At 38.6% G+C, this 72,089-nt stretch overlaps 1 non-coding gene across 1 annotated transcript; it reads left to right on the plus strand.

The window, feature by feature from the left end:
- Nucleotides 1-46,203: 46,203 nt before the first annotated feature.
- Gm22521 lies at nt 46,204-46,337 on the plus strand. The gene has a single exon (XR_003951705.1). It is a non-coding gene; the product is annotated as a small nucleolar RNA SNORA17 (small nucleolar RNA).
- Nucleotides 46,338-72,089: the final 25,752 nt, after the last annotated feature.

Genomic DNA, 72,089 nt, shown 5'->3' on the forward strand with positions numbered 1-72,089 from the left:
AAAGCCCTGGGTTTGGTCCTCAGCTTTGGAAAAAAAAATTGAGTCCCTGGCATAAGCACATAAAATATGCTTTGATTTAAACCCCAAATCCAAAAATGTAGATTCATCAACTAAATGAAAGAATTAATATCTTTATCCAGTCAGGGGTGAATATTTGAAATCATAAAATGTTTCACCATATTCAACTATGAATTACTTTATACAAATCTACCTATACATAGAATAAAACATATGTCCCATATATTAATGGAGTCCATCTCATTTATTATTTGTCATTAAATGGGAGCAATGTAAAAGCATCTATTTTTACTAAATATTGTTTTAGATCTTAGTTATCTATTTGTAGCCTTACAAAACAACCCATTCTTTGTTTACTTCCTCTTCCATTCATTCTAGTCCCATCAGTCTCAGTGAGGCGCACTACAGCCTTCTAGTTGGTTGCCTTGACTGTGAGTCATGCATGCTCCTTCAGTTTCATGCACCATCCAATCTGACCATCCTTAAAGACGCAAATTGACCATCCAATCCAGACAAAGACTTCCTATTTCCTCCCAAATAAGGAAAACATCACCTAGCATTACATACAACACGGTTCCAGCTTTACTTAACTCTCACTCCTTCATAGCACATCAAGACAGTTGGGAACTGAATTTTATCCCTGCTCCTGTAACTTCAAAGTATTTGTTTGTTTCCATAAGTTTTTGTTTTCTCCCAATAGAAGGCATCCTTTGCTCCATGGACCTAGCTGAATCCACATGAATCATTGGTTTGAGGTTTTCTACTTTAGAAATCTAATGCCAACCTAACCACACACTTACCGATAATCATTGGTGCTTTATGACAAGGTACCTACCCTTGCTTCACGGACCATTTTGTTGAAGTGACTAATCCTAAACACTATGTATTTGATGAGAAAACATTTCTATATTCCATTCTATGCTGAGAACAGCTGATCATAAAGGTCCATCAGCCCAGCGTCATGCACATATCAGCAAGGTATTTGCCAGACCTTTGTGGAATCGAATGAGTGAACTTCTTAAAGCAACAGCAGCTTGGATGTTGTTACACATTAAAGAATTTAAATGAGAGAGGAAAATCATCGTACAGGTTGATTTGTCTTAGTGCATTGTTTCCCTGTCATATTATGTCAGAGATCAAAAGATAGCTGTTTTCTCTTCTGAACATTCATAGCAGCTTTGTTTTCACTGCTTTCATGTCCCCTATATTAAAGGGAGCTTTAGTGGTTGACTTTAATATAATTTGACTGTCCCTACCTTCATATCCCTTGATACCTTGCTTTTACTACATGTCAGCATGATCAAAATCTCTTCTTAATTATCTTCCCTACCTGCTGCAATAGCTGTTGCTGGGAATGTGTCACTGGCCCAAATGATTATGCTGGTGGTAACGGCATACATTCCTGCAAGGCAGGGTGGTGTGCTGGACTTCAAAGGGCCTATGCCAAGTGGTGATGCATATTGTAGTCCCATTAAAGAATAATTACAGTGGTATGCTATATTCTGATTTCTGCTTGTGTCATAGATAATACATCCCTATATTACATACTGTTACTTTCACAGACGCTTCTAGGTCATAAAGCAGAGCAGAGCTCAAACTGCTCCAGTGTATATCCCTGTGTGATGCCACCAGGTGTTCAGTGGGCACCAGATTCCTTTATATTTATGTAGTAAGTTGGGCTCAATGATAAGTAATAACTTGAGCTCAATATCTCATTGATGCCTAGAGGTAGGTGTTATAATTCTCAGGTATCCTAGAGAAAGATAAACTTCAGGAACATTCTCTGCTATGCCCAAAGTCATAAGCACTATCATACCTTGGTTCAATTTCAATAGTGCAGTACTTATATAGGACTTGCAGCCCAGAAAATTGTACTTATAATTACTTAACTTAAAATCCAAATCATGGTTACATTTCTTCTTTTTCTCCCTCTCTAGAAGTGATCTGGGGGATGAGGGTGCATAGCGGAGCTCACACTGTGATTATAGCCAATCCTACATCTATCAAGATGCCTGAATTTTCATAAATCCATTGTTTTTAATAGCTGAGTAGTATTCCATTGTGTAAATGTACCACATTTTCTATATCCATTCTTCTGTTGAGGGACATCTGGGTTCTTTCCGTCTTCTGGCTATTATAAATAAGGCTGCTATGAACATAGTGGGGCATGTGTTCTTATTACCAGTTGGAACTTCTTCTGGGTATATGCCCAGGAGAGGTATTGCTGGATCTTCCGGTAGTATTATGTCTAAAGTTTGGAGCTAAGACGAAAGGATGGACTATCCAGAGAATACCCCACCCAGGGATCCATCCCATAATCAGCCACCAAACCCAGACACTATTGCATAGGCCAGAAAGATTTTGCTGAAGGTACCCTGTTATAGCTGTCTCATATGAGACTATGCCAGTGCCTGGCAAATACAGAAGTGGATGCTCACAGACATCTATGAGATGGAACACAGGGCCCCCAATGGAGAAGCTAAAGAAAGCACCCAAGGAGCTGAAGGGGTCTGAAATCCTATAGGTGGAACAACAATATGAACTAACCAGTACCTCCAGAGCTCGTGTCTCTAGCTGCATATGTAGCAGAAGATGGCCTAGTGGGCCATCTCTGGGAAGAGAGGCCCCTTGGTCTAACAAACATTATATGTCCCAGTACAGGGGAATGCCAGGGCCAAGAAGTGGGAGTGGGTGGGTAGGGAAGCAGGGCGGAGGGAATATAGGGAACTTTTGGGATAGCATTTGAAATGTATATAAAGAAAATATCTAATAAAATTGTTTGATGAAAATAAAAAAAAAGAAAGAAAGAAAAGAAAAAGATGCCTGGAAACAGATTTTGGGCACATTTCTTTCCACCTGAGTCTTGTAGGAAAACAAAGAAAGAAAACCAGAAGGAAAAGCCTAATAGATAAATATTCTTGTGAGTCTATTGAGAGATTCTAATAGTTTGGGCATTTTAAATTGCCCTTTGTTCTGGCTTCTCCTATCTCTGCCCAGGCTTTTCAAAGTTAAACTCTCTATTAACTTGTTCCTGTTCCTAGCTGGACAAAATATTTTCTCTACTTAAAAGTCTCTATTTTTGCTTCTCTGGGACAATTCTCTTGCTTTAACACCTTCCTCACATCAGTTTCCAGGCAAATGATTTCCTTCTTTCTACAAACCTGGCTATAGCACACATGTAAACACTGATACAATTTTGAGGTCCCCTAGATAAGCTTATTGAAAAGGTCCCTAGACTGCCACACCTGACATCCCCACACAGGAGGAAGCAGGAAGAAGCTAGGCCCCTTCAAAAGAAGATCATTTATGGTAATCTCGATTTATATTTTTGTCCACAAGCCAGAATTTTCTTTGGTGTTACCTGGGCTTAAAGCCAAAAGTTGACAGAATTGCTGGGGGTGGGCGTCTGGTTCTTGATCAAAACCAAAGTGAGTTTAGGGTTACCCTTTCAGAATGCTGAATGTTGTAACATCCATTAGGAAAAGCTATTTCTCTGGCCTGATTGGAAACCTAATATTGCAAGCTACCCAAAACGTAAAAGTATTCATCTATTTTGGATCACTCTCTGAGTGTCCCTCTGGAAAGTGGGACACTTAAGCCATGCTCAATAGGTAGGAGAAATAACTATCTAGACTTTAAGGAAATATTATATTATTTTTTCCCAGAATTGTCAATTGGGTAACACTATTCCTGGGAAGATATGAACAAACATCTCACTCCAGATAGAGAATTGATAACAGAGTAAAACACAGATACAAAATCCAACTTGATGTCTCAATGAGTTTTATATTGGGATTGCTTGCAGGAATGTAGATGAAAGTTTACTTAGAAGAGTAGAAGTGATACAAAACAGCAGTGTCACCAAAGCTCACCCCAGCAAGAGTGACATCTCACATATATTAGATACTTGAAGCACACTGCACAGTCTGGAGTCAGATCAACAGGTTAGAGAATGTCATTTACAGGTGACTCTGTTGATCAGAGCTTTGGCTGGTTTTTGTTCCTTCTAAGGATTTCTATTGGTGTCTGTGTCTGCCAGGCTGCTTAGCTGGTCTTTGCTGTTTCCAGGCAGCTGTTTTTATCTCAGGGTCACTCTCAGCACTCTTTATTTAGTATACCTCTTGGGAAGGGAAGGATTTAGAGATCTGATCAGTTTCAGGGACTTCCTGTTGTTTACTTGCAATACTAATGAGTCTCCCTTCAGGATGGAATGATTCAGTCTCTGAAGAAACACTTGCTACCTCCTAGTATAGTCACTATGATTGGCCATGATGTTTTTTAAAGGCCAGTTCATATTTTTGAGTCCAGAATCTGAAAGGTTTTATGGTTCTTCTTTTCTTCTAGTCTATTTTTCAGATGCTGGTAAGAGCCTAAGTATACTTTCTCTAGTTTTGTTTTAGCTACTTTTTTCTTTCTTTAAAGTTCTTCTTCCTGCTATGTGGCTGACCTCGACACTGATTTAGCACAAACAGCATGGCTTTCCTCTTCCTCACATCCATCTTCCTCCTGTAGGCTGATGCCCAGATTAACAGCCTGCCTGCCCTGGTGTTTTTCTTTTGAATTCTCATAAAAAATCTTGTGAACTTTCACAAGTTTCCTTATATTGTGAGCAGAATTGGAACTACTGCATTTACCACTGATTTGCATAGAGTTTACACTAATATATACTTACAAACAGTAAAGTCCATGTGTCTGTGTGTGAACATATTTATACATACAACTTTGTGAAGTGCATGCCTATGTGTGTCTATATAGAAAGATGAATGATCGACAGGTTTTATTCTTGATATTGTTTTACAATTCACTGCCATTGTATTTAGTTCCCAAAGGCCTCCAAAGTAGGAGTGTCATCTAGCTTTCTACTTTCCTCAGGCTTAATGATGCATTAACCTTTAAAAAAAATACTATGTCCATTCTACCAAGAAGAAAATGGAAACACCTGTATTTGGTAGGCCACCAAAGTATTATCACAAAAGCCCATGTTGACTCAGCTCTTCTCATGCCTTAAGTCATACAAAACTAAAGCATGGAATGAAAGATGTTGATGGGGGTATGTAGAGGACGGCTTTGAAGCTATCCTGGACAACTGTGCATATGCGCGCACATGTGTGTGTGTTTGTGAGTTTGCGTGTGCATGTGCCTATGTGATATGTAGATAGCCCTTTTCTAAAAGAAAAAGTTGTTTCCCTGTGCTTAGGACTATAGAATAAAAAACTGGAGAAGAATGAGTTTATAACCAGACTCTATCATTTAATAGTTGTATAAGTTAAAATAAGCTCAAGACCAATGTAGGCTTTAAATTTATCACTAATAAAATGAAAATGAGATTAATAAGAAGACATGGGTTTGTGGACATGGTTAGAAGAGAGATTTGCATTGAAGGCTGTTTGCATTACACCTTTTTCTCAGAACTCACTCAACATAGCTACTGTTGTTGTTACTCTTACTCCCTCTTACTCCCACTTCCTACTTTCCTTTAATCTCATCTTTTCTCATGTTTGGCTTGCATACACACTCTCCCCTACCCTTCGTCTTAGCTCAGACTTTCAAATATTTTTAAGGGTGCTTTTCTGCCATAGAAGAAGTGAGTAGACCCACAGACTGTATGCAGCATACCTCTACCATTCATTCTGCTTCTATCTTTACATTGCTATCAGATTCACATTTCAAATACCGAGCCATGTCTGACAATCCTCCTGGGGTTAGCTACAATATGAACTTGAACATGGCCTCTGTGCCCTCCTCAAGATTTCTTAGTTATCATGATGTGCCTGACTTCAGAATAGGCAGGGTGCTGTGGGTAAGCAGTAGCAAACCTTCAGAGCTATCAGCATGAAACTAGGTTAAGTTGCATGGAAGAGAGCTCTGAATGAGATCCTATCACTTCCTGTCTGACAGATAGTCTACCACACTGGAGTGGTCTCTATAGCAGTGTTTGGGTCTCACAGTATGTAAACAACCTGCATGCAGGATCCTGTTAGTGTCAATAGCAAAAGGGCAAGATTTAGCATCAGGAACCTGATGCAGCCCTGCAAGGTGAAGACTGGATAATGGCGGGTTAAAAGAAAAAGAAGTAGGAAGTAAGGGAAGGGACAGTTTGACACAGATAGCTGTCATGCGAATACTTGTTAGTGTGGGACTAGTTTCTAGGTATTTCCAATCTGTTAAGAACTTTCTTTTTCTTTTATGAAGCTGTATCATCTTTAAAAATTCCAAATGCTTAATGAATTCTCATAAATGATCCTAAAAGTAAGAGACAATGAATGATTCTCAATTTCCATAGAATTATAGCAGCACTTAGAAATTTTCAGATGGGGTGAGTTTTCATATATCCAAAATTTACAGTAAAAACCACAGTTTTCTGGAAATAAGTGACTCCTCTTCATACTTTAGTACTTGGTGCTATGAGATGCATTTTTTAAACCTAACATATCTCTCATATTTCCTAAACATTTGGGATGATGGCAGAGATTCAATTCAATAATTTGAATCCTTTATCAATTCATGAACATGCTCAGTGTTATGATCAATTTTAATATATATTCATATTCATATTTATGCTAATGCAATATACGCTGGCTTAGTGCTTCTTATGCTTGATTTTAATCTATTTCTTTCCTTTATTCTCAGAAAGGCTCAAAGCAATTACACATTGTTTTGGACAGTATGTCTGCCTGAATACAACCTTTGAGGAAAGCCTGTCTGTTAGAAGAAATAAGTTAAAAACAAGATTGACAAGCCTGAATTTATTTTTGTTGCAAAGCTGTGTTGAACATTTACTGTAGATCAAGTAAATGAGAAGAGTTCCAGATACAGAAATGAATTGTCCCAACCAGACATCTGTCAAACCAACCATAATGCACGATACTAGGATCCCAGTAATAGTGGGAACAAAGTGTTTTTACAGGGTTCATAAACCCACAGAGAAGTCAAAGTGAGGAGTGTACGTTGTATAAGAGAAGAGAGAATGCTCCTATGGGAGAGACTATAGTCTTTTAAGCCAGTTCTAGTATTCATCTTTTTTTCTTTATACTGAAATGGGGAATCCAGAGTGGCCAAGCTTTAATATTTAAATTATAATTTTCTCATTTTAAAAATATTTGTCAACTCCTTATCAAGGGCTATTTCTTTAAGACCCCTGGGTAATCATGAGAATAAAGTAGAAAAGATGCTTAATTATGCCTGCAAGGTCAAGGCATATGTTACATCTGAACTAAACCTGAACAGCTGAACAAGTGGGAAATTACATTCTGTAGACTTAATTCCCTCTGTCTGCTCTAACATATGTTTTATTCATCTGTATGTCTGTCTCTTCTCTCCATGCTCAAGGGCTAGGTTCTGGGGTACTCAATAAGTACCAGTGGAATACATTTTATAAGTCTCAGAAAAACCTACTCAAATATAACCAGAATAGGAAAGAATGTATACTGTGGAATATACAAGTGTTTGTTTTATTGTTTTATTTATTTAATAAATAAATGTTGAGAGTCTATTTGGTTTGTGAAAGATACTAGGAACAGAGTAGAACAACTCCTATCATCATGGAATTTATATTCTACTGGGGAAGATATAAACAATAAACAACGTGTGTGTGTGTATGTGTGTGTGTGTGTGTGTGTGTGAATAGATAGATAGACACTTGGATAAATGTAATGGAAGTCATCATATCTATTGAGTGCTATACACATTGCCTGCACCATCACAGTTAGATATTCTCTCTATGTGTCTGTTTCTCTGTCTCTGTTTCTATCTCTATGTCTATCTATATGTGTGTGTGAATGAATATGTGTGTATACACAAGCATGTGTATAAGCATCTGTGCATTTGTATGTATCAATACTATGTGTATATTTATAAGATAACTGTTATGGTGAAAATAAATCACAAAAACATAAATTGTGCCATGGAAATCATGGTTGTGTTATTCTTAAAAATAGGTCAGGATGCATTTTATTACCTCAAAGAGGGGATATATGCATACATACAACTATATATGCATATAACATATAATGATATATACATAATGACATATGTATGATGTTCATATATGATATATAATGACTTTATATATATATATAATGACATTCATTCATATTAATGACATCATTTTATATGTATATGAGTGATGGAGAGGCATACAAACAGATGAAGTGAAAAGTGTTCAGAAATACAGAATGATCAGACAGAAAGACAGCAATAGGAAATGAGGTCTGAGATCTGAAGTCTAGTAGAGGACACATCAGTTAGGCATTGTAATGAGATGAGAAGCTGATGGAAGCTACTGAAGAGACGAGTGATGTGATCTGACTTGCACTTGAAAGGGATCACTTTGAATGTCACTTTAAGAATATGATATAAATATCCAGAACAGAAGGATGAAGGAGAAGTTGTTAGACGATCTTGGAGACAGCCTGGGGGCATGAATGATCACACTGGAAGGTTAATGAAGAACTGGTCAGGTCATGCATCTACTCTGGTTCAGATTTGTTGATGGATTGAATGGATATTGGGTATAATGAAAAAGAAGAGGGTGATGCCAAGATAGCTTTCTGAGCAATAGAAGGGTAGAGTTATCATGAGCTGGGACATGGAAGTTTGCGACAAAAGCTAAGTAAGGATACATGGAATTAAAAGTTTCATTTTGGCTACACTGAACTTGAAATGCCTGTTAAACATCCAGATGGAGAAATTAAGTAGGCAGGGGATATACAAGTCTGGTGTTTGGGAGAGATGTCTGAACTAGAGATGTAAATATAGTAGTTATTAACATGTAGATGGAATTTACATTTTTACATCTAGTTAGGACACTGAAGACTAAGTTTAGATAAAGAGAAAAGCTGTGAAAATAAATGCTTGGGTTCCCCCCAACTAGTCCAAGTACTGGAGACAAACATAGACCCTGAAAATGAGACTGGAATAGGAAAGCAGCCACATTAGTGACTTCCTGAATGTCAACTGAAGACTGTTTTAAAGAGCCAGGGGTTATCAAGGTGTCACACACTGTGTTGTAGGCTAACTGAGTGATCTGAGTAAATGAACATTTTTAGTGACCTTAATTGAATTTTTTTTTTCTTTTCCTTGTGGGCCAGATTGCATAGAGCTCCAGAGACAAATTGAGATAAGCTGAAAACAGATTTTTTGAAAAGGAAGTCAAAGAAATGATGGGTGAAAGTGAGAAATAGAAAGTATTTTCTTTTACAGTGTACATATGGCTGATAGGAATGAATCTGTAAAGACAGTGTGTAGGAGATCAGAAATTTCCTCGGCTGACATCCCTGAATAAGGACAGGTGAATTGTTTAAGGCACACGTAGAAAGAATATTCTGAGACTGTGAAGTGTGTTCACCAGTATTACCATAAAATTTGTGAACAGTCAGTAGACTCATACAGACGATTTGAGGTGTTAGTGAATATGGTAGACTGTTACAGTATGCCTATTAAGTGTTCATCTCAAAAGAGCTCATGTGTTGAAAGGTCGGTTTGCAGTGCAATATTACGAGTTTGGACTTTGAGAGCAGAATGGGCTCTAACTGGATGGACTGACTGTCCCATTGGTGACTTCTTATTGAGATGTGATAAAGACCACAAAATATGACTTAGGTGAAGGAAATTGATAACTAAGTAATTGCCTTTGAAGGTTGTACCCTGCCTCCTATTCACTTTTCTTTCCTTAGTCTTCAGACAATATGAGGCCAGTATTCCTCTGCCCTGTGCTCCTATTGTAATGATATTCTTCCACAGCATAGGCCCATGGCAATAAAATCAGCCAATAAGGCAGAAGACCGACCCCAGAACTCCACGTGTGTTTCAGTTGATTTGCTTAGGTGTTACATCACAACGATAGTGAAGCACACTACCAGCTGGACCATGGAATCTCTGCATTTACCCTCTCTCATCCGACTGTTTATGTGTGCAAGGTGGGGACCAAAGAGATGATGGTACATGTATTTTTCTAGGAGAGAAGTAATGTCCTGGAAGATATTCTCTCCCAAACTTTAGTCATTGAATGCACCATCAAATAGCTGTCATATAGTTATACTCCTGGTTAGTAGAATGTTTGCTTTAAGGATATACTCGTTCACTTCTTGCTATTTTTAAGAAGATTTTTTTCTGCCAACTTTATGCTTCTAATTTTCCATAAAAAGAAAGTAACTGTTAAACTTAGTAGAATTCTAATAGTAAGTGATAGGATAATATTCATTCCTGTTTCCTCATATGCTCAAGGTTCCTATCCAGGAGTTAAAATTTCTTTCATTACTAAGGGAAACTATCAAGTAGAATATTGTCAAGGGCAGACTAGCACAAAGCCTTTTCCATAAAGCTGTCAGAAGAGAACAGAAAGGATAACTTTACCCATTATCATTAGTAGTGTGTATACATCATAGAGGTCAATAGAAAAGTAACTCTTCTCCCTCAGTTGCAGCCCATCCTGGGTTTAGATAAGTGCATATTTCAACAAGAAGGCACACTCACAGACAAGCATAACTCCTGTGCCATGAGATAAGGCGTAGGTCACAGTGGAGCACAGGTTTTAAAACGTGTAAACCATGTTAGTTGAGTTTATCATTCATTTAAAAGTCAAGTTTAGGCAGCGGAATATGGTTTTAGTTTGAATGCTGAGGGAATTGTGCCATAACTGAGTTAGAAGCTAAACCTCTAATGATTACACATTGTGAGAATCCAGATGGATAAGGTAATTTATTTATTCACTCTGGCAGAGCTGACCATAGAAAGCTGCCTACCAGCTTGGAATCTCTATTATTCTATTTCATAAGGACATGAATTTACTATCACATTTAGTCGTCTTCTTAAGGAAAGAAATGGCGAGGCAGAGAGGCCAGTTAACAAGAAGTAACACAAGCAGCAACCTATAGTGCCTAAGTTACTAAAAGTTGGGAAGGAGGGATAGTTGGAATTAACAAACATTTGATTCTAGAATCCACAAACCTTGATGATAGACAAGTAATAGCTTGTCCTTATGAAAAATTAGCCTAAAATGACAGTAAGATTCTCAAGCATGTAAAAATATGTCAAATGTCACACACAAAATCATGAAAATCTCTTTGTTGAGCTTTGTAAACTAGTTACATTGGAAAAATCTAGGACATAGTAAGACTAATCTGTTACTCTGTTGCTCAATATATATATTTAAAGAGAGAGTAATTAAAAATATTTTCAGATATTGCTGTATCACCTTTTTATTAGTTGAACTTTGAAGCTGACTAATCAGTTTTCTCCAGTGTAAATTATCAGGCAATACAGATAGCTCCTTGATGTGTATAAATGTTTGAAAACCTATAGTAGAGCCCTAGAATCCATGTTAAACATTGGATGTGATAGAATCCATTTTTAATGCTAGTCCTTTTATAGCAATATGGGAGGCAAGAATAAAAAAATCAACTGGAAACTTTTGGTCCAACTATAGCCTGGAAAACACAGGGCAGCAGCAGATATAAGAGAGAAATTATATCTTTACCTGGGCAATGTAGAATGCTAGAACTGACCTCTCCAAATGGTTTTCTGGTCTTCTGACCTCCATATGTAAACCACAGTCTGTGCATAGCTGTGCATATGCACACACATGCACACACACAATAAATAAATAAATAAATAAATAAATAAATAGATAAATGTTAAAACGACTTAAGATTTTTCTGCTAAACATCATGTAGATACTGAATAGTTTTATGATCAAACAAAAATATCTTGTCTTCACAGATATTTCTGGGATAGGAGATGGGCACACATATAAATTTCCAATTTCAAGTGTGATTTCCTGCTACTAAGAGAGTGAGTGAAGTTGTCAGGAAAACAAAAATTCATCCACCTGGTAATCAAATAAGTAAGTTGTGAACCCTATATAATTGTACTGTGTACTTTGTACTGTGTACTGACAACTCTTTCTTGGGCGCCAGGGATACAACAGTGTGTAAAAGTAGATGGGCTTTAAAGGAAACTACAAGATTAGGGGGCAGAGACCTGGCTTGTAAGGAAAAGATTCTCTTCTGAAGAGTGGGAACATGACTTTGAATAATTACATGAAAAATGATCTGTTTAAGATTTCTGTCTCCATTTCGCAAATGCATAGCACATCTCTGTACAGAACCAAGAAGTAATGAAGAAAAACGAAAGATTCCTAACTAAATCAGTTCATTGGCTATATTTGGAAGCACTAAAATACAGTCTAAGTGTATGTATATTTTCCCAATGTTGTTCCACCCGACTTAAAACATGACACAAGTCAATTCCCCAGTCTCTCACTTCATGAAAGTACATTTGCTTACAGCTAATATGTCTTGTTCTTATATGTGCAGTTATTCATTCCCCCTTTTGTTCCATGGTCTGAAGAATCCACCTTTGCAACATACATTTGTATTGTTTTAAGCATTCTTTGAGATATGTAGAAACATGAAAATCAATTTGCTGGAAGTTTTCAGTCATTATTCAAATATGTATTTGGATGGATTTCGCTGTATGGGTTCCAGGCTGTCCACGAGCCAGCGCAGCTGGATGGTGAGCAGTACATCAGCTTGTTGGTTGACTGTGGTAGAAAGCTCATCCATCCATTTTCTGATCTCAGTTTTCTCATCTGTGGAACAAAGGGCATGCTAACCTTCTCTGACCCCTCAAAAATGTTAGAAAGGGGAACTGAGTTAATATTTAGAAAGGCCTGGGTGACCCTTCAAACCAAGACATTATCAAAGTACAAAGTAAATGGTAGGAACTGTTTGCTATCCCATTAGGAACTCAAATAGTACACAAACTGCTCCTGTCAAATTCTTGTAAGGCAAGCTTCTAACATACATTTATTCCTTTACCAGGATGGACATGGCAGTAGAAGGATTGAACTCTCTGAGTCTTGCACAGGTTTTAAAAGAATGCTTCTTGGGAAAATATGGGTACAAACAGATTCCTCTTCATGCAAGAAACTAGCCCCAGTGTCCTGTTGTTGTTGTTGTTGTTTTTGTCTCAGGATTCTAGAAACAAGATAAATGAGTTTGAAGCATAGCTTAAGGTCTTAGGGCTTTTATGATGTAGGAGCCATGGTATTATTTCTGGTCATGTAAATTGAGAATAACTACCCTCATTCCTAAAAGGCCAAGATGAAATTTATAGGTGGTTACCTCTTACGATGCTAATCACTCTATTAATGCTGTCTCCTTAAATTCCCACCAAAGCTTGTGAGATGTGATCTATTATTATCCTTAACTGTCATGTGAATAAAATGATGTAGCAGAAAATTTTATAAATGAGCCATCTGAGGTTATGTGCCTGAGATTCCCTACACAGTTGTCTGAGCTGAGCTTCAGCTGCCTGAGTTCTGTTTATGAGACCCGGCACAGATGTGGTCTGTACTCCAGTGATGCACACCTACACAGCAAACATGCATTGTGATTTTTTTCTTTTATGTACAATTTTATTTAATAATACCCTTTTATTCTTACAGTACTTAACATTATAAAACCTCAAATTTATTAGGTGAATATTTTGAGTACAATCCATGGATTGTATTATTTTTCTATGTAAAATTCTAATAATTAGATCTTCTTTAACAATTATAATTCTTTTTTTAGATCTTTTCTTCATTTACATTTCAAATGCGTTCCCAAAAGTCTCCCATACCCTCCCCCCCACGCCCTCCTACCCACCCACTCCCACTTCTTGGCCCTGGCATTCCCCTGTACTGAGGCATATAAAGTTTGCAAGACCTAGGGGCCTCTCTTCCCAATGATGGACAACTAGGCCATCTTTTGCTACATATGCAGCTAGGGACATGAGCTCTGGGAGTACTGGTTAGTTCATATTGTTGTTCCACCTATAGGGTTGCAGACCCCTTTAGCGCCTTGGGTACTTTCTCTAGCTCCTCCATTGGGGGCCCTGTGTTCCATTCAATAGCTGACTGTGAGCATCCACTTCTGTGTTTGCCAGACACTGGCATAGCCTCACAAGAGACAGCTACATCTGGGTCCTTCACATAGGAAGAGAGTCTTGTTCCCCCAATACTCTTTCTTTTTTATTTACTTTTGGAAAGTTAATTACAATAGGACTTAGAGAAGTTCTATGACCATGCTGATTTGAGGAAGGGAAGTGAATGCCCTATATGGATAACTATATCTAATCCAAAACTTAGGAAAATGTTTTATATTTGTTTAATGAATATATTTCCCATCATATACATTTGCACATAATGTAGCTCCTCCCCTACTTACCCATTTCATGTCTAATCTCTTTATGATGTCTCAGAGATCTTATATAGAGCTCTGATACATTCAAACAAGAGTAAAGAGTTGACTATAAATAAGCAAATTAGGGCTGCATTGGGAAGAGAACTAGATTTGGCTGCCTGTAGATATGTCTATGGGTGATTAACTTAATTAAATTCATGGATATGGGAAGACTCAGCCCATTGTGGGTGGTACCATTCCCTAGGTAGGAAGTCTTGAACTGTATACGAGTATTGAAACTGAGTGGACACAAACATGAAAGCAAATATGCAAGAATGTGTGTATTTCTCTCTGATCTTGACTGTGTTTGAAAGGTAACTAGCTGATTAAAGTTCCTGCCTTGATTTTCTCACAATATTGTTTGTAACCTGATATTACAAGCTGAGTTAAACTCTTCTTTCCATCACTCTGTGTTTTATCAGACTATTTTTATCATAGCAGCAGAAATTGAAGTTAAGCTGGGCAGTGTGTTACTCCAGTTGAAGTTAAAAAAAAAATGTAGTTTTAGATTCATATAGCTGTTTATTTCTCTTTGATGCCAATTCAGCCTGATAAACTAGAATGCTTTTTCCCAAAGTTGGCGGCACAATTAACGTTTTCAAGAATTCTAATTAGATATGTATGCTTATTTAATATTTATTTATATCTATATGAAAATATAAATGAGAACAATGTTATAATTTACAAAACAGCATTGAAATGATGATGTTTGGGCTCATGTTTACATTTCCACAGACCCAGTGAATTCATGAGCTCTTTATGTAAGATGGCAAATGTTTAGATCCTTTACATATTTACTTACCACTGAATAGATTCAGAGAAAAGTATTCTTTCTACCTCACATGAGAGAGTTGATGGTTAGTTTGTAGTTGTACCAAGCCTGTAATGGACTCTCTCAAAGATGCACTTAGACTCTCTTTGTTCTCTTAGCCTTTAGTGTTAACACAAATTGCAACTCTCATAGTTTACTATGTATTTAAAACTTCAATGTCTAAGCACTAGAGATGCAGGTATTCTGAGGTGAGTGGAGGTGGGGGAGGTAAATATTCCTGGTCAACTTTATAGCATTCTTCAGAAGCTTCGGATGCAGCGACCTGCATTTTGTAGAATTAGAACTCATACTCCATTGTAGGAAGAGAGTCTGACACATCATAGTAGAAAGCTCAAACTCCTCCCTTTAGCAGCTGTAAAGAAGGAAACAACACGTTAGATAACATGTTTGTGAGAGGGAAAAGACAGTATTTAAGAACTGATGCTTAAATGAATGATTTAAATTTGCTCAAATTTTATGTTTACTCTTTTGAAAGGATAAGAGAGAAAAGAGAAAGAAATGAAGAAGACAGAAGAATTCTTTTTCTTCAACTCCTAAACTTAGGCAAGTTTACTTTGCTTAAAGTGGAAACTCCCATGAGCATTAACCTCATAGCAAAACTCTATTATCTTCAGGAAAAACCACTAAATTTTTCATAGTATTTCTCCCATGTCAGTAAATACAATAATAATGCCAAAATTGTCTTCTACGTATGGGATCATGTCAAGAACAGAAAGAAAGTTACATCCTTTTCTCAAAACACAAAACAAAACGAAATACTCCCACAACAAAACACACCATAAGGCTGTTGGAACTACTATGCAATAAAATAAATGTCAGGCACCAAAGTAGCCATATATCATACCCCAAATTATCTTTCAAAGTTAAAATTGAACCCTTTGATAATTTTTTTTCATTCATTTCCCAAATATTTGCTGGGCACTTATGATTGTTAAACATGTTAGAAATGCATTAATAATTCATAAAAGATCCCTTTGACCACAGAGTTTTATCTCACTGGTAAAAGTAGGAGTTAAATAAATCAATACATCCATAAGCAAGATGTTTTTAAATAGAAAAATACAAAGGGGAAAACAACATAGAGTAGGAAAGAAATGGCTGACTCTTTTTCAGACTGAATTACAAGAAACTTGCTTTCTCAGAAGGTGATAGTTTGCAAAGATGTGTCTGGCGATTAGGAAGGAACCAGCATCTGACAGATGTGATTCAGAGGGACCAGAGGGACCAGAGGCAATGACAGTCCTCTGAGCAGGGTGGTGCTGAGTTCCTTGAGGAATAAATGGAGTCTGAGAAGAGCCACAGGTACAGAAGTGTTAGACCCTGAGAACACTCATTTTCAGCATATGACATACTTTTTGATCTGCTTTGGCAGACTCGCCATCTCATTTCTCAATCTACACTCTTGCTCTTTTCTTCCTGACTTCACTGACCTACTTTACAGATTCGAGGTGAATGTACCAAGTGGCTCATTCCTCCATTTACCAGTAATCCTTGTTCTCCTGCCTGAAATGTGCTTATCTGTTCTGTGATCTGTGAGTTGTACTCACCTCTGAGGATAAGTCTTCATTTTTGTCCACGAGAGTAACAAAGGGCGGGCAATGGTTAACTCTTCATATTACCAAATCTCTATTGATAATGACTTTCTTTGTAGAGCCTACATTTCAAATCAACATTTTATGCTACTTTGGCCAATTGTAAGGCTCTAAATAATCTTTTAGGTCATTTACTCTAGAAAAAAATGCATGTGTTTTGTGTAGTATGGACAGATTACTTTGGGATGGTTGTATATTTCAGTGGAAGGCAGCTTGACAGTCATATCCTGGGCCATGGATTTAATCTTCCAGCATCAGCAAAACAAAAAACTGTGAATGCAATTTAGACATAATGTTGACAAGATGGATAAGAGAGGGTGAAAGCATTTGAGGCATCTGATCACAATGGATCTGTAGTCAGGGGGCATAGGACAGTGGGTGCTGCAGCTAACTTTCTGCTTTTTTTTTTTTTTTTTTTTTTTTTTTCCATTTTTTATTAGGTATTTAGCTCATTTACATTTCCAATGCTATACCAAAAGTCCCCCTTACCCACCCACCCCCACTCCCCTACCCACCCACTCCCCCCCTTTGGCCCTGGCGTTCCCCTGTACCGGGGCACACAAAGTCTGCGTGTCCAATGGGCCTCTCTTTCCAGTGATGGCCGACTAGGCCATCTTTTGATACATATGCAGCTAGAGTCAAGAGCTCAGGGGTACTGGTTAGTTCATAATGTTGTTCCACCTATAGGGTTGAAGATCCCTTTAGCTCCTTGGGTACTTTCTCTAGCTCCTCCATTGGGAGCCCTGTGATCCATCCATTAGCTGACTGTGAGCATCCACTTCTGTGTTTGCTAGGCCCCGGCATAGTCTCACAAGAGACAGCTACATCTGGGTCCTTTCGATAAAATCTTGCTAGTATATGCAATGGTGTCAGCGTTTGGATGCTGATTATGGGGTGGATCCCTGGATATGGCAGTCTCTACATGGTCCATCCTTTCATCTCAGCTCCAAACTTTGTTTCTGTAACTCCTTCCATGGGTGTTTTGTTCCCACTTCTAAGGAGGGGCATAGTGTCCACACTTCAGTCTTCATTTTTCTTGAGTTTCATGTGTTTAGGAAATTGTATCTTATATCGTGGGTATCCTAGGTTTTGGGCTAGTATCCACTTATCAGTGAGTACATATTGTGTGAGTTCCTTTGTGATTGTGTTACCTCACTCAGGATGATGCTCTCCAGGTCCATCCATTTGGCTAGGAATTTCATAAATTCATTCTTTTTAATAGCTGAGTAGTACTCCATTGTGTAGATGTACCACATTCTCTGTATCCATTCCTCTGTTGAGGGGCATCTGGGTTCTTTCCAGTTTCTGGCTATTATAAATAAGGCTGCTATGAACATAGTGGAGCATGTGTCCTTCTTACCAGTTGGGGCTTCTTCTGGATATATGCCCAGGAGAGGTATTGCTGGATCCTCCGGTAGTACTATGTCCAATTTTCTGAGGAACCGCCAAACTGATTTCCAGAGTGGTTGTACAAGCCTGCAATTCCACCAACAATGGAGGAGTGTTCCTCTTTCTCCACATCCTCGCCAGCATCTGCTGTCACCTGAATTTTTGATCTTAGCCATTCTCACTGGTGTGAGGTGGAATCTCAGGGTTGTTTTGATTTGCATTTCCCTGATGATTAAGGATGTTGAACATTTTTTCAGGTGCTTCTCTGCCATTCGGTATTCCTCAGGTGAGAATTCTTTGTTCAGTTCTGAGCCCCATTTTTTAAGGGGGTTATTTGATTTTCTGAGGTCCACCTTCTTGAGTTCTTTATATATGTTGGATATTAGTCCCCTATCTGATTTAGGATAGGTAAAGATCCTTTCCCAGTCTGTTGGTGGTCTTTTTGTCTTATAGACAGTGTCTTTTGCCTTGCAGAAACTTTGGAGTTTCATTAGGTCCCATTTGTCAATTCTCGATCTTACAGCACAAGCCATTGCTGTTCTGTTCAGGAATTTTTCCCCTGTGCCCATATCTTCAAGGCTTTTCCCCACTTTCTCCTCTATAAGTTTCAGTGTCTCTGGTTTTATGTGAAGTTCCTTGATCCACTTAGATTTGACCTTAGTACAAGGAGATAAGTATGGATCGATTCGCATTCTTCTACATGATAACAACCAGTTGTGCCAGCACCAATTGTTGAAAATGCTGTCTTTCTTCCACTGGATGGTTTTGGCTCCCATGTCGAAGATCAAGTGACCATAGGTGTGTGGGTTCATTTCTGGGTCTTCAATTCTATTCCATTGGTCCACTTGTCTGTCTCTATACCAGTACCATGCAGTTTTTATCACAATTGCTCTGTAGTAAAGCTTTAGGTCAGGCATGGTGATTCCACCAGAGGTTCTTTTATCCTTGAGAAGAGTTTTTGCTATCCTCGGTTTTTTGTTATTCCAGATGAATTTGCAAATTGCTCCTTCTAATTCGTTGAAGAATTGAGTTGGAATTTTAATGGGGATTGCATTGAATCTGTAGATTGCTTTTGGCAAGATAGCCATTTTTACAATGTTGGTCCTGCCAATCCATGAGCATGGGAGATCTTTCCATCTTCTGAGATCTTCTTTAATTTCTTTCTTCAGGGACTTGAAGTTTTTATCATACAGATCTTTCACTTCCTTCGTTAGAGTCACGCCGAGATATTTTATATTATTTGTGGCTATTGAGAAGGGTGTTGTTTCCCTAATTTCTTTCTCAGCCTGTTTATTCTTTGTGTAGAGAAAGGCCATTGACTTGTTTGAGTTAATTTTATATCCAGCTACTTCACCGAAGCTGTTTATCAGGTTTAGGAGTTCTCTGTTGGAATTTTTAGGGTCACTTATATATACTATCATATCATCTGCAAAAAGTGATATTTTGACTTCCTCTTTTCCAATTTGTATCCCCTTGATCTCCTTTTGTTGTCGAATTGCTCTGGCTAATACTTCAAGTACTATGTTGAAAAGGTAGGGAGAAAGTGGGCAGCCTTGTCTAGTCCCTGATTTTAGTGGGATTGCTTCCAGCTTCTCTCCATTTACTTTGATGTTGGCTACTGGTTTGCTGTAGATTGCTTTTATCATGTTTAGGTATTGGCCTTGAATTCCTGATCTTTCCAGAACTTTTATCATGAATGGGTGTTGGATCTTGTCAAATGCTTTTTCTGCATCTAACGAGATGATCATGTGGTTTTTGTCTTTGAGTTTGTTTATATAATGGATTACATTGATGGATTTTCGTATATTAAACCATCCCTGCATCCCTGGAATAAAACCTACTTGGTCAGGATGGATGATTGCTTTAATGTGTTCTTGGATTCGGTTAGCGAGAATTTTATTAAGGATTTTTGCATCGATGTTCATAAGAGAAATTGGTCTGAAGTTCTCTATCTTTGTTGGATCTTTCTGTGGTTTAGGTATCAGAGTAATAGTGGCTTCATAAAATGAGTTGGGTAGAATACCTTCTACTTCTATCTTGTGAAAAAGTTTGTGCAGAACTGGAGTTAGATCTTCTTTGAAGGTCTGATAGAACTCTGCACTAAACCCGTCTGGTCCTGGGCTTTTTTTGGCTGGGAGACTATTAATAACTGCTTCTATTTCTTTAGGGGATATGGGACTGTTTAGAAGGTCAACTTGATCCTGATTCAACTTTGGTACCTGGTATCTGTCCAGAAATTTGTCCATTTCGTCCAGGTTTTCCAGTTTTGTTGAGTATAGCCTTTTGTAGAAGGATCTGATGGTGTTTTGGATTTCTTCAGGATCTGTTGTTATGTCTCCCTTTTCATTTCTGATTTTGTTAATTAGGATTTTGTCCCTGTGCCCTTTAGTGAGTCTAGCTAAGGGTTTATCTATCTTGTTGATTTTCTCAAAGAACCAACTCCTCGTTTGGTTAATTCTTTGAATAGTTCTTCTTGTTTCCACTTGGTTGATTTCACCCCTGAGTTTGATTATTTCCTGCCGTCTACTCCTCTTGGGTGAATTTGCTTCCTTTTTTTCTAGAGCTTTTAGATGTGTTGTCAAGCTGCTAGTATGTGCTCTCTCCCGTTTTTTCTTGAAGGCACTCATAGCTATGAGTTTCCCTCTTAGAAATGCTTTCATTGTGTCCCAAAGGTTTGGGTACGTTGTGGCTTCATTTTCATTAAACTCTAAAAAGTCTTTAATTTCTTTCTTTATTCCTTCCTTGACCAAGGTATCATTGAGAAGAGTGTTGTTCAGTTTCCATGTGAATGTTGGCTTTCTGTTATTTATTTTGTTATTGAAGATCAGCCTTAGTGCATGGTGATCTGATAGGATACATGGGACAATTTCAATATTTTTGAATCTGTTGAGGCCTGATTTGTGACCTATTATGTGGTCAATTTTGGAGAAGGTACCATGAGGTGCTGAGAAGAAGGTATATCCTTTTGTTTTAGGGAAAAATGTTCTGTAGATATCTGTCAGATCCATTTGTTTCATCACTTCTGTTAGTTTCAGTGTGTCCCTGTTTAGTTTCTGTTTCCATGATCTGTCCATTGGTGAAAGTGGTGTGTTGAAGTCTCCCACTATTATTGTGTGAGGCGCAATGTGTGCTTTGAGCTTTACTAAAGTTTCTTTAGTGAATGTGGCTGCTCTTGTATTTGGAGCATAGATATTCAGAATTGAGAGTTCCTCTTGGAGGATTTTACCTTTGATGAGAATGAAGTGTCCCTCCTTGTCTTTTTTGATGACTTTGGGTTGGAAGTCAATCTTATCAGATATTAGGATGGCTACTCCTGCTTGTTTCTTCATACCATTTGCTTGGAAAATTGTTTTCCAGCCTTTCATTCTGAGGTAGTGTCTATCTTTTTCTCTGAGATGAGTTTCCTGTAAGCAGCAAAATGTTGGGTCTTGTTTGTGTAGCCAGTTTGTTAGTCTATGTCTTTTTATTGGCGAGTTGAGACCATTGATGTTAAGAGATATTAAGGAAAAGTAATTGTTGCTTCCTGTTATTTTAGTTGTTAAAGGTGGCATTCTGTTCTTGTGGCTGTCTTCTTTTTGGTTTGTTGAGTGATTACCTTCTTGTTTTTTCTAGGGCGTTGTTCCCGTTCTTGTATTGGTTTTTTTCTGTTATTATCCTTTGAAGGGCTGGATTCGTGGAGAGATAATGCGTGAATTTGGTTTTGTCGTGGAATACTTTGGTTTCTCCCTCTATGATAATTGAGAGTTTGGCTGGGTATAGTAGCCTGGGCTGCAGTTTGTGTTCTCTTAGTGTCTGTATAACATCTGTCCAGGCTCTTCTGGCTTTCATAGTCTCTGGTGAAAAATCTGGTGTAATTCTGATAGGCTTGCCTTTATATGTTACTTGACCTTTTTCCCTTACTGCTTTTAGTATTCTATCTTTATTTAGTGCATTTGATGTTCTGATTATTATGTGTCGGGAGGAATTTCTTTTCTGGTCCAGTCTATTTGGAGTTCTGTAGGCTTCTTGTATGTTCATATGCATCTCATTCTTTAGATTTGGGAAGTTTTCTTCAATAATTTTGTTGAAGATGTTTGCTGGACCTTTGAGTTGAAAATCTTCATTCTCATCCACTCCTATTATCCGTACGTTTGGTCTTCTTATTGTGTCCTGGATTTCCTGGATATTTTGAGTTAGGATCTTTTTGCATTTTCCATTTTCTTTGATTGTTGTGCCGATGTTCTCTATGGAATCTTCTGCACCTGAGATTCTCTCTTCCATCTCTTGTATTCTGTTGCTGATGCTCAAATCTATGGTTCCAGATTTCTTTCCTAGGGTTTCTATCTCTAGAGTTGCCTCGCTTTGAGTTTTCTTTATTGTGTCTACTTCCCTTTTTAGGTCTAGTATGGTTTTGTTCATTTCCATCACCTGTTTGTATGTTTTTTCCTCTTTTTCTGTAAGGACTTCTACCTGTTTGATTGTGTTTTCCTGTTTTTCTTTAAGGACTTGTAACTCTTTAGCAGTGTTCTCCTGTATTTCTTTAAGTGATTTATTAAAGTCCTTCTTGATGTCCTCTACCATCATCATGAGATATGCTTTTAAATCTAGGTCTAGGTTCTCAGGTGTGTTGGGGTTCCCTGGACTGGGCGAAGTGGGTGTGCTGGGTTCTGGTGATGGTGAGTGGTCTTGGTTCCTGTTAGTAAGATTCCTCCGTTTACCTTTCGCCATCTGGTAATCTCTGGAGTTAGTAGTTATAGTTGACTCTGTTTAGAGATTGTTCTTCTGGTGATTCTGTTACCGTCTATCAGCAGACCTGGGAGACAGATTCTCTCCTCTGAGTTTCAGTGCTCAGAGCACTCTCTGCTGGCAAGCTCTCTTACAGGGAAGGTGCGCAGATATCTTGTATTTGGACCTCCTCCTGGCCGAAGAAGAAGGCCCAAAACAGGACCTTTCTCAGACACTGTGTTGCTTTGGCAGTTCCCAGGTGGTACAGACTCTCACCTAAGCAGACTAATTTCCTAAGTTCCTTGGAGTCCCGGGACCAAGATGGCGACCGCTGCTGCTGTGGCTTAGGTCGCCTCCCCAGCCGGGCGGGCACCTGTCCTCTGGTCCGGAAGGTGGCCGGCTGTCCCCGGCCCACACAGGGTGCTGCCTCAGCGCCTCTGTGCTTCTGCCTGTTCCAGAAGCTGTCAGGTTCTCTGGCGCACCCTCTCACCTGTTCAGACTAATTTCCTAAGTTCGGTGGGTCCCGGACCAAGATGGCGACCGCTGCTGCTGTGGCTTAGGCCGCCTCCCCAGCCGGGTGGGCACCTGTCCTCTGGTCCGGAAGGTGGCCGGCTGTCCCCGGCCCACGCAGGGTGCTGCCTCAGCGCCTCTGTGCTTCCGCCTGTTCCAGAAGCTGTCAGGTTCTCTCAACACTCAATTTTCATTTAAAATTATGTGTGCTGCAAGGCTCAGCAAAATCAAGGAAGAGGGAACAGAAAACCTGCAGAAGCCCTATGCAAGATGGGTTCCATCACCATTTCATCAGCCACAGGAAAGGTCTCACGAGGCACCACCCTCACTGAAAGACTGTTCAGACTAATTTCCTAAGTTCGGCGGGTCCCGGACCAAGATGGCGACCGCTGCTGCTGTGGCTTAGGTCGCCTCCCCAGCCGGGCGGGCACCTGTCCTCCGGTCCGGAAGGTGGCCGGCTGTCCCCGGCCCACACAGGGTGCTGCCTCAGCCCCTCTGTGCTTCTGCCTGTTCCAGAGGCTGTCAGGTTCTCTGGCGCACCCTCTCACCTGTTCAGACTAATTTCCTAAGTTCGGCGGGTCCCGGACCAAGATGGCGACCGCCTGCTTTTTTTTTTTTAACATTCCAGCCATTGCCTCCTTCCGGGGTCCCCCCTCCCACAGTTCTTCATCCCATTTTTCCTTCCCCTTGCCTCTGAGATGGTGCTCCACCTACCAGGCCTTTCCCTTCCTTGGGAACTAAAGTCTCTCGATCATTAATCACTTCTCCCACTGAGGCCAGACCAGGCAGTCCTCTGCGATATATATGCTCAGACCTCGTACCAGCTCATGCGGGGGGTGGGGGGCTTTTGGGAGTGGGGTATGCTGCCAGGTTAGTAGTTCAGTCTCTCGGAGATCCCTGGGATCTGGATTAGTTGTGACTGCTGGTCTTCCTATAGGGTTGCCCTCCTTTTCAGCTTCTTCAATCCTTTCCATAATTCAACCATAGAGGTCCTCAAATTCTGTCCAATGGTTGTGTGTAGGTATTTCTGTCTATTTCTGTATTTATACAGCTGCAGGTAGGGCCTTTCAGAGGAAAGCCATGCTAGGTTCCTGCCAGTAAACAGATCATAGCATCAGTAATAGTGTCAGTATCGGGCCTTGGTGTCCCTGGCTCTAAGAGATGGAGCGCAAGTTCGGGTGGTCCAGAACATACAGTGGGAAAATGAAAGCATCTTCAATAAATGGTGAAGGTCTAACTGGCAGTATGTATGTAGAATGAAAATAGATATTTATCACTTTGCACAAAACTCAAATCCAAATGGATCAAGGAAAGTGTAAAAGAGCCTCAAACTCATTATCACAGGGAGAAATTTCCTGTGATACTAATGGCCTAGGCTCTAAGGCCAACATAAATAAATGATAATTGGAACCTCATAAAACTGAAAAGTTTCTGTAAGGCAAAAGACACCATCAGTAGGAAAACTTTGCAATCTTAAGATTGGGGAAAAAACATCTTTACTAACCCTACATCCAACCAAGGGTTAATATCCAAAATATATAAAGAACTCAAGAAGTTAACCTCCAAAACCCAAGTAACACAATTAAAAAATGGGGTACAGAGCTAACCAAGAGAATTTACAAGAGAATCTCAAATAGATGAGAAGCACTTAAAGAGATGTTCAAAATTCTTAGTTATCAGAAAAATGCAATTCAAAATGACCCTGAGAATCTACCTCACACCAATCAGAAAGGCTAAGATAAAAAACTCAAGTCCCAACATATGCTGATGAGGATGTATTGAAAGTGGAATGCTTCTCCATTCTGGAAATCAATCTGGCATTTTCTCAGAAAATTGGAAATAGAACTACCTGAGGACCCAGCTATACCACCCCTGGGCACATACCCAGAAGATGCTCCAACATGTAATAAGGACAGATGCTCCACTATGTTCACAGCAGCCTTATTTATTTATTTATTTATTTAATATTTTCTTTTTAGATATTTTCTTAATGTATATTTCAAATGTTATCCTCTCTCCTAGTTTCCTTCTGAAAATCTCCTATCCCCTCCTCATTCCAACTGCTCCCCAACCTACCCACTCCCCCTTACTGACCCTGGCATTCCCCTATACTGGGTCATAGAACCTTCACAGGACCAAGGGACTCACCTCTCATTGATGACCGACTAGGCCATCCTCTGTTACATATACAGCTAGAACCACAAGTCCCACGATGTGTTTTCTTTGATTGATAGTTTAGTCCAAGGGAGCTCTGGAGGTACTGGTTAGTTCATATTGTTGTTCCTCTAGTTCCTTCATTGGGGACCCTGTGCTTTGTCCAGTGGATGCCCAGAAGCTGGAAACAACCCAGATGTTTCTCAACAGAGGAATGGATACAGAAAATGTGGTTCATTTACTCAATGGAATACTATTCAGCTATTAAAAACAAAGACTTCTCACCTGAGGAATACCAAATGGCTGAGAAGCACCTGAAAAAATGTTCAACATCCTTAATCATCAGGGAAATGCAAATCAAAACAACCCTGAGATTCCACCTCACACCTGTCAGAATGGCTAAGATCAAAAATTCTGGTGACAGTAGATGCTGGTGAGGATGTGGAGAAAGAGGAACACTCCTCCATTGTTGGTGGGATTGCAAGCTTGGACAACCACTCTGGAAATCAGTCTGGCGGTTCCTCAGAAAATTGAACATGGTACTACCGGAGGATCCCTCAATACCTCTCCTGGGCATATATCCAGAAGATGTTCCAACTGGTAAGAAGGACACATGCTCCACTATGTTCATAGCAGCCTTATTTATAATAGCCAGAAGGTGGAAAGAACCCAGATGCCCCTCAACAGAGGAATGGATACAGAAAATGTGGTACATTTACACAATGGAGTACTACTCAGCAATTAAAAAGAATGAATTTATGAATTTATGCCATTCAGGCAAATGGATGGACCTGGAGGGCATCATCCTGAGTGAGGTAACCCAATCACAAAGAACTCACATGATATATACTCACTGATAAGTGGATATTAGCCCAGAAACTTAGAATACCCAAGATACAAGATACAATTTGCAAAACACATGAAACTCAAAAAGAACAAAGAACAAAGTATGGACACTTTGCCCCTTCATAGAATTGGGAAAACACCCATGGAAGGAATTACAGAGACAAAGTTTGGAGCTGAGATGAAAGGATGGACCATGTAGAAACTGCCATACCCGTGGATCCATCCCATAATCAGCCACCAAATGCTGACACCATTGCATACACCAGCAAGATTTTGCTGAAAGGAGCCTGATAAAGCTGTCTCTTGAGAGGCTATGCTGGGGCCTGGCAAACACAGAAGTGGATGCTCACAGTCAGCTATTGGATGGATCACAGGGCCCCTAATGGAGGAGCTAGAGAAAGTACCCAAGGAGCTAAAGGGGTCTGCAATTCTATAGGTGGAACAACAATACGAACTAACTAGTACTCCCAGAGCTCATGTCTCTAGCTGCATAGGTATCAGAAGATGGCCTAGTTGTCCATCATTGGGAAGAGAGGCCCCTTGGTCTTGCAAACTTTATATGCCTCAGTACAGGGGAATGCCAGGGCCAAGAAGTGGGAGTGGGTGGGTAGGGGAGTGGGGACTTTTGGGATAGCATTTGAAATGTAAATGAAGAAAATACCTAATTTTAAAAAAAGTGAAGAAAAAAAAAACCAAAGACCTCATAAATTTTGCAGGCAAATGGATTGAACTATAAAATATCACCCTGAGTGAGGTAACTCAGACCCCAAAGGACATGTATGGTATGTACTCACTGTTAAGTGGATATTAGCCAAAAAGTACAAAATACCTAGGCTACAACCCACAGACTCTAATAAGTGTAGCAAACAGAAAAGCCCAAGTGAGGATGCTTCAATCCCACTTAGCAGGGGAAAGAAAATAGTCATGGAAGGCAGAAGGAGGGAAGGACTTAAATATGAGAGGAAAGGGGGGGACTGGAGGTGAAGAACAGGACCAGGTGTGGGGGAGGGTCAGGAGAGAAACCCAGAGGACTAGGAAAATGAATGGAAATATGCAGCCTGGCTGATGGGGAGGGGTCGTGGGGAGGATACTCTAGAAAGTACCAGAGATGCCAGTGGTGAGAGACTCTTGGGACTCAATGCGGATGACCTTAGCCAAAATGCCCAACTATTGATTGAGAGAGGGTATCAATTGTATCCGCCTAACCTTTTTCTTCTTATGCAGCCCAAGCCTTCCATGTGCCGAGTGTGTTTTGCCTTCTTAATTAACCTAATCCAGATAATGTATCATAGGCAAGGCCAGAGATAAAAGCAACAGTCACACCCTCACAAGTGTACCCATAAGTTTGTTAATAACATCAAATATAATAGTTTGCTAAGCCTTCATTTGGCAGAAGACAGATCACGGGGCTTCTCAACCTTGGATTGTATGAGATAGTCCCATAATGACAAATCTCTCCCTGCTTTCTTCCTTCACTGGTTCTGCCCCTCTGGCAAACATTGACTAATAAATAACATTTCTATTTCTTAGATAATTAAGTTATTTCTATAAGGTGAAACTATTATTTGAAATAGATCAGTGTCTGGGACACCTTATTTTCCAAACTCCTGATAAAAAAAAATCCCTTACATAAATTTTCTTGATTTCCTTAAGATATTTGAGTATTAAAGATAAAAAGAGAGCTCAAAAATTATCAGGAGCTCAATACTGGTTGACCACATCTATTGAAGAAGATGCTTTCTATAAACAGTTGTATGACTATGGTGGTCTTGATTGTTTCTCTACCATTCTGAGGGCCTCATTTCTCACCAAAGCATTAATATCAGTTATCTATAGCATTTATTAAATTATCATAATCTGACAAATTTTATTGGCATCCAGATTGCCCATATTCTTGTTCTTTTGTCGTCTTAGGCACTAATGTACTATTGGGGATTTCAGAAAGCCTTGTTGGTGGTTAACTATATGGTTCACACACAAAGGTCACATAGACAGTCTGGCTTAGGCTGTTTTCCCTCTCAAAAATGTTTACCCTAACTCAAACAATTGTGCAATGGAGACAAAATATGTATGATGAAAACATTTTCTAAAATTAAAAGAACTGTATTCTCTAAGAAAGACACTGTATTTTTCTCTTGCTTGTTTTTAACTTTTAAATGTCTACATTACTTTTTTTGACACTTTCACACAAATGTACAATGTATTATGATCACATGCATTTCTCATTCATTCTCTGACCACTTCTTTTGCTCTCTAAATTCTTTCTTCACTACTCTCCCTCCTAATAATCTAATGCATTTTATTTTATTTTACTTTATTTTTTTATTTGGAGTTGTGTGTATGAGCATAGATTGGATAACTTAAGAGAACATAGCCAAGTTGTCCATTGCTTCACTGAAAAAAAGTATACCCTTGCCCCTGTTAAAAACCGCTCACTCCCAATAACCCTACAGGGAGAGGTGGGCCTCATGCATTCCCTCCTTTTTTTATGTTGGAAGATTGAAGTACACAGCCTTTTTCTGGTCTTATAATCAGAGCTTCCATGTGATCATGACAGAAAGGGTTGTGTCATACACAGAAGAGAGTATGCCATAGCACGTTTCTGCTCTAATGTTCTGTCCCTCTTCTGTACTGCTCCTTGGGGCCTAGAGGAGGTGACATAATTCTTCCACTTAAGGCTGAGCACTGGCATGTTATTTGTTCTACACACTTTGATCAATTGTAAGTCTCTTCATTAACCAAAGAGAAGCTCTTCTCAGCCAAGCATTGAGCATAGCGTCAGTCCATGTATGAACATGAATGTTTAGAAGGCAACGTGAATATATGTCTATTGAGCAAGATAATAGCAGTAGATTCCCTCGATGGGGCTGTGAGCTCTCCAGAAATAGTAAGACTGTCATGTCTAGCCAATACAGGATTTATGACTGAATAAATTTGTTAATGATTTTTTTTTCAGCTAAAAGTCTGCATAGAAACTTTGTGGTGATATAAACTCTAGCCAGCATGTAGGGAGCTTTCAAATAGGATTTATTTCCCTTATTTCCCTGTGATCTGTATCCAAACTATGTTGTGACTTCAGCAATAAGGTCTTATCCTTTAAGTAAGTAACTTTAGTAATGGCTATTAATAGCCTCTATCGTCTTTGGAGCATCTCTTGAGTCCTTATTCCATCACCTGCCACACCCAAACCTTGAAGGATTCTTCTGAGGCAAAGTCCAAGTTGGTTCCTCCTTGGGTCTTTGTTTTTTTCTATGGGGCCCCCGAAGATAGCACTCTTAACCAATTGTTCAGTTTGTCTGAGTTTTCCCCTTTCCTGGTGACTGAGTGTTGACCTGTTCACTAAAGGAGTCAGGTGGCATACCTGAGATTTGTGTTTACAAATCTGTGACTTCTGGGACATTATCTACCTATACAAAGTACCTTACTTTGAGGTCTTTATAAGTTTAGTTAGTTTCTATAGTTGTATATTGTTGTTCAGCTTTTTCATTAACCCTTAGTTTTGGTTAAAACTCCTATGCCCACCATCTTCTTCTGCCATCCCAGTGCCTTACCTATTTAAATCTTTCCATACTAGCCATACTGCCCCCACACCCACAATATTTTCACATGATATGTTTTGTACTATTCTTCTGTAACATCTCATTTCTTCCAAGATCTCTTTTCTTGCCTCTAGGTATCTATAGTCACTACAACTCATATATTGAAATCTAAATTCCTGAAGATAGGCTCCACATATCAGAGACAAAAATATAGTGCTTATCTTTTGGCCAGTGTTAATTCACTCAGCACAGTATATTCTAGTTCCACTCATTTTCCTGCCCATCTCACCTTTTCCCAGAGCTGAATAAAATTCCAATGTATGCATGCCCCCACACCTTCATTATTCATCCATAAGCTGATATGCATCTAGGTCACTTCTATTTCTTAGCTAATGTGAATACAGCATTGATGAAGATCTATGCGCATCTTTGACAACATTTGTTATTTGCTTTACTTATTAAGATTTTGTTATTCATTTTATGTGTGTGTGCAGTTTGCCTACACATATGTCTATGTATTTCAACCACATCCATTCCTGGTGCCCGAGCAGAACAGAATCAAAAAGGTTGGATCCCTTAAGACTGCAGTTAGAGATAGTTGTGAGCTGCTCTGTGGGGCTTGAATTGAACCTAGGCTTTATGAAATAGCAGTCAGCACTCTCTGCATTTGTTGCTTTTCTAATAAGAACCCTTCTGACCACTGTGAGATGAAAATCTCAAAGTACCTTTAATTTGCACTTCTCTGACAGCTAGTGATACATGACTCTTTAAAGATGTTTATTAGCCAGTTGTATGCCTTCTTTTGACGATTCTGCTCAATTCCACTGTATTCCACCATTTGAAAAATTAGGTTGTTCATTTTCTTGATATGTAGTTTGTAAGTTCTTGGCTTATTATAGGTAGTGATTGTCTGTAGGCTTCTTCTTCACTCAGTTGACAATTTCCTTTTCTGTGTGGAAAGTTTTTAATTTTAGTGGGTTTTAAATTTAGTTTTAAATTTAGTGGGTTTACTGATTCTTAACCTTATTTCTTGGGTGAGCGTGTTATATTCAAAAAGCTATTGGTTAGATCCATCTCTTGTAATGTGTTTTCTACTTTGGTGAGTTTCAGATTTTATATGGAGGTCTCTGATCATTTTTTTGTTGAATTTTGTTCAGAGTAAGATATAAGGTCTGTATACGGTTATCCTATTTTCTAAACACCATTTTTGAATATGCTGTCTTTTGTTGAATGTGCTATATTTTTTGACTTTATGAGATATGTTTACCTTATTGGACCTTCATACCTGTTGATAACAGATGTAAATGGTAATTGAGAGACCACTACTTATTGTTACCTTTCAAATCTCTCTGTTACACACACGCGCACACATACACACACACACACACCACACCACATCACATCACATGTATCCTTTTTTCTGTGCTGGGAAAGGAAACCATAGCTTCATCAATGCAAAACAAACATTGAGCCAGTGAGCTATATCTACAACCTGGACAGTAATTTCTCAAATTATTTTCTTTACTATTTTAAAGATAATTTATGTATTTTCTCACAGGCCAAGTTTATTGTAACACTTTTGTAGTTCACTCATTTTAATTGATCACATTGTTATTACTTTAAGCCCTTCAGAGTAACATGTTTTCTCTGTTAATCTGAATTCAATTTAATTATGCTCAGTATAACTACAATCAACACTGAGTACCTATTTTGTGACGGATACTGTGCCTTATTGTATAAATTGCGATTAAAGTGATTCCTGTGTTGTCTTAAAGTAGTCATAGTCTATGAGAAACCAGATTTGTACATAAGTAAATGTTTTGTTTTGTTTTTTAAATCACTGAGATAATTCAAAGAGTATTTGAACGATGTTAAGAGAACTCTTTGCTGTCTGAAAGCAGACAGGCTCCATGGAGCAAAGAGAAAGTACGCAGGGGTATCACAGCAGCTGAAGTGACACCTGAGGTAGATGGCAAAGGTTAATTCATTATTTCACAGAAAAGAGTCACTTTCACCATAAGGGTCACTAGGTAAAACAAGACCAGTAGATGGACATGCACAGTGTTTAGAAAGACACTCTAGCATTTGGACACAAAGGTATGTGCCATGTATTTGTTCAAAGTTTATTTTGGGAATTCCAACTCTAACTTTAAACACCTACTCAGCCTCAAAACTGTCTAGGTTTTAGAATCCATGTTCATTAAAGGGCAGTTTAGACACTATATTTTGTCACGTGATCGTGCCAAGCAGGGAGTTTCTGTTTCCTGTCACCCATGGAACGAGCCCACATCTCCTTTGTTATCTTTCACACCATCCTAAGTAGAGTGATATAATGAACACAGTTTTCTGAATCTGATGACACGTGCAGAGCGGTTGAAATCTCCTTTGAGATTAAAGTCTTCAGTAAGTATAAAGCCACTAGCCTGTTAAACCTAGCTTCACTGAACAGTTATAATTCTGGATATGCAAAGAAAATTCTCTGTGACCCATATAATCTGTTTCCCCTTCATCAGCTCAGCTACTTTATCCAACACTGTGGCTACTGAAAGGAGCCAGATACAAATGGTCATAGACTATATGACCCTATTTATATGAAGCATCCAGAAAGCAAATCTGTGCTGTCTAAGTATATAAGTAGTTTCCAGAGGCTGGAGAAAGGGGCAAATGAGAAGTAACTGTTAGCAATGCAGCCTTGCTCTTTATTTTTTCCATTTTAAAATTTTCACACTGGGCATCATGTAGTTCCCACCAGCTTAAACTTAGGGTTTAGTCACGAATGACAGTGAGCTTCTGCTCTGCCTGCCTACACCTCCTGAGCACATGGATTACAGTCAAGCACCACCACGCCAACTTATGCAATATTGGGAACAGGACGTAGGGCTTCATGCACCTAGACAAATATGCTTATCAATTGAGTGGCTTCCAACCCTGGCCTTAATTTTCATTATATTAAGTATGGCACTTAATCTTAACATCTCCATATATGTATGCTCTATTTTAGTCTTAACTACTTTCCCCTCCCATTACACTTCATTACTCCCTTACCTTATTTCTACTTCCACATCTCTGACAGCACCTCCTCCTTTATATTACCATGGCCCTTTTCCTCTCCCAGAGGCTACACATGGGAAGAACCACGTGATACGTCTATTTTATGGACTTCCTATCTCACTTAACATAATGATCTCCATTCCTAAAAATGATAGGGCTTCGTTATCCTCAGCAGCTGAGCAAAGCTTTATTGGGCATATGCACCATGTTTTCTGTATCAGTTCATCTGCAAGTGGGTAACTGGGCAGATTCTACAGATCTGATGTAGATAGTGCATAAAGACACATGGGCATGAAGATATCCTTATAGGAAGTTCATATTACTTTTTGAGTATATTCTTTTGAGAACTATGGATATTTTCTTTTTTATTGTTTTAAGAACCTCCATATTAATTTTCATTGTCAGCTATACATTTTAAGATGATGAAAATGGCTATAGTTGGATAAAGGTGATAATTCAAACTTGTGAATATAGTAAAAATAACTATAAATTAATTAACTGTAAAAGTAAATGATTTCTATTGCAAGGGTGAACTTTACAGTGTGTGAGGCTGTGGATACAGCTCAAGATATGGCTATGGCTGTGGATATGGCTCTGGCTATGGCTGTGGATATGGCTCTGGCTCTGGCTGTGGATATGGCTCTGGCTCTGGCTGTGGATACGGCTTTATTACTACTGAAATTTGATGAATAAATCAGTTTTGTTTTGTTTTAGATCAGACTTTCTCAGAAATATTATAGGCAGTCACAAACATTTTGGATTTAATCTTCTGTTTTCTCACAAGCTGCAGACCACAATTATTGCTCCTTATCCAGTGGCTGGCTTTTCTAGAAGGAAGAACTAGATAATTATTGGCAAATTTGCCAGATGGGTGAATTCACAAATTATGGAAGATATTCTTTTGGGTTTTGAGCCTTAAGAAATGAATGATAAGTATATTTATCTCTGTGGGCTACATTTCCATTTCAGCCAGCAGTGTAGCTTAAATTCAAGTGATTTGGCTATGATACAAATAGCATACATTATATGCAAATTTCCCAAGCATATGAACACAATCACATTCACAGTTGGAAGAAAGTGAAACAAAAATCTATATTTAACCACACAGTCACTTATGCTAAAAATACCATCTTTCAAGACACATCTCATTTTTCCAGTGGTTGGAAAATAAACTTCATAGTATGCTCTCCGTGGCACTGATGATCAATTGTAAAATTATGGCATAAAATTTTAATCTGCTATTTTCCCCCTCTGAGCAATTGATTTTTTTTTTCAAAGCAGTGAAACTGTGGCTTTCTCCCATTTCCAGGCCTTTGAGCTAGTGATTATTCTAAACACCTGTTTTGCTCTCAAAATAAAAGGATTCCAAAATATGTATGGTGATGCATGACTACTTGCTATTTAGTACTTGTGTATGTTGGGGACATATCCACTCAGATGAAACCTGGGAAATGCATTTGTTTTTCTTGTTCAGCCTCCATTACTACTGCTCTCCCCTTGAGATACTTCAAAGCTCATCTGCTAATAAAACTCAGTTTTGACAAGGGGGGGGGGAGTAAAGTACTGAGCTTTTAAATCTTAATATTCCCAACACCCGTTTTCCTTTATCCTCCTCTGGCGATAGAAGCCATCAAAACAAGTTTATGGTTTATAAAGACACCTCCATGCTGCCTTTAAAAAAATGATGCTGTATCTGTGATTTAGGATGTTCTTCGACTGAAGAGGGGACCCCAGAATACTCTTTATATAAATGCTGGATGGCAGTACCTTTAGAAGCCTTTGACAGTATGGCAGGTGGTAGGGTGGGGATGGAAGACTTAAAGTATATTAGCATATTAAAGTCCTAAGGTATATAAGAACACCACTTTTTCATGTTTAGAAAAGTGACTAATAGGTTAAAAAAATCGAAAGTATGATCTTGGCACCAGAACCTAATGGAGATACTAAAGTTTATGTTTCTCACTGTATCTGTCCATTAATATACAAAATATATCTTCAGGATCTATATGACTCTCAATTTCATTTGACATTTTTTTTTTTTGAAGTTGGAAATGTTTTCTCTTCAGGTATTTTTTTTTTTCTGGATAATTTAGTCTACTCTCCTAGCCTTAGAAATGTATGTACCACAATATTTTAGACATGATTCGGGCTAATTACTTCTTGTTATTGGTGAAATACAATTCTTGTTCTCAGTAATTTCACACAAAAAAGTGTTCTTGTCATTGTCACGATCATTGTCATCATCATTGTCATTGTCATCACCATCATCATCTGCCATGGGTTGGGCACTTTCTTTCAAAGAATAGTGTAGGTATTCCAGCTCCTTATGTATTTTGGTTCAAGTACATAGCTATAAAATGACTCTCCCATGCTGCTTCTTAGTGAAAATGAATCTGGAAATACCGCTCTCTTGTCCCTGATAAAGGGTAAATGGAAACTAAAAATGGAGCAAACTCTTGCATTGATCCTTTTCAGTCTCCAACAGTCAACTTCATTCCTCCTGTTTAACATAAAATATGGGAGTGTGTGGGTGGGAGGGGAAGCACCCTCTTACAGGCAAATAGGAGGGGAGTGGGGTGGGGAGTTCATGGAAGGGAGACTGAGAAGGGAGCCAACATTTGAAATGTAAACAAATAAAATGATAAATAAATAAATAAATAAATAAATACAATATGCTGGTCTTCTCCCTACCAGGCACAGTTTAATGTCCTGTTCAAAGAAACTGTATCTCCAGATGCTGTGCAGGCTTCTCCATTCATCCAGATGTCTGCCTTCATGAAGATGATCCATGAAGATAAGTTTCCTTCCCCCATCGTCCTTCCTGCCTCCCAACAGCTATTATACAATAGCAGACCTTGCATGGTTTATGGAAACATATCATCTCACTTATGAAGGGGAAACATACAATAAATATAAACCACTAGTTACAATAGACACTTGGGTTTCCATCCCAGACCCCCCTCAAGGGCCCTAACTGCTCATGCTCTCATTTCTTAGTTCTCAGCTCATGTTCCTTCAACAAATGCCATTTAAGAACAGTACCTATTCTGTAGCAGCTTGCATCCAGTAATTGATGTAGGGTGTAAAGACATAGCTTGTTGCATCAACTGGGACGTTCGGGAAGAAATTTTCCAGCTTCTACTCTTCAGTGCGATTGGCTGAGTCCTTGGTTGTGAATACTTTATGGCTCAAGTGCTTTCTCAGCATACTTCTGATGCTCCACTCCTTCCTTGGAATGATTTCCCATGGCATTTTTCAAGTACCCTTTTTTGCTTAGCTTTCAGATCTTAGGTCATGATCTGAGGACCTTGAGTTCAGATACTGGTCATCATACTGGTCATCGTTGTCCTGACATTCCACAAGATTAAGTTTGAATGGGTCGCACTAATGTGGATACTTGAGAAAGTTTCTTTGCAGGCCCCAAATCTGTTTTCACTGGTAGAAAAACACCCTGTGTGTGTGTGTGTGTGTGTGTGTGTGTGTGTGTGTGTGTGTGTGTGTGCACTTAATGACCTGTGGTTCTATCTTTGGGTGCCTTTGTTCTTTTAACAATAGCGATTTTAGAGGACATTTTAATCAGTACCAGTGTATATCATCCTTAAGGGATTTACAATTTGTGTCCTGTTGTTGTTGTTGTTGTTTTTAATACTAAAATCCTAAAGATGAATTAAGCCTAAAGGACTTCTGCTTTTAAATGAATTTAAAATTTTAGTGAATTTATGCCAGTATAATATTTCCAACAGTTTTGTACTTTCTAATTGATGTTACATGTCAATTCCATGTATGAAAACACTCCAATCTGTTTCATAGACTTGGTTCTCATATACACTTTTTAAAATTAATCAATTTTATGTTTCCTACTTTTCACTTTCAGTCTTTGCTAATGAAGTCCTCAGGATTAAATAGATTGATTGAAACGTATTTATCATTGTCTCAGTTAAGAATTTTCTCCATCCTGGACCATGTAGAGACTGCCATAGCCAGGGATCCACCCCATAATCAGCATCCAAACGCTGACACCATTGCATACACTAGCAAGATTTTATTGAAAGGACGCAGATGTAGCTGTCTCTTGTGAGACTATGCCGGGGCCCAGCAAACACAGAAGTGGATGCTCACAGTCAGCTAATGGATGGATCATAGGGCTCCCAATGGAGGAGCTAGAGAAAGTAGCCAAGGAGCTAAAGGGATCTGCAACCCTATAGGTGGAACAACATTATGAGCTAACCAGTACCCCGGAGCTCTTGACTCTAGCTGCATATATATCAAAAGATGGCCTAGTCGGCCATCACTGGAAAGAGAGGCCCATTGGACTTGCAAACTTTATATGCCCCAGTACAGGGGAATACCAGGGCCAAAAAGGGGGAGTGGGTGGGCAGGGGAGTGGGGGTGGGTGGATATGGGGGACTTTTGGTATAGCATTGGAAATGTAAATGAGTTAAATACCTAATAAAAAATGGAAAAAAAAAAGAATTTTCTCCATCCTATTCCATTTATTGACTTGAAAAGGCCTGGCATTATTAAATTTTCCAACTTAAAAAATATTAAAAAAAAACACATTTCTGGTCTTATTTCTCTTCCATTTTCACATACAAAATATCTGTTTTTATCCTTGAGTGTTAACATAATCCAAAGGCAGCCATGTGCAGTCAATGTGCAGTAATAGGGTTCTCTTGCTACAGTTTTTAAATAAGATCATGGTTTGCCAGGCATGCAAATTCTACTGTAAGCACCCACAAGTTGGATTGAAACCAAACTTTTTGCATAATTAAATGACCTAACCCTCCTTCTTGTATTAGTTTTGTTCGTTACATTTCCTTGCCAATTAATGCTTTCTTTTACCTTTTTGTTACAGAAACACCCAACACTGAATTATCAAATTCCCTCTGATGTTTGATGAATAGCATACAGTCCTGAAATCTCAATGATCTAGTGAACAAGACCAACAATCACTTTCTCATATCAGAGCTTATTGTAGATGCAATTGGTTTCTTAGATTTTCCTCAAAGCCATAAGTGTGCCAGTCTGTCACCACATGACTATCTCTTGAAGGGTTTTCTCTGTCTGCCAACTGAACACTGGGAGAACAGAGAGTATGTGTTGAGAACCTTGAGGAGTTGCCAAGGGCTGGGCTAGGGGGTGCTCTACATTACTCATGTGCAGGTCTCATTGCCTGGAATTGTCATAGGGTCACAGAGAATTCTGGGATATCTAAATTGTATTTGTTCACAGGAGAAGGAAGAAGGATTGAGAAAACTCTAGACACTAAACTTTTGATTTGTGTGTCTATCCTACATATTTCTCTTAATAGAAAATATTTCTTAATGAATACTTAAGATTTGCAGGACTTCTTATGTGTGTGTTATGTTGCAGCCCTCTAAATATCTTTTTGATATTATTTTTATTCTCTTTGTTAGGTAGTAGAAGAAAGGCTTATGAGTTTAATCATATCATGTATATAAAGTTTCTATATACTCAGTACCCTGTTCAGTTTCGGACAAAAAGTTAGCACCAAACTGATGCATGTTTTTGTTATGTTTATGTACAAGTACAAGAAGGTGACTGAGCAATAACCTTAAAAAATGTGTGTTATAAGTGAGATTTGGTCTCTGTAAGAAGGAAATACATGCTAGGTAGCACAAAAAAAGATGGTAGAATGATGCTATGAAAATAGCATCACAATGATGGTTGTGTGGCTGTGTAAATACCCTCCCATGGGTGTTCACTTTGATTCGCAAGTTTGAACAGCATGTAAATCCTATCTCAATAAAGTTGTTAAAAGGAGAATGTATGACAGTAAAGAATATCAGATACTTCATCCATTGTAATATCTTCTCTTCCCAGTCCTGAAGAATATGAGAAGATTGAAGACTTAACAAAACTTTCTACCCTTTCCATTCAGTTTTCATGACTTTTATTAGTAAGAAATAAAAACAAAACAACAACAACAACAAAAAACCTATACTATGTAGAGGAAGTCCATGAGAAGCCACTGAATATTTTGTAAATCATCTCCTATTCTTGGTGTGAATTACATTCATGATGGTGGACCAGAAAGGTACATTCTCCCCTTGATCACTTTGCCGTAGCAGAAACAAACACACATAGAAATTTTTTTTTTCTATTCAACTAGTCTTATGTTTTTTAAAGCCACAGGAGACAAGAATAAGCATGCCTTATGGAGCTACTTAGTGGGGTCTTTGATTTGATTTGAACGTTCTTTACCATTCATGAGATAACTTAGTAGTAAAAGGCAGTGAACGTATATATCCAAAACCTGCAACTTTCCCCTCACTATGCCTACACAAAGTCTCATATGAAATTTCTTGTATTAAGTGCACACCAAGGCTGATGAACCAATGACTGTGACAGACCAGTGGTCTTTCAACATTGATCTTTGCCCATCCTGAGCCAGAAAAAAAAGCTCTTGGGAATCAGCCTTGCTCAGTCTGGTTATGAAGTTGAATTTGAAGTTTGTTATCATTAGATAAAATAGTCTTCCTTCTTCCCCTTCCAAGAGACAAGTGGGAACTGGCAGAGGTTCTGACATGGTTGGTATGATGAGGGTGGGAGAGGGCAACTTAAGATGGGCACAGAGAGAATAATGGAAGTAGTGTATCGTATTCAAAAGTTCTGTGAAGCTTTGCTGAATTGAGGCCCTGTACTCAGACACTCAGCAGGGGGTTTCCCAATTCTGCCCCAGCCATCTGGGAAATTCTCCAAAGCCACCCAGTGACTTTCTACCTAGTATATGAATGGGGTCAGTGGGTGAGGGAGTTAGCTGTTTTTCCTTTATATGAACTTTAGTGCAGACATTAAACAGATGAACCTTCTACATACAAAGATCTTATGGTTGTACTGCAATGCAACTTTATAAGATTGTGCTCAACCTCTGCAACAAAGCTTTAAATATATAATTGTCTTTCTTTTACTAATGAAAGACTTTCCTATTGAGAAAGTTAGGTATAATGACAGATTTTGCAGAGAAAATAAAAGATCTTTATCTTCTTAATGTTCTAGCACTTTAATATTCAATGCTGATTAAGACATATTTTTATAAATGAGAAATCTTAAAACAAACATTGTTATGTCTTGACAAAAATTAATGGTGTAATCAAGCATTAATAGTGTCCAATGACTACCTACTGTGTTTCCCGTTCTACATATGAGCAGGTCAGTGCTTTAAGAGTAGAAGAAAGCAAGCCAGAGAGAGGTAGCAACTATCTCATTCAAACACCTCAAGTAGCAACACCAAGGGGCAGGGTTAATTTCAAAGCAGAAATACCAAAACTTACTAATCTCATGGAGAACCAAATGTGCATCAAATAGGTTCCTTTGAAAATTCTTCAGTTTTGCTAGAGGTGCTGGATAGCATCAGAGGATAAGCTTTGAAATTAAAGGACTTAATGGAGCTTCTCCTAAAATCTTTCCAAAGGATAGATATGATAAAATGGCCCTTACTGAAATTTAGTCAATTGCAAGACACAGAATACTTCAACTCTTCTGATAAAGTATCTTGGGGTCAATTCTATAATTCTTTATTAACAGTCCATATGTTTTATATATATATATATATATATATATATATATATATATATATATATATATATGTATAATATATGATAAAAGCAGTAAAACTTTGTATCTGGTAGAGTTTACACATGGAAAGCACAGTCTCTGAACTCTAAGATGATAAGTCAGCCTGGTTAGTCATGTGGTATGGATAGAAAAAGAACATGAAAATGGATAACATCCCCTTAAGAGAATGTCCAAAACTAGAACTTGCCCTGCTTTTAGTAACTCGTGCTTACAGCTCTCTCACATCCCCTGAGTCCTCCCCTCCCCTCAACCTCCAGCAAATTCATTGTTTCAGCAGTATGGGACTAGAATCAGAAAGCCTTCACATCAGAGAGAAGAGCAAAAGCCATAGAAGAAAGTCAGAGAGAAGTTTGGTTTAGAGGACACTGGGGTAGTTAATACTATGTTCACATAAAGTTCCAAGTAAAAAAAAAAAAGAGTATAGCAGGTAAAAATGAAACAAGTTCTAATAAATTGCACACGAGCCTCACTCTTTGTTCTTTGTGACACACTGAATACAGTCATGTAAGTGGTGTAGTCTCTATGAAGCATCAACAAATTGTCCCCACATGGAAAAACAGGCTTCCTATTACTGTCAGATAAAATGTGTTGAAACCATATTTTCACACAGAATTTCCTGACTTTTAAATGTCATCTCGATCTTATTTTTAAAAACACCTAGCAGACTAAACTATGAGGCACCTGCTCTTCAGCTCTGCCTTCCAGTCTCTTTTTTCCTATTTACAAAATAGGGTTAACAACTTGTAATTGATAGTGTTGTAAAGACTGAAATATTTGACATCTAAGGTTGCTTTATATGAATTACTTTTATGAACTATATGCGCTATATTGTGAACTATATTTATTAGTGATTAAATAGTGAGGATACAATAAATTAGCTATGTAGATTAGGTTCCACCGTAGAAGTGACTAAATGCCTTATAACTTCCTGTCTAGAATATCACTGAATTCTTTGGATTTAAGGTTGAAGTCAATCAAAGACAGATGATCTTATCTTTGCCAGCATTTTAACTTGCTGTGCCTTCCTGGATAAGTGCCCTGTATTTGTAATGACTCTTAGTGATGAGAGGCTCTCGCAATGGATTAATGATGCCTACCAGAGTCTCAGTAAAATAAGTGTCCATACACATATATATCCACTGGCCATCCTTGGACTAGTTGAGTTTTCAATTCATGGTCAGCTCTAATAGCTTACCAAATGAGAATTGACCAAGTCTGGTTGTGTTCAGTATGTCATAATGCATGCCGAGGTGTGCACTCTGAAGTTCACTTTGGCAACAAAACATTAACTGATGGAGTTTGTATGTGATAGACAACCACACAAACCAGTTTTGCTTCTTCTTAATTTTATGCCGGATCTAGACCCAGGGCTTCACAGAACAGGTTGTGTTATCTAATGTCATCATTTCACAGTATACATGGTAAGTGCTTGCCTACTTCATCTAGGTTGAAGTAGAAAAAGAGGAAATTTCATCTTATATGTGAGATGTTAATAATACCACTGTGTGGATTTACTAAATGTATCACCTAGCATTTTCATTAATACAGAGAGAAAATGTATAAAATAGGAGAGGTGAGCAATCCCAGAAGTTTCTGTCATTGCTGCTCAAATGTTCCCACCAAAACCCAAGGGGAAGATTGCCTACATCGCAGTATCTGAAGCCAGGCATAAGAGGAAATGTTATTAAGGGAATCTTATTTCATATCTTAAGAAAAAGTTAAAGTACTCTCCATAGTAGGACTCTTTTCTAGTTTGTAGAGCTTTTATATTAAAATGTTCTAGTATAACTGCTGGACAAAAAAAAAAAAAAAGCATGGAAGTTTCCCTATGTACTTTTGGATCTCTAAATGCTTATAAGGACACACAGACCAATAAATACACAGTAAGTCTAGTAGATTAGCATTTCTGAATGCTCACAGAAGACACTATTAGTATTGCTAATGAAGAAGAAAAAGAGTAAGCTTCACAGCTGAAATCAGATGTGAGTGAAGGGACAGAATTATAATATTACCAGAAGAGTCTGTGCAAAGATTTGGATATATTCCATTGCACAGTGTCTCCAGGATACTGCAAATAGTTTTTGTACTGTTGGATATGAGGTTTCCAGACTGAATGAGGCCAGAGTAAGGGCGGTCCACTGAGTATAAGAAGTAACTGTTAGACACATCATCATCTTCTTAAATATGTATTCCTCATTATTCTTTATAATTGCCCCTGTTCTTGCTTAACTTCCCACTCACAGACCAAAGAACAGGTCAGGTGGAAGTGCTTATAAAAAATTATTATTCATCCATAAACCATACTTTAAAACCAAATCATCTGTGACAAACTCTGTCCTGGCCTTGGCCACCTATCAAAAGGATCCCTTTACTGGTGATCGGTGGTTCTCCAGGACCTGGAACGGAGCCAAGAAGGAAACAGCCACTGATGAAAGAGTAGGGTAGCAATTCAGGGAGCCCCAAACGTCTTCTCCAGAGTAAGAGCTGAAGGGTTCTTTAATAAAAAGCATTCTGTCTGTTCAGGAATCATTCAACAAGTACACCCCCACACCACACACACACACACACACACACACATCAGGGTGGAAATACCTTCTGAAAGTTAATAACAATCCACCTTCTGTGTGTAACCTTGTGATCCTTTTGAGGAAATATTTACAATAGAAAGCTACACTGTGCCACAGAACACCAGCTCTGTTTCTGGGTGCCTGAGGACCAGCATGGCTTTGAAGATGCCTTTTCCTCTCTGCTTCCTCTGGAGACGACCTGAACAGTGCCTGTCTTCTTGATCCTAGTAGCCCTACCACTGGCATGAACTTTAGAACATTTTCACATGCACAAGCCCAAGTCAACAATGTTGTTCTTGCTATGAATTGTTGGACATTAGGAAACATTTGTAATGCACTTCATCTTTTAACCATTCTATAAATATTCTACATGGGGAGTGATGGGCTACATTTCTGAATTACCTTGCATTATACCTATATCTTATCCAATTTTTAGACTGATGTGGTGGTAAGGTTTCTGGGAGTCATTGGGCTGACAAGAGGAGTATTTGTATAGTGGTCATGTCTCCAAATCTACCATACTATGGAAAATGTCTATTCACTCTCCTTTTTGCTTATGCTGTTCTAGATAAATTTCCTAATCACTCTCACTTAATCTATACTTAACCTCACCAGTCTAGTAAGAAAAAAAATACTATTTCACATATCAGAGCTATGGGTCTTGAGGCTCAGAAGAATTTATTTCCCCAATTTGAATCACTGCCAATAATGGAGCTGGTTTAGAAGCAAGAGTATTTGTTTTCCAAGAATTGTTCTCAAAGTCCACTTATGTTTAAGACCTTTGCCCTTGGGGTTCACATTGTCTGCATTGCTTCTTCCTTCACCCCTGATCATGGTCTTCTTGTTGTTAGTTGGTTTTGGGTTGGTACTTCCTTTAAGCTTTGAGGTTGGACTAGTTGCAGTGGCTCATGCTTTTAATCCCAGCACTTGGGAAGTCGAGGCATGTGAGTTTGAGGCCAGCTTTGTTTACTTAGTGAGTTTTAAGACAACCAGAGCTACATAGTAAGATCCTGACTCAAACAAACAAACAAACAAACAAACAAACAAACAAACAAAAGATATAAGCTTGTCAGAAATTCTCCACTGTATCCCCAGTTTTAGGCTAGGTGTTTGGTGTCTACTGACTGCTTTATAGATTTTATATTGTAAAGTCTGACAAGGTGTTGGCTATGGCGTTTATCTACCCATGTGACACAGAATAACTATCATAAAGCTGTTATTTAATAAGTTCTTAGTCATTTAATACAATCCATCATCTATTTTTGCATTTCTGTGATACTTAGTTTTACAAATGCTTCCATGTAAACTGGCTTGTTAGTGATATGCAAAAACAAGTAGGATCAGTAATTTACTACACCAAGTGAGACATATGATTAATATCAACACTGTGGATTAGCTACAAGAGTCTGATTAACACTAATGTGTTCCTACATATTATACATATGTAATGCTATCAAGTATGTTAAATATTAAAGCACAGTAGTGAGTTATTAAGAGACCAACAATATAATTTTTAAATAAAAGTATACTCCAGCAGTGCATATAACTCTGTATTGGTGGTAAAAGAGCACATACTAGTCCCTGCTGTATGAATGAACCAAGTGTAATTTTTCACGAGATTGTCCTCCTGTTTTGCACAAATGAAAACTTGATCCTATTGATGAACTCAAGATGTTTTCATCTGATAGTTTTACTTTTTAAATTTACCTTTATTTATCTTTCTGTGGATTTAGTCCACTGTAGTCATTCAACATCTTAAAGGATGAATTTCCTCATAAGAAATAAGAAGCATGCATGTGGTCCTGCCATTTCAATAACACCTGGCAATCAGTGTTATCTTCCTGTGATGTATCAATTGAGTCTACGTACTCGAGCCCTGATGCCCATGATCTCAAATTGTGAGTATACTTGGAGAGATGTCCATTAAGGAGGCAAATGTGTAAAAACATGATGGCAATAGACAGAATTAAGTTCATGTTGACTGGTATCATTCTACAAAGAGGGAATTTTGACCCAAAGAAAGTCATTTGGGAAGTGCTCCCACATAGGAAATGCCCAGAAAGACACTTGAAAAACCTTGTGGCTAAACTAACCCTACTGATGATTTGTGGTCTAACCTTCAGCCCCTAGAATGCTCAGAAAGTCGGCTTGTGCCACTGAGAAAAACTAGTCTGTAGTACTCTGCTATGAGAACACTCAGAGACTAAACAGAGTTTTAGTGGCAGCAACTGAGTGCCACTGTCACAAGTGCTAAAAATATGGCAAGTGCTTTAGCACAGACTAACATGTGCTGGCTTCTCTTATAAATATGTAAGAAAGGCCTAGGATCCCTTGAAGAAGTTGGTGGCAGACAAAAAACAGGAGGTGCTTCTGTTGAACCTCACTTGGAAATGAACATGTTGTTGAAGAAAGGCAACACTTGCTGTGGAGTGGCAAAGAGCATGGCTAAATTACACTCTACTGATGGTGGATAGTCTGAACGGAGAAATTTAACCCAGCAGTGTTCTAAGTAAAATATTAGATAATGTGTCTATATACAAGATAGTGTAAAAGGAAAACTACATTATGAAGAAGAAACTGTTCCCAGAAAAGGAACCAGAATGGGAAGATTTGGAATGTTCTTAGCTCATACATATTGAAGAATGTTAGGATGAACCGTGCTGAATGCCATCCACAACAAACTTGGATGAGGTCAGAAACTGTAAGGTGCTGGTGGGCTGGGCTTAGGGTATTGGGCTTTGAGGAGGGGTAACTTTTCTGTTGGTGCTAGGCGCTGGTATATTTCTTGGATTTTCTTTCTTGCTAACCACGCCATTTCCAAAAGGATTTTTTTTAAGTTTTTGTCTCTGGCATAAGAGTCTTGCAATTCTTTAATCTTGTTTATGAATTTCAGGCTAGAATTGCCAGCCCTAGGATGAAAAAAAATGTGAGATCTGATCACAATTGTAGAAAGACAGAATTTGGTCTCCCATCCTTGAAATGTTGTGTATATTTTCTTTGAGATATTTATTAAGTAGAGAAACCTCTTTACTAAATGTATTTTAATAAGTATTGTGGGGGGTTTGAATCATAGAAATGCCTATTCCTCATTGATAGAGTATGAAAGTTGTATTCCCCCTTTTTAAATCTGTATGGTTTTGGTTTCAGGATAATGTTGTATTTAAATCAGTTGGAAAATATGCCCCTAATGATATTGTGGGTATAGCTGCTATGTCACATGTCCTTCATTTAGTAGTTAGGAGAGAGCAGAGAGTCTGTGTCTACACTCAGTGATCTGACATGTGAACACTGGAATTGTTAACATTTCCTGGAAAGAAAGAAAGCCTGAGATGGCCACCAGTCTGACACCAAGGGACTTGAACAGGAAGCTATATTGGGAAGACCACCTACCTGATGCAGTGCGAGCCCTCTCAGGGCTCCCAAGGCAGGGAGGGAGCTGGAGACTAGAAGAACTCAGCCTGGGACTGCGTGGGGGCAGGGGAGAGCTGGTCAGGAGTGGACTTGGATGACCTTTGCATGGGCTCAAGCAAGAAGCAAGCCCAAGATAACCACAAAGGCCTCTGGAGTAAAGACAGACCATGTCCAAAATGACCTCTGGTGCAATATTGCACAGGAGCGTAGCACTCCTGAGACCATTTCTAAGACAATCCCAGGCACTAAGAGACCCGGGGTACCACTAAGAACATCTAAGTGGTGGAAAAATGAAAGAAAGAGAAGCAGGATGTGGGCACAATGAAGGGAGGCAGAACTGGAGATGTGAGGGTAGTAAGGAACAACCTGATGTGAGTCAGGCTGTTATACCTGAAGTCAGGCTGGGGTCCTAGCCTATGCTGCCACCGCGGGCCATGCCTGGGTTCATAGCCCTGCAGTAGAAGTGGTCTATTACCACCAAAAGACTAGGCAGATGTCCCCGGACTGGACTGCAGCCTGAGGATATGTTGATGTCTGAGAGTTGTACAGCATTGGCTCCATCCCCCACACGGGCACTATGGGAAAGCTGGCCCTGTGAGTGTGAAAGCAGAAGAGCTGATCCTGTTCCCAGCCATCTCCAGTACTCAGGAAAGCAAGTACCTCATCTTGCCTGGGCAGCACAATAGAGCTGGTTCTGACTGCTAGGGTTGCAGGTGGGCCAACCCTGAGGGCATGAATAAAGGAGAGCACAACCAGCCTCTTACGGTACAGATGACGGAGAGTTGCCCTCCTCTCTTCTATTGTCTCTCACTATCTATGGCAAACAGGAGTAGGAGAACTGGCCATGTCCCTTGAACCTTGCCTGGGCAGCAGGACTGCTCCTGGTTGCCAGTTGTTCACAGTAAACCAGCCTCAGGGTGTGAGAGTGGGAGAGGTGTGGGCTGACTGGCTCAGTTACCTCTTAGGCCCAGATCCAGAGCTTTGAATTGGGCTACCTCAACATCTACCCCATAGACGAACTGTTGTAGTACACAAGAGGCCATTCTTACAGATCCAAAACCTACAGGATTTCCATGACAGGGCAGTAACAGGATGGCTGAGAGGAGTCCCAGTGAGTTTCCAGTATTGATAGAGTAAGAGAAGCCAGAGGCTTTGATACATTTTGACACACTAGAGCTTCTACAGATAGATTCTTTTTCATCTGTTGAGGGGGAGGTAGCAAGGGTAGAAGGTGGGTCTGAGGGGTGGTGAAGATGAATGTGACTGGGGTGCATTATGTGGAATTCACAGAGAATCATTAAAAAGCTAAAATAACTGGGAAAGAGTCACTAATTTTTCCAGATTCTGGGAAAGGTTGAACAGAATTGACATCAGTTCTTCAATGAAACTCTGGGTGGATTTTCTTATGTTTTTGCCAATTATATTTGTTCTCAAATTTCATACACATGTATAATTCATTCAGATTTCTGTCTCCATAAGTCCTCTCTGTTCTCCCTCCCATGTTCTCTTAACTACTCCTATCATCCTCTCTACCAATCTTGTTTTCAGATTTATGACATTCATATTCTCTCTCTCTCTCTCTCTCCCTCTCTCTCTCTCTCTCTCTCTCTCTCTTTCTGGTGTGTGTGAGATCTGGTGCAAGGAGGATCATGTGTGTAAGTACTGTTTTGGGACTATTCAATAGAACTTAATGGAATCACCTATGGAAACAACAACTTCCATCCTCCCTGAAATTATCACTACCAAATGCTTCATCATTGAGGATGGAAGCCCCTTGAGTCCTTCCTGAACCCATGTGTGACTATTGATGGGCTAGGCTCATTTTCATGACTTAGTACAGAATTATGCAACTGCTGTGGACTTAACACTTGTAATGACTGTCTTTCCCAGAAGATGGTATTTTGCAGCCGTTCTCTCAAAACCTGCATCTCATATTCTTTTCACTACTTCACAATATTCTCCAAGCCTCAAAGGGAATGCACACTCACCTACCACTCATCTCCAGGATCCTGTGCTGCTACCAGTGTCTGCATTTACTGTCATTCACAAGACATAGATCCATTTATAATTAAGGCAGAGAGTAGCGTTCTCCTACAGGTATTAACATGAATATTTAAAAGATACCTTGATACTTTGCCAATGTGGGTAATTAGGTTCAGTTCTGAAATAGTGTCTTATGGCCTCATCTCATGTTGTTTTTGAAAATAGATTTACAATACCAGGTAGATATTCTAAGGGATGCAACACAAACTCATCAAGTAGTAGTTGGTTATCCCAATAACAATATTGCCAACTCTGAACAAGTATGCATATTTTGTCTGGTGAGATCGTCCTTTAGTTCATAGAATTAATAGCTGTGTATGACATTTGATGCTTTTTTTTTCTCCACCAGAAGCCTCCCTAGTGTCTCTTGGAACCATGAAAGGTAGTCCAGGGAAGAGGTTCCGGCTCAGATTGATTTCTTTATATTATGCAATCAATGTGTAGATGGTATTGTCAACAATAGGGTCTTCTTATCTGGTTCAGAGCAAAGATAAATGAAATGGAAGAGAAAGAAGATGGAGTGAAAATGTTTAAAGAGGGAGATGGGTTAGAGGGGGGAGCAATAATCTGAATAAGGGAAGTTTGAAAAAAACATATTCCAAATGGCTCTTGCAATTTATTAGAGTGTACTTTACAAACTTTATTATTAAAAGACACACAAATAAGAAAAATCACACACTGAAGTTAACTAGTCTGTACTTCTCCATGAGCTTTTCATACAGCTAGAACAGTCATTCTGAAGTGGTGGAACGTCACTTGAGATTTTACATCCTCACTACCACATATATTTTCTGTACTTACCCATCATTCAAAATGAAAAAAAAATTATAACTAGAAATCACTTAAATTTATATAGTCCTTCCCAATTCGTTTCAAGACTATTACATGCATTAGGATTTTCCTCAGCCCTCATATGTAGCCTTTCTTATCCTCTTTCTTTCTTTTTTCTTTTTTTATTGGATATTTTCTTTATTTGCATTTCAAATGTAATCCCCTTTCTTGGTTCCCCCTCCCGAAAGCTCCCTATTTCACCCCCTCCTCCCGCTTCTATGAGGGTGTTCCTCCACCCACCCACCCATTTCCCCACCCTCGATTCCCCTATACTGGGACATCTATTAAGCCTTCATAGGACCAAGGACCTCTCCTCCTATTGATGCCTGACAAGGCCATCCTCTGCTCCATATACACTGCACACTCGCAACAAGTTCTCAAACTTGGAGACCCACTACTAATTTCAATATTGGATGCCACAAGGTACTGTTAGTTTTAAGATGTCCAGGGTTCCTGAAATACATTAGTGTGTTTATTTATAGCTCTCCTCTGTATAGGTACGTCTCACTTTCTTCCAGTTTTATTATTTCCTCTATTCATTCTAAATTTTTCTCACGTTCACAGATTCACAGGCAGCTCTTTGTCTCCTTGTTTGGTCTTTGGAATTTGCAGCTTGACTTCAAGCAAGGGCACGTGTAACTGCATTCTTATATTCAGACATGTAAATACATATCTTTGTAAAATTGAAAATAAAGTTATGTAATTTCTTCTCCTTGACACTGGGATAGAGAGAATAAGCCTATATGCTATTGTCAGACAACAAACACGACACTACAGAGTTTGCAAATTCTTCAGTCTTATTTAAAAAGTTAAAAGCTTTTGGAGCAAAGTATTTAAAACATAGAGTTTCCCAATGATCTTTTTGGATCTATTTGCATTCTTCTATATGCAGCCATCCAGTTAGACCAGCAACATTTGTGCAAGATGCTTTCTTTTTCCTATTGTACACTTTCGCCTTCTTGGTCAAAGATCAGGTATCTGTAGGAATCTTCAATTGATTACATTAATCAACCTGTTTGTTTCTATAAAAATACCATGCAGTTTTTATTACTATTGCTCTGTATTACAGCTTGAATTCAAGGATGATAATACCTCCAGTTCTTCGATTGTACATCATTTTAGCTATCCTGGGATTTTTTTTTTTTCATATAAAGTTGAGAATTGCTCCTTCAAAGTCTGTAAAAAAATATGTTGGAATTTTGATGAGAACTGCATTGAATCTGCAGATTGCTTTTAGTAAAAAGGCCATTTTTACTATGTTAATCCCACCGATCCATTAGCATTGGAGATCCTTCCATCTTTTGATATTTTCATCACTATCTTTCTTCAGACACTTGACGTTCTTGGCATACAGGCCTTTTACTTGCTTGGTTAGAGTTACACAAAGATATTTTACATTATTTGTGGCTATTCTGAAGTGTGTTGTTTCCCTAAATTCTTTCTGAGCACATTAAAAGTTTGTATAAAGGAGGGCAGCTGATTTTTTTTAACTTAATTTTATATCCAGTCACTTGCTTATTGTGTAAAGGTTTCAGGGTCATTTATGTGTTCTATCATATAATTTGTGACTAGCAATATTTGACTTCTTCCTTCCCAATTTATATTGTCTTGATCTCCTTTAGTTGTCTGATTGCTCTAGCAAGGACACTTGCTCAACTATGTTCATAACAGCTTCATTTGTAATAGCCAGAAACTGGAAAGAACCCAACTTGAGACCTATTCAGTGAACAAGAACCAATTCCTGACATTCTTAATGATACTCCGTTATGCTCTCTGATGGTAGTCTAACATAACTGTTCTCTGAGAGGCTCTTTCCAGCAGCTGATTGAAACAGATGAAAAGATCCACAATAGATGGAACTCAGGGAGTTTGTGGAAGAGTTGCGGGGAGAATTGAGGGACCCTAAGTGGATAGGGACTCCACAGAAAGATCAACAAGGTTAAATAACCTGGACCCTTGGTTTCCTTTATAAAGTATAAATAACTATATAATACATAAATATATATAAAATATAAATAAAATATGAAATTTGTTAACTTGACATAACCTAGAGTCATCTGAGAGAAAAGCTTCCATTTATGCATTTTCTAGGCCTAGAATATGGTCTGTGAGCATATTTATATATAGTTATCTTGCTTATTAATTGGTTTATAAAGACTCAGTCACTGTGGACAGCAGCATCTCTACTCAGGTAGTCCTGGGACATGTAAGAAATCTAGCTAAATATTAGCCTGTTAATAAGTGAGTTAGAAAGCAAGACAGGTCTTTTTTCCTTGAGTTCCTACTTTGACTTCCTTCAATGGTGGAATATAACCAGGGTAAAACAAGTAGGGAATATAGATAATAATATTAGTGTTGGTGTTTATTGACATATATGTATAAATAGATATACATATACATGTATGTATGTGTATATAAGCCCTAGGGAAGTTTTATTTGCAGGCAATATAATATAAAATGTAATGGATTAAAATTTATAGTTGAGAAATAACACCTAAAAATAGATTCCTCGAGGGCTGGGGTCTACTATTACAGTGATTTTTGTTTGCCAAACTTATCCAGAGCCAGTCCTAAGGAGAGGTTTACAAAAAACTTTTGCCAGCAGTCCTGCTGTCCAGGCGACTCACCAAACCCCACTCTCAAGGGAGGTTCTGTAGTCATGATTCTTGGCCAAAGGAGAATTAAAAAAAAAAAAAAAGACTTTCATTTTCCCAAGTTGTATTATATATCACATTTTCAAGTTCAAATCGTCTTGAATTCCTTCTTCTTGTACTTTCCTTGACTCGTATGGAATGTCACATCACTCTGTGTTTCTTCCATCTTGATCTTGACCATAGCCATCTATCTGTAGTTTTAATGTGGACTAGAACTAATTACTCTAGTTTTGGTTTGCTCATTTCTAATATTGGCAATGACCTTTGTGTAATTGCTCCTCAACTCATGTTCCAAGAGCTTTATTTCATCTCTCTTCGCTAGTACCTATGATGTGTCATAGCCAGCCTATCTCTTAGCCCTTCTCAGACAAGAAACTCCTTTTTTCTTTTTTCTTGGATATTTTCTTTATTTACATTTTGAATGTTATCTCTGGCCCCCTGAAGCCCCCTATCCCATCCCCTTGCCCTGCTTCTATGAGGGTGTTCCCCACCCATCCACCCACTCCTGCCTCCCTGTCCTAAGAAGCTCTTTACAAACCGTAACACTCTTTACAAATTGTAAAATGACAAGGATCTACCACTCACATTGAATAGATCAAAAAAGAACTTGTCTGTAGATTATATAGTTTGGCTCTGGAGGAAGTTTGCTGTTTAATTTCCAAGATAAAAGATACACTCTTTCAATGTTAAGTTTTAGTATGGATTCCTTTGTACAAATTTGAATTTAAGATGTTCAATACCACTCAAAATTAAGGAAAGGATGAAATTTTCCACTAAAAGTTAAGAACTTGTTCTGTTCTAGTTTGTTTGACTTTCTTTTACTGACCACTGAATATAAAGAAAACATAAAGACCATTTTGCATGTCTTTAAATCTCAGTAAGCAAACATGTCTGTAACAAGGGAATTAGATGTAAGCTAGAATACTAATTCAAGTTGGACGTTTATTCCTGATCATTTCATTATTATTATTTAGGAGGTTTTCTTCTCAAGTGATACTAAAAGTTTCAAGTCCCCATTTATGTGAAAGCAGTGTGGGTGTGCAGGAAATTGACAGACATGAAAGATGATGTGTTTTGGAGGCAGGACCTGTTGTCCCGGCCTTCTCAGCATTAAGAACCTAAAGACTTAGGGCAACTTGCTGAATCTAGAGGTCTTTAAGAATTTTCTTTTTATTCTTCTTTTCTCTCCTCATTGATTATTTCTCTCTGCTCTAGAGTATATATTCATATAACCTTTATTGAGTTTAATTACCCAAACTTAAAAGCAAAAGTTATAAGCAATAGTAATGTTAAGGTGTGCTGTGATTCCTCCCCATCCCCTTTCCTTTCTCCATTTCCCTTCCTTTCTCAAAGAAATAAAGATGCAATTAAGCACAAACACAGAGACTGGGGAAAACCCATTTCTAAAGCTTGTAGTGGTAGAAAGCTGTGGGCTAAATTAAGCTGCATTGAAAAGAATAGGGAGTGACAGAAAACATTACACATATTGCAAAAATTACTCACTAAGTTAACTGGTGTTATATTCAATTAAAGCATGTAATTATATTCCATGATATTTTACAGGAGAGCAGGTCTAAGCAGGAATACATGTAACTCTGGTGCCAGTCTAGAGTTAATTGGTAAATCTTCCCAGAGCTAAAACCTTGACTGAATCCCCAGCGCTTTCAACTGCTACAGGTCTCTTTCACTTAGCCTTATTCAAGTGATTTCTCAAATTTTTGGAAAGAAACAAAAAGAAATAATATGTTGATAATGTCAACTGGCATTAAATACATACACATAGCAAACATTGCTATAGGCATCTTATATGTATGCTCACTCTCTCTTCTTCTTCTTCCTCTTTTTCCCTCCCCCTCTGTCCTCAGCAGCCTGCACAGCATCTTCTGGCACTATGTAAGCTGACCAACAGGAAAACAGTTTCATGGTCATTCAAGGTTTATTTCTCTAGGTACTGCATCTGAAATATATCGTGTATTCAACCAAAGGTTTTGCAATCTAGTTATGCTAGGCAATGACATTAGCCTGCCTTGCTTTTGAATGCCTGGTGCTGAGACTGTCATTTAGCAACTCATGTATTCTGGGGCAGCATTGCTCACCAAAGCAAGACACTTTCTCTCTAGTTAAACAAATTGGATCCTGGTTAAGTGAAGTAAATTGTCTTACTAATGTGAAAGATACAGTTCTAAAATTATACTTTGACTTGTATACTCCACATTCACACATCTATACCACTGTCAGTGGGTGTATTTGCAGGAGAAGAAACAACCAGTTTATAGGTGCCTATAATGATGGAATGTCCCAGAATCACAGTTCAGCTTTAAATTGTGGAGTGTATGGTATATCATGGGAAAAACCTGGATGAATTATAGAAGATATCAATCAAATCTATATTAGAACCTTAAAGATAAATTTGAAAATGTGTTATTTCCTTCTGATCAGAGAGTTCAAAGAGATACACTTATGTTTTACCCGGGATTGTCTCTGTCCTTCCTCCCGATGAGAAACACAAGCCTTGGTCATTGCCATGTGACAGGCTTCTACACATGCTGATTATTAATGAACTATCTGCTTTCACTGAGTAAGTTAGTATAAGTAGCATTGGATTCAGGAGTTCAGTGCCTATAGATGTGAACTCACATTAGAACTAGGGGACCCAGAACAGACTGACCATTTCCCTCTAGTGTGGAGACTTTTAGGACTCTGTGTAATCTTCTCAATTTATTTCAAAGTTGGTGTTTTAAAGATATTTCCAGGATTATCCCATCACGGTTATTTGGATTGCTTTTGGCTGTTTTACAAATCCACAAAGGTGCTTGTGGTAGGAACTTTTCTCAAAGCTCTCACAATGAGAAATCGCTGGTACAGCCTCCATCCTCTACCCCATTGTGAGTATGGGAAGTTATTCAAAGGCTTTTAGGTTGGCTGTATGCCAAGAGAGGATGACTGTTACCTGTAATCAGATTCTTCAAGCTCATTTCAATCCCCCCTAAGGACCCTACAAATTGTCTTTCCAGGCAAATTTAGGAATGATTGTCTGGAGCCATTCTAAAAATCTTGCTAATTTACTGATCCACTCCTGTCCTGTTTAGTTTATTGTTTATTATTTTTATTAATAGCACTTAAATTCACCTTGAAACGCTGAAACTGAAGAATTTCCTTGCATCAGGTGAGTGAGTCTGTTGTTTTATCTGTGACAGATTGTCTTGGTTAATAATCAGAATGAGAAAATCCAGTACAGTGAATGGCACTATCCTTAGGCAGATGAGGAAGCCAGAGACTTAACCAGTAAGTAGTACTCCTCTATGGCTTCAGTTTCTACCCTGACTTTACTCAATTATGGACTATACCCTGGAAGTATAAATCAAACAAATATTTTCACCCACCCACTAAGTTTGTTTTTCTTAGACTGTCTTGTTACAGAAGGAGAAAAAACAAGCTTGCACAAGCTCCTAAACTTTTCTCAGAAACGTAAAGGTATCATTGGACGTAAAGACAATTTCCAATGAGCTTTTCAACCCTTTGATTATCATGAATCATTGACAAATTGAACAAAAAGAGCCAAGTGTGCTTTATATGTAAACAAAATATTGGAAGAGTGGATTATTACAGCTCTCTTAAAATAGAGTTTCCTGGAAGAGTTCTGTGGAACATATGTATATTTATCTCAACTCTCATTTGAAATCTGAACTCCCACATGATGTCAGTTTGCTTAGGTCATTTAAACTCTCAAGGCCTGTGCATGAGCATTTTTAGAGTGAGGGGCAGTTGAGGAGACCTCTGGTAAGTTCTGTGTTAGCTACAACATTCAGTGATTCTAGTCTTTTGGTATTAAAGACCATTTCTTTGGATTTTGTTTTTCTTTTACTGAAAGTTCCACCTTACCCTGCAAAGCTCCTCAGCCAGAATAGACTAGATTTAAATTTGTAGGCTTATAATATTTCAGAGTTCAAAGGCACTGTCAGGTCACAGAGCTCAACTCTATGGTGATACATAATACCTTCTCCAACACCTCCACCAAGTGGCCAAGCAGTCTGTATTCCACAGGTAGGAGCATGCCTGTTGGTACTCACCACATCCATTCTATGCCAAACAGCATTTGCTCTAAACCTCCCTATGACTTTGAGGTTCTTTCTCCAGTTTTTCCCAAAGCAGGTGTCTCTCTTGTTTCACAAGGACACCTAAATTCTACCTTTATGCTCAATTTACTGTTTTTTTTTTTTCTTTTTAAACAAAGCATTTCTTCAGTCATTTGAAAATGATCAATCCAAACCCTTAGCTCTAGAAAAGGTAACTCGGCTCTTTGGATCTTTGGAGCATCCTTGTTCTGAGAGTGTCCCTAGTTCTGATCACTGTCTTCGTAATTTGGCACAGATTACCAACTTCCATTTGACTGCCTCTCAGTAATCAGTTAAGTATCCAAGTAATTTGGGATGGCAAAATTTCAAAGCTGGCTTTCATCAAAAACAAAAGAATCTGATAGGAAACTGGTACAGAAGCTGACGAAAATATAGAACCGAAGCGATGCTAGGAACAGAACAGTCATTTCTGTTGGGTATCTTGAGCCCCAACTTCAGTGCATTGCCTTCAGTAATATACTAACTCTCCCCGCCTGTGATGTTTAAGTTACCTTTAGAAGATTGACATCTAAGGAATTTAAGGTTTTTTTTTTTCATGTTGAAAAGTAGTTAATCAATACCTCAAATGGAAGAAATATTTCAGACATACTGTATAAGAAATAAAGTTATGGAAGGACTGAAGGAGCTGAAGGGGACTGCAACCCTATAGGGGGAAAAAAACAGTATCAACTAACTGGTCTCTCCAGGGACCAAGCCAAGCAAAGAGTATACATGGGTAAGTCCATGGCTCCCACTACATATGTAGGAGAGGATTGCCTTATCTGGCATCAACAGGAGCAGAGATGCTTGGTCTTCTGGAGGCCTGTTGTACCATCGAAGGAGGGTGCTAAAGAGGTGAGGCAGGATTGGGTAGGTGGGTGGGAGAGTACCCTATTAGAGGCAAAGGAAAGTGAAGATGGAATGAGATGTTTACAGAGAGGAAACTGGGAATGAGCACGTTTGAAAAATAATAATAAGTAAGTAAACTAAAAAAACACTCTCTTTCTACAAATAAATGGAAAGCATTAAAAAATCTGGCTCCCTAATTACTTTTCAAGAGAAACTACTTTTGAAATTTCTTTAGAGAGCAGATTTCCAGACTGAGACTACTAGACAGAAATACCACCGAATGGCAGAGTGTTTTCATGTCCCTCTGTAGGAGTATAGATGAGTCTTCTGTGCTTTACTCTTTTTCCTATGGTAGTTCATCCAGCTGACAAGGGTCCTTAGAAAGTGTTTGTTTTAGGCTGATGTACAATGCATATTAGGTCTAGGAGTGCTTTATAAATGAGAAGTGTGGAGCATTGTTGGTTTCTAGATAAACTGATTTTTGCACATATCTTTTGATTTGGCTGAGTCTCAACTGCTTCTCTTCTTCGAGTATATTCTCAGAATAGTTATTATTTGAAACATCTATCCCATACCACATACCACAAAGCCACATACTCCAGGAATAACCACTGTTATATATGACATGTCTATGATTTTTGAAAGCATCAGGCTGTGAGGGGAAAGCTTTTCGCTCAGTATACTTGGCAATGTGGTCAGACTTCATCATTATTGCTCCTGAAGCAGTCCATTTAAGCAAAGAGAGAGTGATGAGCCCTGAGAGACTGTCCCCAGAGCAAGGTTATGATGATCCTTAGAAGTCAGAGTAAGGGGAAGGCTAGACTTGTAAAACCTTTCTTGACTGTGAGCTCTCCTTTTATAGACAATGTAACATAGGGAGGTCCTTTCTCATTTCTAAGCATCCCTTTGGTCTCCACCACAACCCAGAATACACTGCCACCTGAATTCTCCTTCAGACTTAAATCCTCAAATGATCATTGACAGATTACATGAAATTTCTAGCCTCAGTATGTGAAACAAAAGCAAACATGTCATATAGATTAGCAACCATTGGCTCTTTACTTACAGACTCATTTGTATACCCCAGGATCCAAGGAACACTCCATTAAATGAACCTCTTAAGAAACCGTCTTTAGCTTGATGGTGATGGAATACAACTTTAATCCCAGCTCTAGGGGTGGAGAGGCAGGCAGATCTTTGTGAGTTTGAGGGCAGCCTGGTCTACAGAGTTCCAGGACAGCCAGGCCTACACAGAGAAACCCTGTCTCAACACTCCTCTTCCAAAAGATGAAAGGAAGGAAGGAAGGAAGGAAGGAAGGAAGGAAGGAAGGAAGAAAGAAAGAAAGAAAGAAAGAAAGAAAGAAAGAAAGAAAGAAACCCCATTTAGAGAGAACATAGTAGAACACATATAAACATATGATATGAAAATAAAAGAAAAGATTATAGGAGTTAAAACTTTAAGTGGATATGGGGGGGAAAGTAAAGGAAGAGGAGGGGTGGATATTAGTTTGGAAAACACTAAACAAATATGTAAAACCTCAATAGAAACCCACTTTTTATAAACTCATTAAAATATAATTTATAAAATAGGAGTTTGCACTTGCATGCACATATACTTGCAAGGGCATAATGATTACTCTAGAAGACACAACTTACTAAATTAAAAACTTAGTACCATGTCAGGGATATTTTACCATGAGTTATCAGTCAGAGAGATCCTAGAGTTCCCTCTGAATGACATAAACTATTGCCACTGCTCTTGGTTGCCAATCAGAACTAAATAGGGAGAGTATATTGCCAAAGATACAATATACTTCTGTTGTAGAACATAGAAAAGCAAGTCTGGAACTAACCTCATAACTTCCTATTAATTCGCTAATATCTGTAATGCTATGCAGGCCACTATGGGAGAAAACAAAATCAATGGTATTCCTGCTGCCAACTCTGTAATCTACAGACCTACTAGCTAAGATGTGTGTGCTGGTACAATAGTGACATGAAGGTTATAGGAGTAACATATGACATTTGGATTGGATTTGAGGCTTCCAAATGTAATGAATGAATGAATTCAGGCCTGCTACTGTAAACATTGTCAAAAGCCTATGGCTCAGAAGGTCACAGAAGAAGGATCCTACTACTCTTATTTTGCTAAACCACATGCTGTCAAATTGCCATCTAAGTATTTACATTTATACCCATAACCTATGGTTGCCTTTATCCTTGTCCAGAGATTGCTTCTCTATGTGGAGAGCAGTGGTCAAAGTAGAGACTTGCAACTGGTCAAATTGCTGAAGATAAATTTCTACTGGATGCTAAACAAGAAGAGGGACATCTGTACTGCCATTCTCAAGGCTCAAGTAAGATCGTAGGAGAGGGACAGAGAGAATATATAAAGTTAAAGGATAGGAAATAGTGTTGTAAAATGCTGTCTTTAGGACATGATGTGGACATTGTACTCATGAACTCACTGCAAATGATCAAGCCAACACAATGGGTCTACATTCTAACAGCCAGAACCCACTGAGATCAGGGGGTTAAGGAGACAGTGTGAAGTGGGGAGAAGAGAGTACTGGGAATGGATACCTTGGGGAGTTGGGAAGGAATAGTTGGGCATATCTGGGGTAAGTAGGAGAGAACAGTTAAGATGCATATGCCCAAGGTGCATCATTTCCATGCGTCAATCTGTCACAAGACAAATGAATGATATTCAATTTTAAAAAGAAACTTTCAACCAAAGAGTACCCATGGAGGGACCCATGGCTCCAGCTGCATACATAGCAAATAATGGCCTTGTTGGGCATCAATGGGAAAGGAGAGGCCCTTGGTCCTGTGAAGGCTCGATGCCCCAGTATAGGGGAATGCTAGGGAGTGGGTGGATAGGTGGGGGAACACCCTCATAGAAGCAGGAGGGAAGGGCTTGTAAAGGGAAAACTGGGAAGGGAGTTAACATTTGAAATGTAAATAAATAAAATAACCAATAAAAAATAAAGAAAAATAAAGAAACCTTTGTCAAGGCATGCACAACATGTCTCCATCATTAAACTTACCTTCCTTTGCCAAAAAGATTCATGAGATAGTGATCAGCACAGAGAGAAACACAAAGATGAGTAAGATGAATGTGTGCATGCACACACACACACACAGAGAGAGAGAGAGAGAGAGAGAGAGAGAGAGAGAGAGACAGACAGACAGACAGATAGACAGATGGACAGTCAGATAGACAGACAGACATAGTATTATATAATGTGCTGCATGATGCCCGGTACAAAGATTTTATCTATTTCCCAAGTGCACATGCACACTCACATGATCTCAATATGTAACATGTTTCTGTTCCTAGACCTAATATGTACCATCCACTAGCCTCAAAGCAAACACTTTTTAATTTCTCGTTTGGGAAAAATAAAACTAATCTAGGAGACAAAAGACAATACAGCAACATGGAGGACTCATCTATTTACAATTAGATATAGACTATGCTTTTTATTTTAGAATTAATATGCATCTCACTAATGCCCAAAATGAACTCACATTCTAAAGCTGGGTTAGGAGAAAGAGAAAGGGGAAGACCCCTGAGATCTGTGAATGACAAGGAAGAGGTGTGTTTGCACTTTTCACCAAGAAAGGCTTGAGAGAAGAATGCAAGCAATCCTTCTTGTGGAAACAGGGTAGTTCTCTGTGGTAAATCACCTGCCTGGGGCTTCCCCAGATCAAGAACACCGAGAAAGAGTTGCAAGCCCTTGACTAGAAAGACCATATTAGGGCTGAGGACCTAAAGTCCATCTGAATCTTATTGCTCTTATTGCTATTACATGCTCCTTTGAGGAGAGATTGTAAACATAATAACAATCATATTATCCCACTACCTCTTGAACAGATTATCTTTGCTGGTTGAATGTGTGTGTGTGTGTGTGTGTGTGTGTGTGTGTGTGTGTGTGTGTTTGCATGCACATTTTAGGAGAGTTTATTTACATTGGTGACTCTATTCCAGTGTATTTGACTCTTCTGTGATAAAAGAGGAACAGAAAAATGAGACTGAGAAAAGATAAGGTAAGAGTTGTCAGATCATCATTCCGGTAATTCTTTCTTCTAGACACCAGGCAAGGCAATGCACTTGGACCTAAAAACACACAGATCAGCAAAGCCTATTCTAGAGGCATCTATGGTCTAGATAGAGTAACCTAGGGCTTAGAGAGTATTATGAAAATGGTATCTATATTCTTAGGAATAAGGAAGGCACAGTGCTTAACACTGCATAGTTGCCCTATAGCAAGCAGAAACTAATCAGTATATTGCCAAAAGCCACAGGTGGCAATCCCTAGTTAGGGGATTCCCTAACTAGTTTGCTTTAGGCCATTACCTGGGTCCAGCTGGCCCAGCTGGCCCAGGTGTTGAGGTAGGGATGCACAGACATTCCTGTTAGTACTTCCTTCATGCAAATTCACATCCTCTCTTGATTAAAAAAAATCTCTATCAAATAAGTCTCTTGATAAAATTTTTTAAAGCAAATTCCTTTAAGGAAATGGATCAAGATATACTTCTAAACATATAAAAAGTGACGAAGTGACAATTTAGTAAGATATTAAAATCTTCAAACCCATGAACTTCCTGTTTTACTCTTCAAAAATGATTAAAGAAGACCGTGGTGTTGGAGACGATAATGATAGCCACCACAGTGTAGATAAAGTCAGTAAGAATAACAGGCATTGGAGGCATTCTCAGAGCTTCCTATGTCTAAGAATTTTGTATGCATTTCTGTGAGACCGTTATCCTGTTTCAGTTTTGCAGATAAAGAAATAGGACACTTGTTTGCCTCAGATCACACACATTTTCAAAAGGAGGACATGTGTTCAAATCTAAGTGTGCTTGACTGCAGAGTCTAAGTCCCTATCTGTTGTCTGCCCTGTGTGTGAAAGGAGATGCTGAGCTCTACTCCAAAGATCTCCACTACCTCATGGAGAAGTGAGGAAAGACAAGAAGGAAAATGAGGGGAAATGTCCTCTCAGAAGGGCAAAGAGGTAAAAGATTACATACTCTGTTAATGACTTCTATTAGGCGTTGCAAATCATTCCCCTACCCCACCCCAGACTCCAATAGTTTGTCCGTGTTCATGGCTTAGTCTCCTTGAAAGGTGTTTTTCAACCCATCCATATTCTCTCTAATTGGGTGTCAACTAAAATATCAGTTAGCGACTTCCATTAATAGACAATATTGCAAACTACAAAACATCTTTTCCTACTCTCTAGCTTCACACATGCAGGTGAGTTGCACTGAAGACCAAATATGAAAGAAAGAGAATCGCATTTACCCAGCTCAAGTAAAATGGGTAAATGGCTTTGCAGTCTCCCTCTGCTTGTCTGGCTCCACATGACATCTTCCTTGTGGAAAGTGCTTTATATATGTCACCCTGACCTCCATTTCCTCCCATCTACTATGAAAACTTGCTTAATGAGATTCCCGCCAAAAAGAAAGGTTATCTAGAACTTCAAAATTATTAAGAAAAGGAAGTTTGACTCGCTTGTGGAGGCTTCTCTTAAAGTACTATATATAGCAGTTGCTTTTATGTTCATAGCTACAGAGAAATACAACTTCCTGCTTTCTCTGAAAAATGGTGTTAGAGCTTGCAAGCTGGGGCTAGGCTCTAAAAAAATACTTGCATCCAGGTCATCAGCCTATGTGACTCATTAGAAGTCTGTGACTATGCAAAGCAAAAATGAATTTTTTTTTTTATCGTGGACCTTAGTCTTCACTTCAATTTTCTAATCCCAGGGAATTGTATATATTTTGTCTCTGAATTACTATTTTAATAATGTGTTAACAATAGAATTAGTCTATGACTTTCATCATCATTTCATTCAATGATTTTCCAATATGTATGACCATGTTGCCATTGTTTCTGAATAAATAGGCAAAGACAGAAGAGAACTGGTATTGAACATGGAATTAGAATCTATTTATCTTGGTCAGCTTACTTGTGTTTTTTTTTTTTAAGATTTATTTATTTTATATATGTGAGTACACTGTCAGACCACACCAGAAGAGGACATCAGAACCCATTACAGATGGTTGTGAGCCTCCACGTGGTTGCTAGGAATTGAGCTCAGGACCTCTGGAAGAGCAGTCAGTGCTCTTAACCACTAAGCCGTCTCTCCAGCTAGTCTTGCTTTTTCATCTGCACACAGGCCTTAGGAATATGCAAGTGTTGATAGCGAGACATTTATTAGTAAGGAGTCAGAGTTAATTGAACATCAACAAAATTTATTTTCTGCATTACGCTCTGAGTGTCAAATAAATATTTATTCCTACAAACATGAAAGTCACTTTTCTCATGCATTTTCTCATAATGTGTTATTTTTCATGGGTGGCAAATAAGTTGTTAAAATAACTGAACTACTTTTAAATAATATCTAAAAAAAAAAAAAAAAACCTCAGCTTTTAGTAATGCTAACTTTGAGTAATTGGATAAAGTGTGGTGTCAGACTTCATCAGTGCAAAGTCCCTTTTTCTCTGATTGTGTTCATTAAATTATCTGTTAGAAAACAATGCTGAAGTTGGAATGAACTGATAACAGGTGATTCCTAATGAGATGTGCTGACATTACTTGGGAATGCTTATGGCCAAGATGTGTAAATGAAATCTAATTGCTAAAATATATGAGGCTTAGGAGTCAACCTCTAAAGCTGTATACAAAAATGAGTGCTGAGTAATCTCTAAAAGTGTTAGTATTGGTCTGGGAAAATGACTCAGTGAGTAAAGGGCAGCCTGAGAAAGCATATAGACCTGTGATCCGATCATTAGTGCCCATATCTAAAGCTGGGAGCCGCCATGATTATCTGTTACTGCAGCACTGGAAAGCAAAGACAGCTGAATTTCCAGCTGCAACTCTGGGCTCCAGGTTCATTGAAACGCTAATTAAATAAAAATTTGGAGAGAAATTAGAGGATGACACTGACAGTCTACCCCCAACCTCTCCTCTACATTTGCATATGTGGGCAATCACATGTGCCCACATATGTATCACTCACACACACACACTCACAGCCAGTGAGAGGAAAAAACAAACAAACAAACAAACAAACAAAAAAAAAAACAGGAGGGACTAGGGACCATTCCCAAGTAAGAACAAGAAGAGACACAGCACACAGCATCACAATATAATATGTGGTCTTAACTTAGATCCTAGACCAGGAATAACTGTTATTACAACTTATTAATAGCCAGACATGTAGCTATCTTATGCCTCTAAATCCTCGAATTTGGGAAGCAGAAACAGGTAGATCTCTGTGAAGTCCAGGACAGCCTAGTCTACATAGTGAGTTCTAGGCAACCAAGGGAACACAGAGAAACCTGTTGAAAGAAAGAGACAGGGAGATATTTATTGGGAGAGTTGGTGAAATCAAAATATAATCTGTTAGCCAATTACAAATGCTGTGTTGTTGTCAAATGTAATGTTTTTCTTAAATGTCCAATGACATGGAAATGAATGCCTTTCACTGTTACAAAGTCAGTGTTCTTGTTCTTAGGAAATGCTTGTGTAATATTTGGCAGCTTACTATTACCTCTTTCATGAGGGAGGTAAGGGCAGAAAAGAGGGAGAGAGGCAAAGAGGAGAAAGGGAGAGAGGGGTGGGAGACAAAGGGAGAAAAAGAAATATAGAAAGGGAGAAAAGGGGGAGGGAAACAAAAGGAGAAAGAGAGAGAGGAAGGGGGAGGGTGACGGGTAGGGAAAGAGGGGAGGGAGAGGGGGAGGGAGAGAGAGAGAAGGGAGGAGAAGGAGGGAGAGAAGGGTAGGGGAAGAGGAGGGTGAGGAGGAGGAGGAGGGAGAGGAGAGAGAGAAGGGAGAGGAGGAGGAAGATGACAAGGAAGAGGAGGAGGAGGAAGAAGAAGGAGACTGTCACAGTAGAGCACACAAGTACTTTAGTAACTGAGAAGCTAAGGGAGGATAATTCTGAGTTCAAATTCTGTCTGAAGAAAAATAAAAAAAATTTGAGAAGTGGTAGTCTGGATTAACAGCATATAGGGTTTTTAAAAATATATAATTCCTCTAAAGATTTTTGAGTACCAAATTATTTTAAAACATAAAAGTTGGAACAATTGAGTAAGAAACAAATCCTCCAGGAAAGAGGAGCTAAAATGAAAAATCAACTTGCTATTATGTTTTTAAGTGCTCGAGGGAATTTAAAGTTCTTCTTTTTTTTCATGACTTTCCTTGGCTGAGACTATGGCTTAATTGCTGTGCTAATCCTCTCATGTTCCACCCAGCTAGAGCTTCTTTGACACAGATGGTGACTGAGGCAGGGCAGAAAGCCAGAGAATAGTCAAACAGCTTTCTGAGCTCCCTCACATAGCTTTGACACTTTCCTAACAAGACACATCACCAAGTAATCGAGACTTATTGGATATTTCTTGTGTTCTAACAACCTTTATTGGTTACAAAGATGTGTACAATGTGTCTTTCCTCAAGAAATTTATAGCTAGGTTTGGGAGGGACTCATGCCATGTGTAGGCACAGCAGCAAAAAGCCAGTAGTATCCCCTTGAGATAAGCATAGCTGCTATCAAGGAAGAAAAAAATGGACAGATTTATTTATTTATTTATTTATTTAGCAAGGAAATTGTTTTGCTGTGTGAATATAGCTGTAGCAGATGAGAGTGGCTTTTGGGCTGAGGAAACCATGGTGGTATAAATTATCACTGTCCATCTGCCTAAAGGAAGTCACTGAGTGTTGATGCATTTCAGAATATGCAGAGAACAAGAAGACAATATTAAGGTGAGCTTTCATCAAAGACCTTTGTATTTTATCCTTTATGCCTCAAAGTTCTCATTGTGAGCCAGTAACCAGGTATCAGAGGAGCTTCAAGGCCTCCAGCTTGATAGGCTTCTGTCACCATTGTCTACTAATGAGATTCAGAGGGCCAGATTGTCTCTGTTTGCACGACAAATTCCAGCCATGACCACTAGACAACTGTCCTATTAAGTTGGTTTAGATTTCTATCAAAGAAGGGCACACATTTTGTCCAGAATTCTTTTGTCCTGAAATTCTTTCCTAGATTATTGCTCCCCAAAATTGTGGCTAGGACTAGGCAGATAGCTCAACATTAAAAGTACATTACCACAGCATAGGGGAATGATAGAGCATTGAGGCAGGAGTTGGTGGAGGAGCACCCTTATAGAGGCAAAGGGGAGGACGGATGGGGGGTAGGATGGGGGTTTGTGGAGGGGGAACTGGGAAGGGGGATATCATTTGAAATGTAAATGAATAAAATGATTAATAAAGATTTATATTCCTCTAGCAGAAGTGCTCACACCCACTTTGGTTACCTCACAGCTGCCTATAACTGTAATTCCAGGAGATCTGATGCCCTCTGCTGGATTGCTCAGATACCTGCACCCATGTATACACATAAACCACCCTATATACATACATATTATTTAAAATAAAATAAAATAAATCTTTAAAATACTCCATCTCTTCTCATCTTTGTGTCAACTGAAGTGAGACAGTTAATCCTGTCTTTATCAAAACTCTTGACCAAAGAGGGAGACTTTAATTGTTGTTGATTCTACAGACAACCTCTTTCTCCTTGGAATTGATTAATAAGATTGCAGTTCCCCCAAATCCTATAATATTTCACCTAAAAATAACACTCTTTTCTCTTCTTTTTCTCCTTTCGTCTTCATCCTCTCTCCTTCCTGCTCTCCTTTGGTCTCTTTCTTCTTCCCCACTTTTCTCCCTTCATTCTTCCCTCCCACCTATCCTGCTTGCATGCATACTAAACTAGGCAAACACTATACCGCTGGACTAAACTTCCCACTATAGGAATTACTCATTAGCTTATGCTTTCCTCCTGGATCCTTTGTCATATCCTTTTGAACATCTGCAAAAGGAAAACTATTTGAGATTTTCAAATTAATATATAGATAATATTTTATTTTTGAAAATTTTATATGTGCATACAGTTTATTTTAATCATATTCACCCACTACTCCCCCTTCTTCTCCTATATCCATCTTTCACTTTCCACCCTTTGCAAACTCATATCCTTTTTTTATCTATTTATTTTTGTTAAAGCCAAAGATGGAGTGGAAGCTTTGAAGCTGCAATCTTCCACCGAACATGGCTTTCTTTCTCTTTGGAAGAAAAAGAACAATGTAAGTGGTTATCTTTCCAAAAGGACTCATGGTGAACAAGTAGACAGAATGATTTCTTTTTAAAAGAACTATTCTTGTCTAAAAGAAATGCAGGGACAAAAATGGAGCAGAGACTGAAGGAAAAGGCATCCAGTGTTTGGCCCAACTTGGAATTATATACAGGCACCAAACTCTGACACTATTACCGATGTCATGTTGTGCTTGCAGAACGGAGACTAGTGTGGCTGTCCTCTGAGAGTTAGGGGAAGGACTAAAGGAGCCGAAGGGGATTGCAACCCCATAGGAAGAACAACACTATCAACTAACCCAGACCCAGGAATCTCACAGAGACTAAGCCACCAACCAAAAAGCATATATGGGTTGGTCCATACTGCCCCAGAACATATGTAACAGAGGATTGCCTTGTTTGGCCTCAGTGTAGATCCCATTCCAAGGAACAGTGAGGCCCCCGATCAGTATGTGCCTTCCATCTCCAATGATATATTTCCACACATTTCTTTACAGACACATTCACAATGGTGCTTCTACAACAATTCTTAGTCCTCTCATGTTGACAGTCAAGACGAAAAGTCATCCATCTCCTCGTTAACCTGGCACGCTTTCTGTCCACAACATTATACACTTTTCCCATATCTTTTCATTTCATTCTACAAGAAGTACTTGTTCTCCCTCTAAAAGTCCTCAGTCTTTAGCAGGGTCAACACTTTCCAACAGTTCAAAAGAATGTAAAGCAATCTCTAAATTGTGAGGCCCTGCAAAGTAACAAAATAAAGTATATACATCCAACATATACTGCCATTGAGTAAGCAGTCTTATTCCAAAAGGGCAGATTTGAAGTCTAACAACAAACAGGACTGAAAACTACACAGGCAAATACCAGATTCTGTAGTTTCATGTAAATCATGTGGGACTTGTGATAGAATCATCTGGGATTTGAAGAGTTAGGAGAGCCCTTGCCCACAGATCTGCTACCTATAGCATATGTAGCATCTGTCTTGGACCAGTTCACTCCTGGTTGGCAGCTTTCTTAAGCAAATAATACACTGTTTTGGTATTTCTAACATATTGTGGTGTCCTTTATTATTTAAGCTTCACCTTACATCATTAGACAATGGTGTTGGGACTTTTCTGTGCAGGCACTCTGATCCTACCACCATTTGCATTAGTAGCTCGCTGTAATCTTGGCACACACCTCTGTGAATCTGCAATCTTGAATTTTCTCATACCTACAAACCCAGTCTCATGTGAACATTGTTCATAAGCTCTGCTGAGTTGTAGCCTTTCTGGATCTTAGCCCTATTTCCCAATTTTATTCAGTGCAGGGTCTTAGCACAATGTGGGTATCACCTACATTCAGGATATATCTTTTAATCAAGGTACGCTTTCTAGAAACACTTCATAGATATGAACAGAGGTGTGTTTCTTTGGTGATTTTTAATACTGTCAAATTAACAATGAAGATTAAAAGCACACATATAATATTTTATTTGTTGGTGAATTAAGACAGATATTATGTCCTTATTTCATAGAGAAGGATGCTGTAAAATGGAGGCATTGACAACTTCATCTCCCAGAGATATGTAGCCGAATTCACATTGATCTCAAGCTCCATGGTCCTCTGTATCATCTTTGTACATGTTTGGAGTTTTATAACAAAATGCAAGTGGACTTCCTGCTTTTTCTTTGATTTTCTGTAACACATTTTTGTTTGAAAGTGTTTGTGTGAATATGTTTAGAGGCAAAATTTATACAAATATAAAGCTGACTTTGTCACACTAACATTCAGAATCCTCGGTGTCTTTTCAGAACACTTCGATGACAGCGCTTGTGCTGAGTTTTGTCCTGTATGTAGACTATAAATAACATCAAAGCCTTCAACCAAGGTGCATAAGGCTCTGTACTCTAATTCGAGTCAGCGATTTACCAGCACCTTGACAGTTTTTCTTTAACATTTCCTTTTCCTTTCAACTCTTGGTCTTTGTGTTCAGCATAGTCTTGGTCGTGGATGAGTTTTCCTTGGGATATTTTTTTATGACTGAGTCCTAATTTCATTCATGTTACAGGCTATTAAGCCACCATTGCTTTGCCTCACTGTCATTTGTAATTAGGTATAATGAGCAGGTTCATTTTGTCTTTTTTTTTAATACAATGAGGAACCTAGAAATAGGCTTTTTGAGAACAAGAACATCACTTTTGTTTAGTGCTGTATTAATGAATACTTATAACTGTGTGTCGCATTCATTGCTGTTTAATAAGCATTTGTTGAATTATTTGAGTGAAAGGCAGCAGTCTTACATTATTCAAAAGCTGAGCATAAAATGTTATTCTATAAATAATCTTAAAGCATTCTGAATTTAAATAAATTTAAAACATATATGAGTTTTGTGAAGATAATGTTTACAGGCTAAGTCTACATGAAAGACACTTCATAAGTAAAAAAAATATTAACTTTAAATACTGTATTAAATTATCAAATATTGAGTCTTTTTGTTTGTTTGTTTGTTTTTGTTTTTCAAGACAGGGTTTCTCTGTATAGCCCTGGCTGTCCTGTAGACCAGGTTGGCCTCAAACTAAGAAATCCACCTGCCTCTGCCTCCCAAGTGCTGGGATTAAAGACATGTGCCACCATACCCAGCCAAATATTGAGTCTTAAATGTATTAAATGTATCCCCAAGCATGGGGATACATTTTCTAAAGGTCTATCATCTCCCTATTGAGTTTGGAAATCTCTCTGAGATTCTCCATCCAAATAACCATGATATTTGGTCAACTTAAATACTTAGTACTTAGTATTTGCCATGATAACCCATTTCATTCCTGGTTAGAAGAGCAAGCTATTTTATCTCCAGAGAGCCATACTGTTGTTATGCATAAGAAACATTCTGGACTCTATGTGATAGGGTCTGTATATTATAGTACAAAGGTCAAATCCATCTTACTTTTGGGAAGAAATGAAGAATACCTTATATTCTTAAAATTATTATTATCTTTAGAAAGTTTTCTTGATAATAGTAATTGGTTTTCCCCAGGGCCATGATGTGTACAGCCTCAGGTTCTGCTGTTGACAATTGATAGCAGCTAGGAGAAGAAAAATCAGTTTTCTTCAATGGGTGGTACTGAGTATATCAATCACACTCCAGGGCAAGACACATGTTCAGGACCAACATGCTAACACAAACTAGACTTCATAGTTTGGTTGTTTATTAAAAAACAACATGATGTTGATTGTAGAGGAAGGTAGTGCAGAATCTATAAGGAGTTGGGCAAGGGGAATGAATATGATTAAAATACATAAAATTATCAGAGACAAAAAACCCCATTATTTTAAAAGTTGTTTCTGTAAAAAGTATTCTAAAAAGAACTCATGCCCATTGGTAATAATACCCCTCCCCCCAAAAAAATCCCACTGAAAGAAGGAAAGATGTATAATTTAGTTTCAGGAGATCCTGTGCATGATGAGTATGCATAATAGCAGGAACAGCTCACAACTGTGTCTACAGAAGCTTGTTCTCATCATACTGGATTGGGAAGCAAGAGATGGGTTCAGAAGTAGAACCAAACTGTGAAGCTCAGGAGTTCCCCGATTCATCCTCCAGGCTCCACCTTGGAAAGGTCCCACATCTCCCCAAACAGTACCTATGTGAAATGTTTAAGCACATGACCTTCTGGAAACATTTTACATGCCAGTTAAAATAATTTTGCATGCATTTACATATAGCAGTGTACCAACTAAGGAAATTAAATGTAAAAGTCATGCATGGATTATCATGGTCACTGATGATCACCTATAGACAAAATGACAACATACAAAAAGGATACATTTTCATAACCTACTATTTTTAGGCAGATAATGCCATGCTTGACTGCAGTACCTAAAATTATGTATTCATTTTCATAGACAATTTTGTTAGTACATTTGCATATGTGTACCTAGTTTTCCATTTGATTATGACCTCATAAGTGACTCTTATTTTTATTTGATTATTATGATCTTGGGATTGTTGCTGTAGTTAGAGAAGTAAAAACAATATGTACCAATCATTGTTTTATTTATAGGAATAAAATATAATTACATCATTTCCCCCTCCCCACTCCACCCTCCAAAACATCGCATATTACCCTCCTCCTTGAAATCTTTCAATTTATGGCCTCTTTTCCCTGCATATACACATAGGTATATGGATATACACATATATTCCTAAATCCAACCTGTTCCTTCTGTGCAATGTTACTCATATGTACCTCTGGATCACCTTTAGTGCGTTATTTGAAACAGGTGTGTTCTCATTGTTAAGATGGCAACTTAGAAGAAATTCAGAGAATTCTTCTGGGAGCAGGGAAACTGTGCTTTTCCACAGAACTAACTCATAGTGAAAGCCAGTCTAGCTCTGTTAATGGTTCAAGAGACAAATTATTCTGTATGAAATACAGATCAGCCACCCTCATATGTGGGGATGAGGGCCAATGGTTTTCACATTCTGACCAAGAACTATGAGTTCCAGTGAAGAAGGGAGGAAGCCTGGTGGAAAGGCCGCCACACAGGAAGCAGGGTGCTTCCCTAAGTCCTGTATGGCTTCTAAGCCCTGGAACCCAGTCAAGACACTTAACTTCTTGATCTCAAATTTCCTAACTTTCAAAATTAAAGGGTCAGTTAGATTTGTGTCTTTGTACTTCATAAAGCAGTGGATTCCTAGATAAAATAAAATATCTCAATTCACACATAAAGGGTAGACCTGAAGGGAGGAGTTGTGGTTGAAGTGAGGGACTCTGCACTGTCATTTGATCCCTGACAGAAGTTCTAAAGCCCTTCCTGGGAGGTGAGGACTCTTCAGAACAGCCTGGGGATTACAAGAGTTTTTTCCTTCTTCTACAGTTCTTTTTTACCTACTCCAGAGAACTCATGATCCTGTACATTTTTATTCGCACACTCAGTAATACACTGGATTATAATAAAGATAACAGCAACCACAACAGAATGTGCTCTTTTGACTTTTCTTTTTATTTCTTTT

The sequence above is a fragment of the Mus musculus genome, chromosome 15, assembly GCF_000001635.26.
Source record: "Mus musculus strain C57BL/6J chromosome 15, GRCm38.p6 C57BL/6J".
Lineage (NCBI taxonomy): Eukaryota > Metazoa > Chordata > Mammalia > Rodentia > Muridae > Mus > Mus musculus.